The sequence below is a fragment of the Oncorhynchus tshawytscha genome, linkage group LG22 (assembly GCF_018296145.1).
Source record: "Oncorhynchus tshawytscha isolate Ot180627B linkage group LG22, Otsh_v2.0, whole genome shotgun sequence".
Lineage (NCBI taxonomy): Eukaryota > Metazoa > Chordata > Actinopteri > Salmoniformes > Salmonidae > Oncorhynchus > Oncorhynchus tshawytscha.
The window spans coordinates 37511070-37580318 of NC_056450.1; the positions used below are offsets into that span (position 1 = coordinate 37511070).

General features: G+C 42.8%; 5 protein-coding genes across 5 annotated transcripts; 3 read left to right on the plus strand and 2 right to left on the minus strand.

Annotated features, from left to right (window-relative positions):
• Nucleotides 1-10735: 10735 nt before the first annotated feature.
• On the minus strand, nucleotides 10736-11875 carry LOC112221346 (olfactory receptor 5AN1). The gene has a single exon (XM_024383501.1). The coding sequence runs from the start codon at nucleotides 11873-11875 to the stop codon at nucleotides 10736-10738; it is 1140 nt and encodes a 379-aa protein (XP_024239269.1).
• Nucleotides 11876-27013: 15138 nt separating this feature from the next.
• LOC112222368 (troponin C, skeletal muscle) lies at nucleotides 27014-31082 on the plus strand. Its single transcript, XM_024385155.2, has 6 exons — nucleotides 27014-27172; nucleotides 29175-29229; nucleotides 29473-29616; nucleotides 29754-29868; nucleotides 30094-30230; nucleotides 30889-31082. The coding sequence occupies exons 1-6, from the start codon at nucleotides 27170-27172 to the stop codon at nucleotides 30918-30920; spliced, it is 486 nt and encodes a 161-aa protein (XP_024240923.1). The 5' UTR covers nucleotides 27014-27169; the 3' UTR covers nucleotides 30921-31082.
• A 3824-nt stretch (nucleotides 31083-34906) lies between these two features.
• Nucleotides 34907-37279, plus strand: LOC112222370 (troponin C, skeletal muscle). Its single transcript, XM_024385156.2, has 6 exons — nucleotides 34907-35031; nucleotides 35823-35874; nucleotides 35973-36116; nucleotides 36314-36428; nucleotides 36542-36678; nucleotides 36827-37279. Exons 1-6 carry the CDS (start codon nucleotides 35029-35031, stop codon nucleotides 36856-36858), a joined length of 483 nt encoding a protein of 160 aa, XP_024240924.1. The 5' UTR covers nucleotides 34907-35028; the 3' UTR covers nucleotides 36859-37279.
• A 468-nt stretch (nucleotides 37280-37747) lies between these two features.
• LOC112222371 (transcription initiation factor TFIID subunit 13-like) lies at nucleotides 37748-39314 on the minus strand. The gene has a single exon (XM_042304173.1). The coding sequence runs from the start codon at nucleotides 39035-39037 to the stop codon at nucleotides 38663-38665; it is 375 nt and encodes a 124-aa protein (XP_042160107.1). The 5' UTR covers nucleotides 39038-39314; the 3' UTR covers nucleotides 37748-38662.
• A 13960-nt stretch (nucleotides 39315-53274) lies between these two features.
• LOC112221474 (solute carrier family 35 member C2-like) lies at nucleotides 53275-54692 on the plus strand. The gene is made up of 2 exons (XM_024383614.2): nucleotides 53275-53626; nucleotides 54036-54692. The coding sequence occupies exons 1-2, from the start codon at nucleotides 53506-53508 to the stop codon at nucleotides 54155-54157; spliced, it is 243 nt and encodes an 80-aa protein (XP_024239382.1). The 5' UTR covers nucleotides 53275-53505; the 3' UTR covers nucleotides 54158-54692.
• The last annotated feature ends 14557 nt before the right edge of the window (nucleotides 54693-69249 follow it).

Genomic DNA, 69249 nt, shown 5'->3' on the forward strand with positions numbered 1-69249 from the left:
TTTTTCTAGAAATAACGAGGCCTCTTGATTTGACACTGATCTCTTTTATTAGAAGGGTTACAGTGCGAACAGTGAAACAATTAATACATCATGCCACGAGAGGTGCCGGAACAAACAAAGTCAAATCTGAGAGGTTAAGCACTGGTTTTACCTGAGCATAACCCAAAAACAAAGGACTAATTAGCCTACTCTGTTGTTTAAGATTTTGTTGTCATGACTGATTGCGCTTATTGCTTCGAGTAGAAACTGACATGCTTGGAACACTACCGAAAAGTGCTATTTGCATGTGAAAAATGTATGCTATATGTTGTATTTGCAATAGGTCTATTGACAGCTTAAGCACTTTTTATCGCTCACTTCCTCTGGCCTTGTCCTGTACCCCCTTTCCTTGTACAGTGCCGTGAAAAAGCATTTGCCCCCTTTCTGATTTTCCCAAATTTTTGCATATTTTCAATACTGAATGTTAGCAGCTCTTCAACCAAAACCTAATATTAGATAAAGGTTTACCTTATTAAATTGAATTAAGAAATTAATAAAGTTATGCAACAGCCAATTCCCCTGTGTGAAAAAGCACATGTTCCCTTTACAAGCAATAACTGGTTGTGCCTCCTTTGGCTTCAATGACTGCAACCAAATGCTTCCTGTACTTGTTGATCAGTCTCTCACATCGCTGTGGGTGAATTTTGAACCACTCTTGCATGCAGAACTGCTTTAACTCTGTGGGGTTTTTGTGGGGTCTCTATGCACAGGGTAGCCTAGTGGTTAGAGCGTTGGACTAGTAACCAGAAGGTTGCAAGTTCAAACCCCTGAGCTGACAAGGTACAAATCTGTTGTTCTTCCCCTGAACAGGCAGTTAACCCACTGTTTCTAGGCCGTCATTGAAAATAATAATTTGTTCTTAACTGACTTGCCTGGTTAAATAAAGGTAAAATAAAAAAACTCTCAGGGTCCTTCACACACACACACACTGCATCATCTGCTCAGTCACACATAACATGCACATACAGTGCATTTGGAAAGTATTCAAACCCCTTGACTTTCTCCACATTTTGTTACGTTGCAGCCTTACTCTAGAATGTATTACATCGTTCCCCCCACCCCCTCATCAATCTACACACACACTAAATTACAAAGCAAAAACATTTTTTTACACATTTTTGCTAATATATTATAAATTAGAAACAGAAATATCACATTTACATAAGTATTCAGACCCTTTACTCAGTACTTAGTTGAAGCCACTGAACAGGCAGTTAACCCGCCTTTCCTAGGCCGTCATTGAAAATAAGAATTTGTTCTTAACTGACTTGCCTGGTTAAATAAAGGTAAAATAAAAAGATAAAATAAAAAAGCACCTTTGGCAGAGACTATAGCCTTGAGTCTTCTTGGGTAAGATGCTACCAGCTTGGCACACCTGCATTTGGAGAGTTTCTTCCGTTCTTCTCTGCAGATCCTTCTGACAATGGACTATGGAACTAGTTGAGAATCTATTCATAACTTACTGCAGCATGGTAGATTGCCATGGTAACAACACAACACAGACCCCTGGCTTAAACCCTGCCAATATGAACCATGCCGTTTTCCATATAACCTCTAATGAACTGGAGTCTGTGGAGCAGGTTCCATATAACCTCTAATGAACTGGAGTCTGTGGAGCAGGTTCCCATATAACCTCTAATGAACTGGAGTCTGTGGAGCAGGTTTCCATATAACCTCTAATGAACTGGAGTCTGTGGAGCAGGTTCCCATATAACCTCTAATGAACTGGAGTCTGTGGAGCAGGTTAACCCCATATAACCTCTAATGAACTGGAGTCTGTGGAGCAGGTTCCCATATAACCTCTAATGAACTGGAGTCTGTGGAGCAGGTTCCCATATAACCTCTAATGAACTGGAGTCTGTGGAGCAGGTTCCCATATAACCTCTAATGAACTGGAGTCTGTGGAGCAGGTTCCCATATAACCTCTAATGAACTGGAGTCTGTGGAGCAGGTTCCCATATAACCTCTAATGAACTGGAGTCTGTGGAGCAAGTTCCTAATGAACTGAGTCTGTGGGAGCAAGTTCCCATATAACCTCTAATGAACTGGAGTCTGTGGAGCAAGTTCCTAATGAACTATAACCTCTAATGAACTGGAGTCTGTGGAGCAGGTTCCCATATAACCTCTAATGAACTGGAGTCTGTGGAGCAGGTTCCCATATAACCTCTAATGAACTGGAGTCTGTGGAGCAGGTTCCCATATAACCTCTAATGAACTGGAGTCTGTGGAGCAGGTTCCCATATAACCTCTAATAAACTGGAGTCTGTGGAGCAGGTTCCCATATAACCTCTAATGAACTGGAGTCTGTGGAGCAGGTTCCCATATAACCTCTAATGAACTGGAGTCTGTGGAGCAGGTTTCCATATAACCTCTAATGAACTGGAGTCTGTGGAGCAGGTTCCCATATAACCTCTAATGAACTGGAGTCTGTGGAGCAGGTTCCCATATAACCTCTAATGAACTGGAGTCTGTGGAGCAGGTTCCCATATAACCTCTAATGAACTGGAGTCTGTGGAGCAGGTTCCCATATAACCTCTCATGAACTGGAGTCTGTGGAGCAGGTTCCCATATAACCTCTAATGAACTGGAGTCTGTGGAGCAGGTTCCCATATAACCTCTAATGAACTGGAGTCTGTGGAGCAGGTTCCCATATAACCTCTAATGAACTGGAGTCTGTGGAGCAGGTTCCCATATAACCTCTAATGAACTGGAGTCTGTGGAGCAGGTTCCCATATAACCTCTAATGAACTGGAGTCTGTGGAGCAGGTTCCCATATAACCTCTAATGAACTGGAGTCTGTGGAGCAGGTTCCCATATAACCTCTAATGAACTGGAGTCTGTGGAGCAGGTTAACCTCTAATGAACTGGAGTCTGTGGAGCAGGTTCCCATATAACCTCTAATGAACTGGAGTCTGTGGAGCAGGTTCCCATATAACCTCTAATGAACTGGAGTCTGTGGACGCAGTGGTGGGAAAAGTATCCAATTGTCATACTTGAGTAAATGTAAAGATACCTTAATAGAAAATGACTCAAGTAAAAGTGAAAGTCACTCAGTAAAATACTACTTGAGTAAAAGTCTAAAAGTATTTGGTTTTAAATCTACTTAAGTATCAAAAGTAAATGTAATTGCTAAAATATACTTAAGTATCAAAAATCAAAGTGTAAATAATTTAAAGATTTAAATGAATAGAATTAACTAATTCAAAGTACAAAAAAATAAATAATAATATAGGCCTAAATGCTCAAGCGCACACACACACACTCTGACTGTCTGCTCAGACTAACAGTCTCACCTGTTGTTCCTGTCAATCAGACACGCAGTGTCAACCAATGAACCAAAGATGCACGAGGGAGGGCCGAGCCAACTCACTCACCATCACACACTTAGCAGCCGAGGAGAGAGAGGAAGGACGGCTGTGAAAACAACAGCTGGAAAATGAGTCGGAAGCACAGTAGCATTTGGATGCATTTTAATAATGTAGACAATGTAGACATTGTTCCTGTTCCCAAGAAAGCTAAGGTAACTGAGCTAAATGACTACCGCCCCGTAGCACTCACATCCGGCATCATGAAGTGCTTTGAGAGACTAGTCAAGGACCATATCACCTCCACCCTACCTGACACCCTTGACCCACTCCAATTTGCTTACCGCCCAAATAGGTCCACAGACGATGCAATCTCAACCACACTGCACACTGCCCTAACCCATCTGGACAAGAGGAATACCTATGTGAGAATGATGTTCATCGACTACAGCTCGGCATTCAACACCATAGTACCCTCCAAGCTCGTCATCAAGCTCGAGACCCTGGGTCTCGACCCCGCCCTGTGCAACTGGGTACTGGACTTCCTGACGGGCCGCCCCCAGGTGGTGAGGGTAGGCAACAACATCTCCTCCCCGCTGATCCTCAACACTGGGGCCCCACAAGGGTGCGTTCTGAGCCCTCTCCTGTACTCCCTGTTCACCCACGACTGCGTGGCCATGCACGCCTCCAACTCAATCATCAAGTTTGCGGACGACACAACAGTGGTAGGCTTGATTACCAACAACGACGAGACGGCCTACAGGGAGGAGGTGAGGGCCCTCGGAGTGTGGTGTCAGGAAAATAACCTCACACTCAACGTCAACAAAACTAAGGAGATGATTGTGGACTTCAGGAAACAGCAGAGGGAACACCCCCATCCACATCGATGGAACAGTAGTGGAGAGGGTAGCAAGTTTTAAGTTCCTCGGCATACACATCACAGACAAACTGAATTGGTCCACTCACACAGACAGCATCGTGAGGAAGGCGCAGCAGCGCCTCTTCAACCTCAGGAGGCTGAAGAAATTCGGCTTGTCACCAAAAGCACTCACAAACTTCTACAGATGCACAATCGAGAGCATCCTGGCGGGCTGTATCACCGCCTGGTATGGCAACTGCACCGCCCTCAACCGTAAGGCTCTCCAGAGGGTAGTGAGGTCTGCACAACGCATCACCGGGGGCAAACTACCTGCCCTCCAGGACACCTACACCACCCGATGCTACAGGAAGGCCATAAAGATCATCAAGGACATCAACCACCCGAGCCACTGCCTGTTCACCCCGCTGCCATCCAGAAGGCGAGGTCAGTACAGGTGCATCAAAGCTGGGACCGAGAGACTGAAAAACAGCTTCTATCTCAAGGCCATCAGACTGTTAAACAGCCACCACTAACATTGAGTGGCTACTGCCAACACACTGTCAATGACACTGACTCTACTCCAGCCACTTTAATCATGGGAATTGATGGGAAATGATGTAAATATATCACTAGCCACTTTAAACAATGCTACCTTATATAATGTTACTTACCCTACATTGTTCATCTCATATGCATACGTTGATACTGTACTCTATATCATCGACTGCATCCTTATGTAATACATGTATCACTAGCCACTTTAACTATGCCACTTGGTTTACATACTCATCTCATATGTATATACTGTACTCGATATCATCTACTGTATCTTGCCTATGCTGCTCTGTACCATCACTCATTCATATATCCTTATGTACATATTCTTTATCCCCTTACACTGTGTATGACAGTAGTTTTTTTGGAATTGTTAGTTAGATTACTTGCTCGTTATTACTGCATTGTCGGAACTAGAAGCACAAGCATTTCGCTACACTCGCATTAACATCTGCTAACCATGTGTATGTGACAAATAAAATTTGATTTGATTTGATTTGATTTGACAATGTTAGAGCACAGTGTAGAATTTGCCAAAACAAAATCTCATATAAAGCCGGTTCTACTCACAAACTACAACGGCATATGTGAACTGTGCACCCAACTGTGAAGCTATCTGTAGCGGAAATTCGAGAAACTAGCGGGCCTGCTAGTGATAGTGGTGGAGCCAGCACCTCCACACATGGAGATGTATCCACTCAGTCAAGTAGGCCTACTCAGCGACCCACAGCTTCTATGGACCAGTTTATGCCAAAGTCTATGTCTGTAGCAAAACAAGGGCAAATTCATATTACATTGGCTAAAATGATTGCCAGCGACTTCCAGCCATTTTCAATCATGGAGGACAGAGGTTTTAGAAATTATAGCAATAGTCTAAATCCAATGTACACAATTCCAAGCAGGAAAACCCTTTCAAAATCCCTTATTCCACAGCTGTACGGGAGCACACAGGCTGCAGTGCGGGAAAGAGTCCAAAAAGCTACTGCAGTTTGCCTTACCACTGACTGCTGGACATCAAGGGGTAACCACTTCTTACATGTCGGTTACATGTCACTTCACTGAAGATGGTTTGATGTCTATCTGTCTTCTGGACTGCTTTGAGTTCAGCGACAGACACACCTCAGAGAACTTGGCAGAGGAACTGTTGAGAGTGGCCAGATAATGGCAAGTAGATGGAAAAGTGGTCTGTTGTGTTAGTGACAATGCAGAGTCACGATAATTAATGGCTTTGATGACATTTTTTAAATGTACCCATCATCCATGTCTTACCCACACAATCAACCTGATTGTTAGAGATGCTCTGGAAGTGATGAAGCCCACTGTGGACAAAGTGAAAGCAGCTGTGGAATACTTCCACAGGAGCACAGTAGATGCCTGAGCTGAGGCCTAAACAAGACTGCACTACAAGGTGGAATTCAACATTTTATATGTTGAAGCATTTTTTTGAGTCAAAGGATGCCATCATCTCTACCCTGGCCATTGTCAATGCACCTGTTGATGCTCTGACCCAAGAGGAATGGAAGGTGGTGGAGGAGGTGTGCAGAGTCCTGGAACCCTTTCAGCAGGTCACTGTGGAGATCAGTGGAGAGAGGCACAGTAAACAGTTATTACTACATCATTATTTAATCCAGTATATATGAGAAGTAGTTTGTTTATATACATTAAAAAGTTATACTTTAAAAGCAAATGTTTAATAGCATTATTTTTCATAACAAACCAATGCATTTTTAAATACATTGTGGTTAAGGTAGAGTATTATTTCATTTAATCATTTAATTATAATTGTTTTAACACCAATCATAGTCAAACTATCGCAAACTGTTTGACTTGAAAAAATACAAAACATTTTGTTTTTAAGAGACTTTTGGGGGCCAAAAGAGAGACGCTCTTTTTGGTGAGCTGAGCCGAACGAGCAGGCTGAATACCCATCACTAGGTTTGCGAGCAGAGGATCACTGGTTGGAGCCCAGTATGGCAGAACGTTGACTTCGGTTTCACCAGAAACCCTTATTCCCACCATAGCCCTAACTCGAGGCAAATGCAACTCCCCACTAGATAACCAGTTGGCATTACTGTAATATCATCTAGGAATAGTTGTTAGGAGCTAGTAACATAAGCATTTCGCTGCACTGCTATAACACCTGCTAAACCATGTACACGACCAATAGACTTTGATTTGAGTACATGTTTGACATTACAAGGATGTACCACTAGGGGGCCTAAGAGAGTACCCAATGGCTCTGCGGAGGAAATGGAAATATGGAAAATAGCAGCAGGTCAAATGATTCCTAATTTCTACCAGGCAACAGGGTATTGATTCAACCTGAACCACCAATTTATTAACAGCCAATTATCAATTATTATGCAATATCCGGTGACACCCATCTCCATGAAAAGAATAACTACACAATACATCAAATTATAGATCTTTATTCAACAGCAATGCATTGTATGGCATAGATTTATGTCTGAAAATGTGACATCACAATCAGTTGATGAATAAACCCTGAAAGCAATCATTTACACAGATTACGTTAGTGCATAAAATAATATGGGTTCATTATGTCAATGCAAAATCTAACCAGAACACTTTTGCTTCAATTGGAAGCAAAAAAACAGAATGAAAGACAATAGAAATACTCAGGACAATTTTATAACAGTCATACAATTATTCACCATTCTCATGGCAATAGATTCATTCTAAAACACGGTTCGTTTTAATGTTTTAATGTTGAGTAATCCAGATGTGATCGTCTGAAAATCACCGGACCTTGTTTCACTTGAGGAAAATAAGTAGAAAACAAGAGTAGCGACATGTATCGAAGATGACGAAATATGTTATGGCAGTTTCTGGATGATAGTCAAAGCTTTTGAAACTTTAGGAGACAACGTTTTAAATCCATTTATATCTAGAAAAACACAAAAATATATATTTTTTAAATTAATAATTATCACCCGCAGGGCTATTGTCATGAATCTTGTCCTGTAGGCTGGACTGATCTATTTCCTGCTAGATGGGCCAGCTGCAAAGTCAAAATGGTCTATATTGTAAAAAATGTGTAACATTTTTTGTGCTTTTTGGTCGCAATTTCAGGTTAGGGTTAGGCATTAGGGTTAGCCGTGTGGTTAATGTTAGGGTAAGTTTTTAAATCAGTGTGGTTTGGGTTTGGTTTAACATCCAATTTCATGACTCTGTGGCTGTGCCAGCTAGTGACCACTCTGCAGAGCTGCCTTCATGACAATAAATGCCAACCTGAGTTTTATCCAAGGGATACCTGGCCAAGAAGACAGCTGCTCCTGTGTAAACAATAATATAAGATATAATAACATACTCTCAGAACATTCAATATAAAATACAACACCTGCCTGTTGATCAATGAGACCTATAAGCAATAGACCAATAAGAAAGAGAGTTCCAAACCTCTCTGCCAATAACAGATCGTTGTCAGTTTTCCCCTCCCCACTCCACTCCCAGACAAGTCCAAGCAAAATTATTGCTTGAGAAATTACTCTTTGCTAAGAAGCTATTTTTGTTTATGTTTGACCATTTGAATTGAAAACAATCACAGTAAGGTTCTTAATTGTTCCCCAGAAAATATTTGACATTGATTTTTTTTTTAAATGGCTGCATTTGACCTGAAAACATTTATCCACATCCCACTGTGTTGCTCTCATCCTCACTGCTTGGACAGAGAAGACAGGGGCAGAGAAGACAGGGGCAGAGAAGACAGGGGCAGAGAAGACAGGGACAGAGAAGACAGGGACAGAGAAGACAGGGACAGAGAAGACAGGGACAGGGAGAAGACAGGGGCAGAGAAGACAGGGGGGACAGGGCAGAGAAGACAGGGGCAGAGAAGACAGGGGCAGAGAAGACAGGGGCAGAGAAGACAGGGGCAGAGAAGACAGGGACAGAGAAGACAGGGACAGAGAAGACAGGGGCAGAGAAGACAGGGACAGAGAAGACAGGGACAGAGAAGACAGGGGCAAAACATATTCCTTTCATCTTCTGCCTGAATCACTGGTCATTTTAATAATGGAACACTAGTCACTTTAATAACGTTTACATATTTCTGCTTTACTCATCTCATGTGTAGATACTGTCTTCTATTCTACTGTATTTTAGTCAATGCCTCTCCGACATTGCTCGTCCTAATATTTATATATTTCTTAACTCCATTATTTTACTTTAGATTTGTGTGTATTGTTGTGAATTGTTAGATACTACTGCACTATTGGAGCTAGGAACACAAGCATTTCGCTACACCCGCAATAACATCTGCTAAATATGTGTATGTGACCATACAATTTGATTTGATTTGAGTAGAGTGAAAACATCTTCAAATGCAGGACTAAGATATATTTTTATTTACTTAGCCTTTATTTAAGTAGGTAAGCCAGTTAAGAACAAATTATTATTTACAATGACAGCCTACCCCAGCCAAACCCTAACCCAGATGACGGTGAGCCAATTGTGCACCGCCCTATGGGACTCCCAATCACAGCCAGTTGTGATACAGCCTGGAATCGAACCAGGGTGTCTGTAGTGATGCCTCTAGCACTGAGATGCAGTGCCATAGACCTCTGTACCACTCGGGAGCCCAAAGATAATGAAAGAGGAAAACAGTCCAGGAACAGTAAAAGCCTGTGGTGGTCACACTAACATCTCAGCATGTGGAAATGCATTTGCCCTCGTAAATGAGAACCACTTTTCTCAATACAATATCAGATGCCTTCCGAAACACTACACCAATACTTGTATTGAAGTTTGATGAAATAGCACACCTTGGCCAACTATAATTGCATGGTACAGATAATTATACATTCAGTGTAATATTATAAAACTGGTATTTTTGGTCCTTACTGTACTATGATCCTCACTGTATTATGGTCCTTACTGTATTATGGTCCTTACTGTACTATGGTCCTTACTGTACTATGGTCCTTACTGTATTATGGTCCTTACTGTATTATGGTCCTTTCTGTACTATGGTCCTTACTGTATTATGGTCCTCACTGTACTATGGTCCTTACTGTACTATGGTCCTCACTGTATTATGGTCCTTACTGTATTATGGTCCTTACTGTATTATGGTCCTTACTGTATTATGGTCCTTACTGTACTATGGTCCTCACTGTATTATGGTCCTTTCTGTACTATGGTCCTTACTGTATTATGGTCCTTTCTGTACTATGGTCCTTTCTGTACTATGGTCCTTTCTGTACTATGGTCCTTTCTGTACTATGGTCCTTACTGTATTATGGTCCTTACTGTATTATGGTCCTTACTGTATTATGGTCCTCACTGTACTATGGTCCTTACTGTATTATGGTCCTTTCTGTACTATGGTCCTTACTGTACTATGGTCCTTACTGTATTATGGTCCTTTCTGTACTATGGTCCTTACTGTACTATGGTCCTTACTGTATTATGGTCCTTACTGTATTATGGTCCTCACTGTACTATGGTCCTTACTGTATTATGGTCCTTTCTGTACTATGGTCCTTACTGTATTATGGTCCTTTCTGTACTATGGTCCTCACTGTATTATGGTCCTCACTGTACTATGGTCCTTACTGTACTATGGTCCTTACTGTATTATGGTCCTTACTGTATTATGGTCCTTACTGTACTATGGTCCTTACTGTATTATGGTCCTCACTGTATTATGGTCGTTACTGTATTATGGTCCTTACTGTACAATGGTCCTTACTGTATTATGGTCCTCACTGTACTATGGTCCTTACTGTACTATGGTCCTTACTGTATTATGGTCCTTACTGTATTATGGTCCTTACTGTACTATGGTCCTTACTGTATTATGGTCCTCACTGTACTTTGGTCGTTACTGTAGTTTGGTCCTTACTGTAAATTCCATTCGCAAGTTTCTGTGTCTGTCTTATTCCAAATTGAATGCATCTCATCGTCCCTCTTCTCAGCTGCCATTTCTGGGAGACACCTCTCCCACCTCTCCTCTGCCTCATTCCAACACACCTGCCCTGTGCTGTGACCTCACCCACATCCTCTCCAGCTCCAGCTCAGGGCGTTTGCCCTTCCAGCGGAAGAGTCTGAACAGCGCCTGACGTACCTCCCAATTGCGAATGCCAAAGATAAGTGGGTTGATGCAGGGAGGCACCATGATGAGGATCAGGAGGGAGATGTGCAGAGTTCCAGCGGACAGCGAGGTCCCAGCCCCGGAGAAGGCGGTCATCATGGCCCCTGTGCCCTCCAGCTCCCACAGAGCATCCGAGGTGATCTTGAGGAACATAGGGAGTAGCTGCAGGAACACCATCCCACAGTAGAAAAGCACAGTGTTGCGCGCCCGCGTGTTCACTGTGTTGAAGGGCACCACAGCGTTGCGGGCGTCCTGGTACATCCGTACATAGGCAAATAAGTAGCTGAGGAGGCAGAGCAGGGTGAAGATGAAGCCCACCAGCTTGCGGGTGATAGCCGCTGCCCTGGGGAACCCCATGTGGCGTTCCACGGTGTCAGGCTCACATATGAGTCCAGACGTTGCTGTGCCGTACTCCCCTTCCCCCTGGTGTAGCAGGGTGAAGTTAACGCAGCCAACGCTGATGGACAAGACCCAGGTGAGGCCGACGGTGAGGCGCAGGCGCAGAGGGGTGAGGATAGACAGGTAGTGGATGGCATGGCACACATACAGGTATCGCTCAATGGCCATGCAGGTGATGGTGATGAGGGTGCTGAAGATGCAGACGCTGCCGGTGAAATACTGGAGGAGGCACAAGGTGTTAAAGTTCATTGTGCTTCTCTGCAGTAAGCAGTGGGTCACAAAGGGGCCCAAATTGATGGTTTGCACCATGTCACTCAGAATCAAGTTCTTCAGCAGGGCGTAGCGTGGCTCCCAAGATAGGTCCTCCGAGCGTCCCAGTCCCAACAAAGTGAATCCGTTCACAGCCAAAGACAGGATTGTGAGCATCAAGAACACAAAAACCAGCACATTCACGACTGCATCAAATGGCATTATGAACAAAAAGAGGCAGCCTCCTAGGTCGAAGTTGCGGTTGTCATCTTCCGTTCTGTTCTCAAAAGTATGAGCAACGCATGGACCTGTGTGGTTAAACACCTGAGTGGAATTCATGATGAACTTATGAGCCATGGTCGAGCCGAGCGCATGGCTTTACTCTTTTATACACCCTCTCTCTCTCTCTCGCTCTCTCTCGCTCTCTCTCTCGCTCTCTCTCTCGCTCTCGCCCGCGCTCTAGCAGGGTGCTGAGACTGTGTCCACCTGTTGAATCAGCGGTTGCAGACTTTCATGTTATCTGTTGCTAAATTTGCTTACAGTCACCATATATTTAAATGTATATTTTATTTACACTTTATTTTGGTTATTCATTGATATTTGTTGGTATGATAATAAATAATGACAGTAAAAATAGCCAAATAGTCATCATCACCTTCATCCTTATCACCTTCATCATCCTTGTAATTGACATTGTCGACTAGTTTTCTATATAAAAAAATATATATTTAAAAGTAATTGTGTGAAATAGTTTTCCTTCCAATAAATGGTAATGAAGTATGTTAAAAAGCAGCTTTTCTGTGTTGGAATGGTCGTCATAGTGAGGAGACCAAGGCGCAGCGTGGTAAGCGAACATAACTCTTTAATAAAAGAGAGAACACTGACCAGAACTAAACAAAACGAACCGTGAAGCAATATGGCAACTAAACATAGAATAACAACCCACAAAATAACCAAGGAATATGGCTACCTAAATATGGTTCCCAATCAGAGACAACGATAAACAGCTGCCTCTGATTGAGAACCAGTCTAGGCAACCATAGACATATAAACACCTAGATTGAAAAAAAACCTAGACAAGCAAAAACCCCTAGACAATACAAAAACCCCTAGACATATAAAAAAAACCTAGACAATACAAAAATCCCTCGACAATACAAAAACTAAACAAACCACCCTTGTCACACCCTGACCTAACCAACATAATAAAGAAAACAAAGATAACTAAGGTCAGGGCGTGACAAATGGTGAAGGCCTACCCCAATAATAGAATGGTGTGGGAGCATATCGATCATGAAAAATATGAACGTAGACCTCTGATTGGCCAGCTCATCCTCCTCAGGAGGTTGACATCATCCTCTATGAGGAAATAGCAAGCATCTTTTAAATGGTCTATTTGAGATACAAGTTTTGAGGAAGTGTTTTTTTCTCAAATTTACGCTTTGGCCACAAATGCAAGTATAGGATGAGTCGACAACTCTATTTGGATATGAGTTAACAGAATATGAGATTTTCACTGGACAGCTCCTTTAATAATGACTTAATTATATTTCATATATTTGGTTATAAATTGAAGATTGAGTATCCTAAATCACCTGCCACTCACATCTGTGGTAGCTGCGAGTATTGAATTGCTTATAGAATTACTTATTACTGTAATTATATAAATTGCACACGTGTTCGTGTGTGCTTGTGTGTGCTTGTGTGTGCTTGTGTGTGCTTGTGTGTGATAGTGAATCGTTTTAAAGACAAGAATTCAATTGATAATGAAAATCATTATCAAACATTTAGCTAATTTTGTAGGCCTAGTTCAGCAACATTAAGTATAAATTGGGTCATTCCACTGAGATAGTGCCGTTTGGGTTGTGTAACTTGGTTAAAAAAACATGTTTTCCCATCTCAAGAAGAAAGTAAGTGCCAACAGAGTTGATTGTAACAGGGTTGATGATTTGCTCTTGAATAGCTATAAATACCCATGTGCTTTGCTAGCGCTGATTGGAATATGTTTCGAAACGCCACCGATAACATTGATGAGTGAACCACCTCCGTCACCGGCTTCATTAGAAAATGTATTGGCGATGTTGTGCACGTTTGCTGTTTTCCCAATCAAAAGCCCTGGATTAACATCGAGGTTGGCGCTTAACTAAAAGACAGGGCTACCGCAGACAAGGCTGAGGCTACGGCAGAGGACAGGAATAAGTACAAGAAGTCCCGCTACGACCTCTGCAAAGTCATCAAACGGGCAAAAGGACAATATAGAAGTAAGGTGGAATCATATTACACAGGCTCAGACGCTCACCGCATGTAGCAGGGGCTACAGTCCATTACAAAGGAAGACCCAGCTGTAATCTGCCCAACGACACCAGACGAAGACAATGCATTTTATGCACTCTTTGACAACAACAACATCGTTACAGGTGTGAGGGCCGTCACCGACTCAGAGGTTTGGGTGATCTCGCTCTCTGAGGGGCCCGGCACTGGGTCTTTAATCAGGTCAACACGCAAGGCCGCTGGGCCCGACAGTGTTCCAGGGCTCATTCTCAGAGCAGAACAGCTAGCAGGCGTATTCATGGTAATGTTCAACGTCCCCTTGTCCCAGTCTGTCATCCCCACATGTTTTAAGATGACCACCATCATCACTGTCCCCAATAACTCTAAGGCTTCATGCCACAATGACTAGCACCCTGTAGCACTCCTCTGTAATCATGAAGTGCTTTGAGAGGATGGTTATGGCAAACATTAACTCCATCATCCCAGACCCACTCCAATTTGCATACCGCCACAACAGATCCACAGATGACGCAATCTCAATTGCTCTCGACACTGCCCTCACCCATCGAGATATTTAACTAGGCAAGTCAGTTAAGAACAAATTCTTGTTTTCCCCCTAGGAACAGTGGGTTACCTGCCTGTTCAGGGGCAGAACGACAGATTTGTACCTTGTCATGTCGGGGAGTTGCACTTGCAACCTTCCGGTTACTAGTCCAACGCTCTAACCACTAGGCTACCCTGCCGCCTCTACACTCTAACCACTAGGCTACCCTGCCACCTCTACACTCTAACCACTAGGCTACCCTGCCACCTCTACACTCTAACCACTAGGCTACCCTGCCGCCTCTACACTCTAACCACTAGGCTACCCTGCCACCTCTAAACTCTAACCACTAGGCTACCCTGCCACCTCTACACTCTAACCACTAGGCTACCCTGCCACCTCTACACTCTAACCACTAGGCTACCCTGCCACCTCTACACTCTAACCACTAGGCTACCCTGCCACCTCTACACTCTAACCACTAGGCTACCCTGCCACCTCTACACTCTAACCACTAGGCTACCCTGCCACCTCTACGCTCTAACCACTAGGCTACCCTGCCGCCTCTACGCTCTAACCACTAGGCTACCCTGCCGCCTCCACGCTCTAACCACTAGGCTACCCTGCCGCCTCTACACTCTAACCACTAGGCTACCCTGCCGCCTCTACGCTCTAACCACTAGGCTACCCTGCCACCTCTAAACTCTAACCACTAGGCTACCCTGCCACCTCTACACTCTAACCACTAGGCTACCCTGCCGCCTCTACACTCTAACCACTAGGCTACCCTGCCGCCTGACACTCTAACCACTAGGCTACCCTGCCGCCTCACGTTCAACCACTAGGCTACCTGCCACCTCTCACACTCTAACCACAGGCTACCCTGCCGACTTCTACGCTCTAACCACTAGGCTACCGTGCCACCTCAGGCACTCTAACCACTAGGCTACCCTGCCGCCTCTACACAGGGACTCTAACCACTAGGCTACCCTGCCGCCCTCCTCTAACCACTAGGCTACCCTGCCGCCTCGACACTCTAACCACTAGGCTACCCTGCCGCCTCTACAAATCTAACCAAAGGCTGACCCTGCCGCCAAACACACTCTGAACCAAGGCACCCTGCCACCTCTACACTCTAACCACTAGGCTACCCTGCCGCCTCTACACTCTAACCACTAGGCTACCCTGCCGCCTCTACACTCTAACCACTAGGCTACCCTGCCGATGTGAGAATGCTGTTCATTCAATACAGCTCAGGGTTCAACATCATTGTCCCCTCGAAGCTCATCATCAAGCTTCAATCATCAACTGGATCCTGGACTTCCTGACGGGCCAACCCCAGGTGGTGAGGGCAGGCAATATCACCTCCGCCACGCTGACCCTCGACACAGGGACTCCTCAGGGGTGCGTGCTCAGTCCCATCCTGTACTCCTTGTTCACCCACGAGCAGGTCGAGAGCTTCAAGTTCCTCGGTGTACAAATCACGAAAGACTTGAAATGGTCCAAACACACGCAGTCATGAAGAAGGCACAACAGCGCCCCTTCCCCCTCAGGAGGTTGAAAACGTTTGGCATGAAACCTCAAATCCTCAAAAAGTGATACAGCTGTACCATTGAAAGCATCTTGACTGGCTGCATCACTGCCTGGTATGGCAATAGCACCGCCCTCCATTGCATTGCGATACAGAGGGCGGTGCGGACAGCCCAGTACATCACTGGGGCTGAGCTCCCTGCACTCTCTCTATACACAGTCACTGGGGTTTACACAGTCACAGGCCCTTACAAACTCACAGGGCCCTACAAACTCACAGTGCCCTACAAACTCACAGGGCCTTACATAGTTATAAGGCCCTACAAACACACAGGACCCTACAAACTCACAGGGCCTTACACACTCACAGGGCCCTACAAAACTCACAGGGCCTTACACAGTCACATGGCCCTACAAACTCACAGGGCCTTACACACTCACAGGGCCCTACAAACTCACAGGGCCTTACACAGTCACATGGCCCTACAAACTCGCAGAGCCTTACAAACTCACAGTGCCATATACACCCTGTATATAGTATTGAACTGACCCTGTATATAGTATGGTATTGAACTGACCCTGTATATAGTATGGTATTAACTGACCCTGTATATAGTATGGTATTAACCTGACCCTGTATATAGTATGGTATTAACTGACCCTGTATATAGTATGGTATTAACTGACCCTGTTTATAGTATGGTATTAACTGACCCTGTATATATTATGGTATTAACTGACCATGTATATAGTATGGTATTGAACTGACCCTGTGTATAGTATGGTATTAACTGACCCTGTATATAGTATGGTATTAACTGACCCTGTATATAGTATGGTATTAACTGACCCTGTATATGGTATGGTATTAACTGACCCTGTATATAGTATGGTATTAACTGACCCTGTATATAGTATTAACTGACCCTGTTTATAGTATGGTATTAACTGACCCTGTATATAGTAATAACTGACCCTGTATATAGTATGGTATTAACTGACCCTGTATATAGTATGGTATTAACTGACCCTGTATATAGTATTAACTGACCCTGTTTATAGTATGGTATTAACTGACCCTGTATATAGTATTAACTGACCCTGTTTATAGTATGGTATTAACTGACCCTGTATATAGTAATAACTGACCCTGTTTATAGTATGGTACTAACTGACCCTGTATATAGTATGGTATTAACTGACCCTGTTTATAGTATGGTATTAACTGACCCTGTATATAGTATGGTATTGACTGACCCTGTTTATAGTATGGTAATAACTGACCCTGTTTATGGTAACTAACTGACCCTGTATATAGTATGGTATTAACTATCCCTGTTTATAGTATGGTACTAACTGACCCTGTATATAGTATGATATTGACTGACCCTGTATATAGTATGGTAACAACTGACCCTGTATATAGTATGGTATTAACTATCCCTGTATATAGTATGGTAACAACTGACCCTGTATATAGTATGGTATTAACTATCCCTGTATATAGTATGGTATTGACCTGACCCTGTTTATAGTATGGTATTGAACTGACCCTGTATATAGTATGGTATTAACTGACCCTGTATATAGTATGGTATTGAACTGACCCTGTATATAGTATTCTTACTTACTTAGTTATTATGTTCTTCATATGTCTTCTTATTTCGCATGTGTTTTGTCTAGTATTACATTGTCATTGATTATTGCATTGTTGGATTTTGAGTTTTCAAGAAAAGCATTTTACCCTACTTGCGCATGTGATATTAAAAATTGAAACTTGTTCAATGTTTCTTTGGAATAAAAAAATAAAAAGTAATATTTAAACAAGAGTTCAGTTCATGTTTACCTTAAAATGATGGACACATGTAAATGAATCACTGATCACGTTGTCACGCCCTGGCAATAGATGTGACAAATAAAATTTGATTTGATTTGATTTGATATTCTCTATTTTAGGCCAGGGTGTGACTAGGGTGGGCATTCTAGTTTCTTTATTTCTATGTTTTCTATTTCTGTGTGTTTGGCCGGGTGTGGTTCTCAATCAGAGGCAGCTGTCTATCGTTGTCTCTGATTGAGAATCATACTTAGGCATCTTTTTCCCCACCTGTGTTTTGTGGGTTGTTGTTTTGTGTCTGCACCAGAGAGAACTGTTTAGTTTTTTTTGTTCTACTTTGTTTCAGTGTTCAGTTTGAATAAATTATCATGAACACGTGCTGCGCTTTGGTCCTCTTCTTCAGACGAGCGTTACACATGTTAACATAATGAATCATTTTCAAAGCAACAGAAATAACTAGGGCTTTGCAATGATGGTGAAAACCTTTTGGGGTTAAGAGGGTTCAAACCTCCATGTCCCACATGACTTGGGACATTTTAACACACATGACACTTTATCTTTATCTTTATTCATGTAAAAAAAAAAATCTGATTTATAGAATTTCTCATGTGATTTATTTTACAGGGCATTTAATTTAATATAACAGGCTTTTTTTAAATGCAGTATTGGTGAACAATTTCAACATATCAAAGGAACGTAAAAAGGCCACTTTACTCGTGGAACGATCCAATTCATATAAACGTTTTTCTCTCTGGGATTTGCTACAGCACCAATATTGATTTCTTCCAACACTGAAATTTGTAAAGAATGCCTAGATGGCACCTTTTAACCACAAAGGAGATGTTATCAGCATCCATTCAACAGTCACCACGAGAAAAATATATCCATCCCAATCTGTGCCCCAAATTCTCAGTTCGCTAATGGAGTTGTGATGAAATGCAAATGCTAATTTATTTAAGTCCCATTGAGGTCAGAAGACATATTTCCCAGTTAAGGGGGACATGAGAGAACTAAGAGGTAGAATGATATATGTTCCACTACTACATCTATCATTATATTTTGATTATTGGGTCCAATTCCAAACGAAACTCTGTGTCCTTCCTACAGGACTATTTGTCTCCAGGACCATCTGTGGGGACTATACCTTGGTGGCTCAGACCAGTCATTGCAATGCAGGGATCAGTCTGGCCCCAGCCTGCTTGCCCTGATGAGGTCATGTTGGCTCAGAGGGTTATGGGTAGGTTAGGGAGGCTACTACCCTGGTTTTACATCACACTTTACATCCTATCCAAATCAGGAATGAATGTTATGCAAATGTGACATGACATTTTTTATTTTTTATAAAAAGCTGATATATTGAACGGAATTTCAGGAAAAAATGCAAACGTATTCCTCTACAGAGAATATTCTACACATTTTCTTCACGCTGATCTGTAAATCCATCCACTTATCCTACCAATACATGGATTGGCTTTCCTCGCAAAGAAACATATGGTGAGCGTCTCGACAAGAGAGAAACCCAGCTGTAGGCACAAAAACCAACTCCTCCACACATTATAATAATGGATTTGGTACAGTATATTGCCTCTTGTAGTCCTACTCTTTGCCCTCCTGCTTATAAATACAACAGAGACTCCCGTGGGGGGGGTCTATGCGTAAGTCCACTAAACCATCTCCTGTAGGGAAGTGAGAAATGGATGGATGGGAGGAGTACACATGCCTCCTCTAGCCTTATTTAGTTTGTAACTTCATGTGACAGGACTGGCGGAGCTTCCAGCTGCTTTTCTTGGGAATGTCCAAGAATAGAGTGAGGAAAAGAGGAGGAGGTGGAGGGGGAGGAGAGAAAGAGTGAAGCAGAGGCAGGGTGAAGGCCGAGGGATCAGCTGGTTCCGTCTGTCAAGGATAGATTAGACATTTGGACTAGCAGAGGTGACATCAGTGGTCCAAAGGGAGGCAGAGAGAGGAAGGAGAGAGGAGGGAGAGAGAACGGAGAGAGGAATGATAGAGGAGGGAGAGAGGAAGGAGAGAGAGAACGGAGAGAGGAATGAGAGAGGAAGGAGGGAGAGAGGAAAGATAGAGGAGGGAGAGAGGAGAGAGCAGGAAGAAGAGAGGAAGAAGAGAGGAAGGAGAGAGGAAGGAGAGAGGAGGGGATGTGTTAGCTGAGCCCTCTCCTTGGTATGAGAGGAAGGGGAGATAGATTGACTGCTACTTACGAGGTGCAACTGCAGTTGGGGTGAATGATTAGGGGCCAGCCAGAATGGTGTGTTGTTACACTTTGGGTAGCTCAAAGTCCGTGATGACAGATAACTGAATCTGCATTGAGTACGCCAAGACCTTGGTTTCCCTAACTATGTTATACAGTAGTATACTGCATACTTGTGAACCGCACTGCGCAGGCAAGAGAAACGTAGATAAAGACTTATTAACATTTTCGGACTTTCCCTTTCATGCACAGATTAAGAGAATTTGACCAATATTAAGGCATTCCTACGCAACGCACAAAGAATTTCTGGACAAATTGGCTTATTTTAATGGATGGTGATTGAACAGCCTAATTTTTTACATGATGAGGCTGTTCAAATGTGTTAATGGATTCAGCCAGGGGACCCTCTTGGGTCTGCACTGAACTCTGACTGACGCAATGGATAAGGTTATGGAGTGCTTACATTTACTGTAATGTATGTCTGTGGTTGAATCATGTCGAGCTCAGGATATTATGTCCATTTAAGGCATGTGCAAATTGACTTATCTCTGTAATAAAAATAGGACTCTCAGATTTAAGTTTCGACTGAAGTCCTTATTTTAAATTATCAGACTTGGCCTCAAATTCAGTTGTGGTTCTCTGTACTATGCTTTCATTTTGTGATGTAAATCACTTTTTTTTAAATACTTTAAAGTACTAGACTGAAAACAATATACACACACCATGTGTAGTGTTGGTCCCATGTTTCATGAGCTGAAATAATATACGCACAAAAAAGCTTATCTCTCTCAAATGTTGTGCACAAATTTGTTTACATCCCTGTTAGTGAGCATTTCTCTGGCATATCAAGAAGCTGATTAAACAGCATGATCATTACACAGATGCACCTTGTGCTGGGGACAATAAGAGAGGCCACTCTAAGATGTGCAGTTTTGTCACACAACACAATCCCACAGCTGTCAGGTTTTGAAGGAGCGTGCAATTGGCATGCTGACTGCAGGAATTTCCACCAGAGAGGTTTCCAGATAATTTTATGTACTTTTCTCTGTCATAAACCACCTCCAACATCATTTTAGAGAATCTGGCAGTACGTCCAACCGGCCTCACAACCGCAGACCACGTGTATGGCGTCGTGTGCAGTTTGCTGATTTCAACGTGAACCGAGTGCCCCATGGTGGCGGTGGGGTTATAGTATGGGCAGGCATAAGCTATCCCATGGTCTGGATCGACATGTACGAACAAGTGTGTTCCAGTTCACTCAAATATCCACCAACTTCGCATAGCCATTGAAAAGGAGTGGGACAACATTCCACAGGCCATAATCAGCCTGATCAACTCTATGCGAAGGACAAGTGTCGCGCTGCATGAGGCAAATGGTGGTCACACCAGATACTGACTGGTTTTCTGGTCCACGCACCTACCTTTATTTAAGGTATCTGTGACCAACACATGCATATCTGTATTTCCAATCATGTGAAATCCATAGATTAGGGCTTCATGAATTTATTTCAATTGACTGATTTCCTCATATATGATTTCCTTGAAAGTCTTGCATGTTGAGTTTGTATTTTGGTTCAATATTACTTAAGTTGTTTTTTGGGGTATCTGTACTTTACTATTCATATTTTTGACAAATTTTACTTCACAACATTCTTAAAGAAAATAATGTACTTTTTTACTCCATACATTTTCCCTTATTCCCAAAAGTACTCAGGAAAATAGTCCAATTCATTCAGTTATCAAGAGAACATCCCTGGTCCTCCCTACTGTCTCTGATCTGGAGCACTCACTAAACAGAGAACATCCCTGGTCCTCCCTACTGTCTCTGATCTGGAGCACTCACTAAACAGAGAACATCCCTGGTCATCCCTATTGCCTTTGATCTGGTGGACTCCCTAAACAGAGAACATCCCTGGTCATCCCTACTGCCTCTGATCTGGTGGACTCACTAAACAGAGAACATCCCTGGTCATCCCTACTGCCTCTGATCTGGCGGACTCACTAAACAGAGAGCATCCCTGGTCATCCCTACTGCCTCTGATCTGGCGGACTCACTAAACAGAGAGCATCCCTGGTCATCCCTACTGCCTCTGATCTGGTGGACTCACTAAACAGAGAACATCCCTGGTCCTCCCTACTGCCTCTGATCTGACAGACTCACTAAACAGAGAACATCCCTGGTCATCCCTACTGCCTCTGATCTGGTGGACTCACTAAACAGAGAACATCCCTGGTCATCCCTACTGCCTCTGATCTGGTGGACTCACTAAACAGAGAACATCCCTGGTCATCCCTACTGCCTCTGATCTGGTGGACTCACTAAACAGAGAACGTCCCTGGTCATCCCTACTGCCTCTGATCTGGTGGACTCACTAAACAGAGAACATCCCTGGTCATCCCTACTGCCTGATCTGGAGGACTCACTAAACAGAGAACATCCCTGGTCATCCCTACTGCCTCTGATCTGGTGGACTCACTAAACAGAGAACATCCCTGGTCATCCCTACTACCTGATCTGGAGGACTCACTAAACAGAGAACATCCCTGGTCATCCCTACTGCCTCTGATCTGGTGGACTCACTAAACAGAGAACATCCCTGGTCATCCCTACTGCCTCTGATCTGGAGGACTCACTAAACAGAGAACATCCCTGGTCATCCCTACTACCTCTGATCTGGTGGACTCACTAAACAGAGAACATCCCTGGTCATCCCTACTGCCTCTGATCTGGTGGACTCACTAAACACAAACGTAGTTTCTAAAGTGTTGCCCCTGGATATCCATAAACATGATATATATCAAAAAACGTGCCGCCTGGGTTGTATAATATCATGAATTTGATACTTAAGCTAAGTTTAGCAATTACATATACTTTGGGATACATAAGTACATTTAAAAACTCTATACCTATAGACTTTTACTCATGTAGTATTTTACCGGGTGACTTTTACTCAAGTATGACAGCACTGCAGCGTGTTTTAGTGTACTAGGATGTACTAGGATGTACTAGGATGTATTAGGAGGAGTAGTAATATGGTCATGATTATTTATCATCTCCTATCCCCATCATAAAATAGTCTTCCTTAGTTAAGTTAATCTATTTAAGGTCTGATTATTACCTTAAAGAGATACTGCGAGATTCATTTTTCGACTCGCCCAGAGTCAGAGGAATTTGTCGATACCATGTCTATGTATCAGCGTGCAGAATGAAGGAAGTTAGAGGTCGTTTTTGTGAACCAATGCTAACTAGCGCAGTCACGCAAGTTAGCGTTTTCTCGTCTAACTATCGATAACAGAGCATCACACTATACAGGTGGCCCTCACCTATCCACGCTAACCTCGTGCTAGCAAGCAAGCAAGCTAGCTAGGTAGTGCTACGTTTCAACAGCCATTGTCAGACAATTCAGTAAGGGTTGGAAGCTATGGTGAGCTTTGATTGGTCACTCGCGCTGTGATATCACAGAGGATATGCATACAGTTCAGCTTTCCCCAACTTCCCCCCTTGCCCATGCTCACGTCACTCAATGGTCCCTGCTTCTCTTGCATTCCTTCTATTAAAAGTGAATGGCTTCTGATGTTTCACCGCGCGATGTGTTTGTACAGTGTGAATGCACTAACGACCTGAATTGACTAAGGATGACGTTGTGCGACGAAACATTGGAACCCATTCATTTTTAATGGAAGGAAAGCAATGAGAGGTAGAACGGGCAGGGGACTGTTGGGCGAATCCAGCATGGGCGAGGGCATGTGAACAGGGTGGGACTAAAGAGGACTAATATGAATGGAATATTGTGGCTTGATTGACCAATTGAAGCTCACCATAGCTTCCAGACCCTACTGGATTGGCTGTTCATACCTAACACACTACCAAGCATGCTGTCGGCTTGCTAGCACCCACAGGATGAGCAAAGCTAGCGTGGTTGGGCAAAGTATCGCTGTATAGTCAATCATGGTCGTAAGGTTGCGTTTACACAGGCAGCCTAAATCAGATCGTTTGCCAATTGTTTGCATATCTGATACCTATCTGATCTTTTCCCTAATGTATGAACAGAAAAAAAATCAGATATGGATCACATGTAAAACTGAGTGACGACAGTAAGAAAAAAAGGGATCTAGAAAGGAAATCGAATTTGGGTTCTTAGGGCAGTTGTGTAAACACAGCCTTCTGTCCTTCATACTGCAAGCAGACACATGGAAATGGTTTGCCCGAGTTCACCTGACTCGGAGAAAAATGTCAAATAAAATACAGCTTAAAGGGAACCCAATTACAAAATGACAAATTGGTTTCCTTACCCTGTAAACAATCTAACGACAAGGTATGACAGCAATCCATGCTTTGGTTTAGTTCCCTGGCACTGTTTCCACAAATCCCATTCCAAGTCATGGGATCGATATTAGCATTTATTGTGAAACTCAATAAAGTCACCTGTAGATAAAGTGGACATAATCTTATAGTATCCCATGACCAACTACAGAAAACTGATTTATTGTTAAATGAATACTAGTCTGTGTCACTGTGTTACATGTCATCAGTGAAATTGATCTGACAGGTGGATCAGATTTGCTCCTCACTTCCCACTGTGTTTCTCTGTTGGACAGTGAGCTCTGCATTGGTCTGTTTACAGGAAGTCATGACATTTAAAGAGACAGTAATAATGCCTGGGTCATTCCATGAAATAAAGTCGATTTTATAGTGCAAAATTGTAAAAAATCGAATAAAAACATTTTTTTTAAAGATTACATTCACCTAATTGTAACATTCTCCCATAAAGAGCACATGTTCAACTTAATTTTAAAAAATCAGTTTTTCAATCTCAAGGGGACTAGACTCAGGACCTCTGCCTTGCTAGCACACGTGACTGCCCTCCTGAAGCACCTTACCAGTCCGCGCCAAGCAAAAAGCTAATCTATTCACTGCCTATTCACTGGCGTAAATGGGGACACTTCAGTCTGAGGAGTAAGTTGCACACATTTCCCCCCATTGGGATACACAAGATTAACAAACACAATGTAACTGTTAAAACCCTTATAGCCTAGCTATCTCTGGGTAACAGGGTTGACGTGTTAAGCTCCACCTGCTCAGTTTCCCCCCACAAAACACCAGAAAATGGCCGAAAAGACTAGAACCGGTTTAGCTGCTTTCACACTTTGATTTGACGAGTAGATGTTCAATGTTTCTTTTGTAAAAATATATATTTTTTAATTAATAATTTCACCATATTAAAACAAGAGTTCAGTTCACATAACAGGGTTGACCTTAAAATCAGGGGCAGATGTAAATGAATCACATGATATAAATAATAATGTTAATAATAATAATAATTAAATAATAATGTTAATAATAATAATAATTAAATAATAATGTTAATAATAATAATAATTAAATAATAATGTTAATAATAATAATAATTAAATAATAATGTTAATAATAATAATAATTAAATAATAATGTTAATAATAATAATAATTAAATAATAATGTTAATAATAATAATAATTAAATAATAATGTTAATAATAATAATAATTAAATAATAATGTTAATAATAATAATAATTAAATAATAATGTTAATAATAATAATAATTAAATAATAATGTTAATAATAATAATAATTAAATAATAATGTTAATAATAATAATAATTAAATAATAATGTTCAGAAATGACTTGAGCAAAAATATATGTCAGAGCAAAAATAAAGCTTGGGCTTTACAATGATGATGAAAACATGAAGACATTTTGGGGCGGAGTGATTTAAAATCTTCCAAGAAGTTGGAAATACTTGATGAGGGTCATGCTGATTCTTGACACATAGCAAGTTTTTAGTCACATGAAAAGTTTAATATATAATGAATTTTCAATGTGGTCTATATTAAATGGCACTTCATTTAATATAGACAGACTTTTTAAAATTCAATATTGGCGCACAATTTCTGTATTCTACTCGTGGAATGACCTGTCTGTGTGTAAGAGTGTGTGTGTGTGTGTGTGCATCTGGAAACTTCAGTAGTAGCATTGTATGTTCAGTGTTTTATGTCAAATGAAATCAAATCTAAATGTTATTGGTCTCATACACATATTTAGCAGATGGTATTGTGGGTGTAGCCAAATGCTTGTGCTTCTAGCTCCGACAGTGCAGTAATATCTATGTGTATGTGTGCGTGCGGGCGTGTGTGTGTGTGTGTGTGTGTGCGTGCGTGCGTGTGTGTGTGTGTGTGCGTGTGTGTGTGTGTGTGTGTGTGTGCGTGTGTGTGTGTGCGTGTGCGTGTGTGTGTGTGTGTGCTTTCGTGCGTAAGTCTGATTATGATTGCCAGTCTATAACACACACCGATGGGCCTTGAGAACAGATACTGTATATTTGCAAAGCCAACGAAACTCAAGATCTTGAAGGATTACCATGAGAGAAACCTGATCGGGCATGGAAGACCAATGAAGTGGATCGGGAGATTAGTGGCTGACAAGGTCACTCCTTGTGATTGGTCTGTAAGAACAGCCAAAGAGCAAGCAGCGAGAGAAAGATAGAACACAAACACACAGACATGAAACTGATATCTACAGTTACATTTAAAATATCAAGATATAACAGTCTTCAAAGTAGTTGTCGACTTCTAAGTTCTTGTAGAATTAGATGGGTTTGATATCCTTGTTGAGACCTCTGATCTGTCGGCGTTTGGCGATTCTCAATGAGGAGAAAAAGAGATCGGCGGGATGGTTGATTTGATGTCACCGTTGTTCGATGAGAGATCATAACTTCATGTGTCGTTTACAGATGCAGACTGAGTGAAGACAGAAAATCCTTCCCCCTCATGTCCAGCCCATCCCACATACAACACAAGGCTAGTGCATGTGTGTGTGTGTGTGTGTATGTACATGCTTGTGTGTGTGTGTGTGTGTGTATGTGTGTGTGACAGACAGTGTCCATCTGCTGTTAGATGGTCAATTGAACACTTGCCATAATAAATGTCATTGAGACTGGCTACTCTTGTCCTTTAGCTAAATATGGAGGGAGCTTAAGGAGAGGGGGGGGGGAGTATGAGTGAGGTGGAGGTTTTGTGGCGTTGCAAAGTAAGCAGCAAGACGATTGGTTGATGCTAGTCCAGGCAAAGGGCTTCTTGCCCAATCCTGATCATATTCAGACAAAAGTTACCTAGATAAGGGGTACTTATTGGGTAGTCATAGTACTGTGTCTATCAACGGTGTATCAGAAAGACACTCTTTCCCTGGACTTCCCCCTTTCTCTCTGTTGTCTGTTGCAGCGGAGACAGCCACCATGGTAAGATTCTGTAGAGGGAGAAGCCGAGAGCGAACGAAGATAAGAATCTTTCATGAACAGATGTTTCAGGACTGTTTCGTTCATTCTGCTTTTTTTCCGACAGATGATGTCGGGTTTCTTTTTTTCTTTAAAAAGAAAAAAGTTTTTGCTGATATTTTTTTCCATTGTTGGGAATAGAGTGGAATTGCTGAAGATGGATATTACTGATTGATTTGAAAATGGACTAGTCCTGCCTGTGATCAAACAACACACACACACACACACACACACGAGCTGGCCCAGCTGTGGAGTACAGCTAGACCAAACAATTTACGTAAAGAGAGCTACTGATTTTACCGTTTGAAGGCTCTAGTTTTGTTCTTGTTATTTGCTTGTATGAGTGATATTAAGTTACATGTACCATAGAGCAAACATCATGCGGTATAATATCGGCTGTATGTACTTCAATTCACGTGGTAGTGTATGCCGTTGTTAACGTTTTTCCTAGGCCACCATGGTCACCAAAGGTTACTGAGACAGTGGTGCTGGCTAGACAGAACACAGTGACAAAGTGATTGATAGTGACAAAGTGATTGATTGACAGGTGGATGGCCAGCATATCTGTGTCTATGTGTCACAGTGTAGACATAGACACTAGTAATGACTCTGGCATAATCTTTTGACATGCCAGAGGGAGGCAGGATAATGAATGTGAGGGATTGGGTTGCGGGGGGGTGGGGGCTGCTCAGAGTACAAGGAGTTGTTAAAGAGGATTAATAAATCAGAGTAGGGGCAGAATGGTGGGACATGACTGTGATTAACTATCAACTCTCCCTGGAGGTGTACCAAGTAGCTGTCATATGTTTTTGCTGTTGAACCCATATGGTTCAAGGAGCAAAGACAAACAGACAGTCCTATATTCCTTCATTACTTTTCTTGGAAATAATCTATATTGCTTTTCTGCTGCTTCTTAACAGTTATACAATATGTTCATTAATGACATTGAAAGGAAATAAATAATGTTGTTAGATTCTTATTTTCTACCATGAACCTGTACAAATATGTGCAGCACTGTTGGTTCTGTTTATGGACTGTTGGTTCTGTTTATGGACTGTTGGTTCTGTTTATGGACTGTTGGTTCTGTTTATGGACTGTTGGTTCTGTTTATGGACCGTTGGTTCTGTTTATGGACTGTTGGTTCCAGACTGAAATGATAAATGAAAATAAGGTGCTAAAAGTGGAAAGTTTGTGAACATTTCATATTTTGTTAAATAATGTAGCTGGTCGTTTAGCTTGATGTAGATGTGTGAGGAGTTGCTGCCAGTCAATGGTAGGTAGGTGGAGGTGATGACAGATATATGGGGGGAAATAAGTGGCACAAAGGTTTAAGGCACTGCATCTCGGTGCTAGAGGCGTCACTACAGACATTCTGGCTCAAATCCAGGTTGTACCACAACTGGCTGTGATTGGGAGTCCCATAGGGCGGCGCACAATTGGCCCAGTGTCGTCTGGGTTTGGCCGGTGTAGGCCGTCAATGTAAATAAGAATTTGTTCTTAACTGACTTGCCTAGTTAAATAAAGTATGTTCTTTATTAAAATGTACTAAATGACCCATCCCATACAGTGTGATAGCAGCTGCCTGCAGCTATAGGGTGTCCAGACTGTGGTCTGAATCCTACATGCTCTCTTCAATGACAGCTCTACGGCACAGTTGCAGTCAATTAGAATTGAAGGCAGTCAATTCAGGAAATAAACTGAAATTCCAATTCAATAATTGAAAAAAAAGGCAATCTGTTTTAAATTACTTCTCAAAAAACTAAAAAGTATTTCCATTTTTTAAAGTTTAAATTCAAATCACTTATTGAATTGACTCCAACCCTGCTCTACAATGCTTGTATTAATCTTCTCAGAAAGGTTTCTTTTAATATATAATTTATAATTATATAACACCACAGGCACAGTGAACTAGTACATGAGAGAAAACATATATATGAATACAACTTCCCCTATCCTCCCTCTCTAGCCTACTGAAACACAGAGTGATGCCCGCTCCTTCCTGAGCGAGGACATGATTGCCGGTAAGCCACGTGTGTAATAAATAACCTATCCACATGTCTGCTTGTTCCTAACTTTATTGAGATCCATGATTCACAACCATGCTGTGTGTATCACTTCACATTCAGCTATTTGGGTTGTGTTTATGTAGTCATAGTCCTAATGTCAACAAAATGTGTCACTTTAAAATGCTCTGATTGTACCAAGAGGACATTAAGGTCAACAGGTGAGAATTTGTCTCAGTAAACACCAACTCTCCCCTCCAGAGTTCCAGGCTGCCTTCAACCTGTTCGACAGTGACGGTGGCGGTGACATCAGCACCAGGGAGTTGGGTCAGGTGATGAGGATGTTGGGCCAGAACCCGACCAGAGAGGAGTTGGCCCTGATCATCGAGGAGGTCGATGAGGATGGTAAAATAACTGACTGGGTCAAATGTCAGGAGATAATTCAAATGTCTGGCCAGGGTATTTCTACTATTATTCATACATCCCATGTCCCTGCTTCATCTCATGAGCCCCTGGTTGTCTTCCCCTCCTCCCAACACCAGGTAGCGGCAGCATCGACTTCGAGGAGTTCTTGGTCATGATGGTGAGGCTCCTGAAGGAGGACCAGGCCGGCAAGTCCGAGGAAGAGTTATCAGAGGTCTTCCGTATTTTCGACAAGTACGTCGTCCCCTGAATCATAACTCCTGGAGTCTCGTCCTTATTGACATGACACAAAGGTTTCTCACCCGTGGTTTACCATTACCAACCAGGGATACCACACGGTATCTGATGGATGGATAATCACAGGACCTCGTTCGGAAGCTCTAATGACAAATACAGCAGCTATGTGTTACATTATTCTCATGTATCTCAACTGATCTTATCCTCTGCCCAATACAACAGAAACGGCGACGGTTTTATTGACCGTGAGGAGTTAAATGACATCTTGGCCGCCACTGGAGAGCCAGTCACAGAGGAGGAATGTATCGAGCTAATGACAGACGCAGACCTAAACAAAGACAACAGGCTTGATTTTGATGGTAAGACACTCACTCCCACACACACAGGCTTCATTTGCTGCAATGGAAATATCATTCACATTCATGTGTTGTGCTAACTGAACATAAACATGTTGATGACTAATAGTCAATGGTAAACGATAGCATAGTAACTTTGACTAGTGATTGGATTGGGAATAACAGGGGCAATTTGGTGTGCACTGTCTGTGGGTAAATATAGACTGGAATGCACACACACACACACACACACTCTCACACACACACACACACAGTTGACTGTTTAAACTATGGCAATTTGTGTAGGCAAGTTTATTTCTTTAATTAATATTAATGACCACAAGTCTTGACTAAACTCAACTCCCGCTGTTCTGGGTTTCTCTACAACAAATATTCACAACAGAATACAATGTTGAGGTCTGGGATCACAGAAGTACCACATCCACATGACATAAACATTAACATGAAAGGGCTCATATATAACATTGGTCCTCTGGTGACTGGACACATACAGGGTTATAGGGGGATACTATATATTGTGCTTGGGGTAGAAGGTTGTAGTTTGATGATTACAGTAAGGTGTTTTCATATCACAAAGAGAGGGAGGTGGATAGGGATAAAAGTATTATCAGTAGTAGTTGGTGGGAGAGGATCCAATAAACCCCTTTCTTCTGTGTTCCAGAATTTCTGAAAATGATGGAGAATGTACAGTAACAAGACCAACATTCCTTTGTGACCCTTTCCATGTGTCACTTCTCCTGCTCGAAGAAAAGAACAACTGTTTCTGAATGGAAAAAAATCTAATACAAAAATGAAAGCCACATTTTCTTTTTGAGTCTTCCCAACTACTTACAGTAAAGAGTCTACCCAAAAACACTACAAATCAAATCAAACTTTATTGATGGCGTACACAGATTTGCAGATGTTATTGCAGGTGCAATGAAATGCTTGTGTTAATATCAGTAATATCTAGAAATTCAATCAAATATACAGACTATACAGAAAGTTTTTAAAAAAAATAGAAATGAAGAAATATTTTTTTTTAAGTCAGTCGAGAATATATACTGAACAAAAATATGAACGCAACATGGAAAGTGTTGGTCCCATGTTTCATGAGCTGAAATAAAATATCCCAGAGATTGTTCATATGCACAAAAAGCTTAATTTCTCTCAAATTTTGTGCACAAATTTGTTTACATCTCGGTTAAGTGAGCATTTCTCCTCTACCAAGATAATCCATCCACCTGACAGGTGTGGCATATCAAGAATCTGATTAACGAGCATGATCATTACACAGGGCAGCAGGTAGCGTAGTGGTTAGAGCGTTGAGCCAATAACCGAAAGGTTGCTGGATTGAATCCCTGAGCTGACAAGGTAAAAAACTGTCATTCTGCCCCTGAACAAGGCAGTTAACCCACTGTTCCTAGAACAATGTTGAAAATAAGAATTTGTTCTTAACTGACTTGCATAGTTAAATAAACACAGCTGCACCTTGTGCTGGGGACAATAAAAGGCCACTCTGCAATTGGAATGCTGACTGCAGGAATGTCCACCAGAGCTGTTGCCAGAGAATGTAATGTTAATTTCTCTACCATAAGCCCAGGACCTCCACATCCGGCTTCTTTCACTGTGGCATCGTCTGAGACCAGCCAACCGGACAGCTGAGGAAACGGAGGAGTATTTATATCTATAAGAAAGCCCTTTTGTGGGGGAAAACTCATTCTGATTGGCTGTGCCTGGTTCCCCAGTGGGTGGGCCTGGCTCCAAAGTCGGTGGGCCTATGCCCACCCATGGCAGCGCCCCTGCCTAATCATATACATAGGGTATAGATATATATATAAATATATATATATATATATATATATAGATATCGTAAGGAGTCTGCCCAAAACAACTACAGTAATGATTCCACCCCAAAACACTACAGTAAAGTTAAAATAGGGTTTGAGAAAAGACAATATAACGGAAGGTTATTTACCCCCTCCTCGATGCTGCCGATCTCAGTCATGTTGACTCTGTGGCTATAAATATACGTCCAACCCTTTTAAGACGAAGGGTCTTTCCGCTCCACGCAACCTAACACTTCCCACCCAGCTGTCTCTTTACACCTGCTCCCTCTCAAGAAATGCTACACCCCTCTGGCCCCTCGCCCCTCTGTGTCTCACCTCTCGCACCCCCTCGCCGTCTCTCCCCTCGCCCCCTCCTTTCTCCTCTCTGCGTCTCGCCCCTCTCCTCTCTGCGTCTCGCCCCTCCCCCTCTCCTCTCTGCGTCTCGCCCCTCCCCCTCTCCTCTCTGTGTCTCACCTCTCGCACCCCGCCCCCCCCTCGCCGTCTCTCCCCTCGCCCCCCCTCTCTCTCCCCCCTCGCCCCCTCCTCTCTCCTCTCTGCGTCTCGCCCCTCCCACTCTCCTCTCCTCTCTGCGTCTCGCCCCTCCCACTATCCTCTCCTCTCTGTGTCTCACCCCTCCCACTCTCCTCTCTGCATCTCGCCACTCTCCTTTCTGCGTCTCACCCCTCTCCTTCCGTGACTCGCCAACTGGCTCCTCTCCTTTCTGCGTCTCTCCCCTCTTGCAGTCTCAACCCTGTACAGAGTACTTTCAAAATAAATCTGCTTTCATCTTTAACATATGTTTCCATCTCCTTGTTGTCATGTTGATCCAGTAGACTGGATCATTGTCTGCTCCTTCTGTATGACTCCACTCTACCGTTTCTCTCATAATGCAACACTATCAGCCCTACTCTAATGAAACAGAATGCTCCAGTACCACTACCCCTCCCCCCACCACAGCTACTTCTACCCCCGTCTCTTGCCACTCTCCCCCACCCTGACTTATGACTGCAACATCTCAGGTATCCTAGCCCCCACCTGCCTTGCCTTGCCACTCTCCCCCACCCTGACTTATGACTGCAATATTTCAGGTATCCTAGCCCTCCCTCACCCCGTATATACCACGTTCTCCTCCTCTCTCCTATTCCCATATAATAACTATTCCCACTAGTCAGTGTCCTTGGTTTCTGAAAACACCTTTGTTCCAAAGTCCACAGAAAAAAAAACAGTCATCCTGATTGGCTCTGCCTAATCCTTCTGAGGTCCTTTGTTGTCGTTTTTCGTGTGATGAATCTTGAAAGATTCATGAAAACGGATGAAAGAGAAATAAGCCTACAACATTAGGTTAAGGAGCAAAGTCCAAAACAGTTAACTAAAACAAAAAGACTGTACAGATGAAGAAAACTTTCAGAAGCTTCAAATTGAGTAGCTAAATGCAACTTGCAAAATCAATGATCTTTTCATCACTTGAGAGATGTCATCCATGATGATCAAAAAACGAGACTGCAGCAGTTAACAGTGACAAGAATGCTCTGACACCGCTCTGTCTCCATGAAGAGGTTACAAATACCATATCAGTATTGTAAGATGCCATCCCCAGGGGCTCTGACACCGCTACCAGATGCAACAGCGTACCTTGAAGATGTCTGGAATAAGAACCTAGAGGAGGATTGTAATGTGTCGTAGCAGCACCCCACCAAATCCTTATTTTGGTGGATATCCTCTGTTCCCTGAGTATATAGCCATTAAACCCTCCCCCCTCCTCGCCACCACCACTAACAACATCCCACCCCCTTCTTCCCCATAATACCCCAGTATCCCACCGCTCCTCCTCCCTCTAAGACATCAGGCCTTATTATCTCTGCTCAGGAAACTACCACCATACAAGGAGAGTCAAATATTGAGTGGTTGGCCTGTTTATTGGATACGATACTGTGATTAAGGGCGTGCTCCGTCTCTGTCCTGTCCCCATACAACCATAAATCGTCTGCTATTCAAGGCATAGCACTGCCAGCTTCCAGCTTCTGCAGCCCTTTTCCACAGGGTAGGGTTTCACGCCCAGAAGGAAACGCCATCCCACAGTCACAAACCACTCTGGGCCCACCCTTCTTTATCAGCAATGCAGAGGCCTACCTTGGTTTAAAGTATGGTAACAGCAATCACCATGTTTGTTTGAAATCACAAGTGCATGCTTGGACATAAGCTACACCTTGTTTCAGAATGCAATAATTTCAGAGATTGCTTAAAAGGGCAGGCTTCATTCCCTTCTGGAAATCTGCAAAAAAGGTTTAAACTTGGAGAGTGGGTCCGGAGAGGGAATTTGTTTAGGTTGATGAGCTAAAACATTGTGTCTGACAGGGAATAGATAGGCATACTGTTACATTCAGGCACCTCAAACCTGCTGCACTTACAACAGGGGTGTCAAACTCATTGCCTGGGGGGGCCTAGTCTCTGCTGGTTTTAGTTTTTTCCTTTCAATTAAGACCTCGACAACCAGGTGAAGGGAGTTATTTAATAATTATTGACCTTAATTCATCAATCAATTACAAGGGAAGAGCGAAAACCAGCAAACACTCAGCCTTTCGTGGAATGAGTTTGACACTTGACTTACAATCAAAAGAAACAACTGGTAGATGGATACTAATAAATATTCTTACTTCAATGCCCAGAAATGTTGTGCGCCTTTCAATAGTGACATGTACCTGAAAACTTCCCAAAACTTCCTAATAGCTAAGTTTACCCCATCAATTAAATGTTTGCAGATTCAAGACCACCACTCTCCACTTTTATTGGCTGGTGGGGGGCCTCAGAACTCTAAAAAGTTCAAGATTCTAAATCTGGAGTCCTGTGAGCATCAGTGGGCGTGTCTTAGGTGACCGGTTTAAAGTGTGTCTAAACTCACTTGACGTCTAGTCTTTCTGTTGAGGTGCACGCGGATTGACCACTCCTTTGGGCTATATTTCCGTGGATATTTAGGGGAAAGCTAATCAGCAACCATGGTAAGAAGAATGACTTGAACAAATGCAACCAATTACACGAATAAAAGCATAATGAATAGCGAGTTTGTATCGGTTAAATGTGCAATTTTACATTTGGATGGGTAAAGAAATTAGGGCAATTAAAATTACATTTGCCTAATTTTGAAATGATTTATTTGAGAATAATTTCAACAATGTATTGTCTCAATATAAAGTGTAAGGTATAAAACATCCGATTGAAATAGTACAGTAATTAACTTAGCTCATGATTTCTCAATCATCTTGATAACAATCACTAAATTGCTTAACCAAAAAATATAAAGTGCATAAAGTGTAATATGTTTACAGTGTATAGATATATCTACTTTATATATCTAAGTCTTATAGTGTGTATAGATATATAAAGTAGATATCTATCTATACCTGGAACATGAAAGTTGTGGGGGCGCAGGGTAGATATGGGTACTTGTCAGGCACGCAACCTAAAAGGGAGTCCGACAGCAAGGCTGCGGATAGTGCTTATGCGACAAATTCTGTCGGATTGTATGTCAGTATGGCCATATACGGAGGGGGAGGGGAGGGGGGTGTAATGTGTTGAGCCTAAAATAGCATGGCACATTTTCACTTGGCCTAAGAGCTGTCCGTAGGCCGTATAGGCCTAACCTACCCTTTTTGGGCAGGGCACGTGTGACTGTCAATACAAACACACGAATGCTAATAGCCAATAACTTTTGCTTCAAAAAATATATATGTTGTCTTGGAGAGATGGTCACTACAATGACTTGACACATGTGGCGCTGTTTTTCCTCTAGACTGACGCGCAACAGGAGGCCCGCTCATACTTGAGCGAGGAGATGCTTAACGGTGAGTAGGCCCATAGCAAACCATGTTGCCGTTAATTCACGTCAGGTCTAATGAATATAATCATTCGTTTCCCGATACTTATGGCCTAATCATTCTAGAGTTCAAGGCTGCCTTCGACATGTTTGACACCGACGGTGGCGGTGATATCAGCACCAAGGAATTGGGTCAGGTCATGAGGATGTTGGGCCAGAATCCGACAAGAGAGGAGTTGGATGAAATCATTGAGGAGGTCGATGAGGATGGTGAGAAACTACTGAATCTAAAATTGACTAATGTTAGCCTACATGAATGTGTGTGTATATATAAACCTAAATGGAACGCTTGCGTTTTGGGAAACCAATGCCCGTGTTGTGACCAGTGTTTCATAAGTACCTGTTAACATTGTCTGTAGTAGTTTTTTTTATTCGAGCGTGATGCGTAATCTGGCCCTTCACCTCAGGTAGCGGAACCATCGACTTCGAGGAGTTCTTGGTCATGATGGTGAGGCTCCTAAAGGAGGACCAGGCCGGAAAGTCCGAGGGAGAGTTAGCGGAATGTTTCCGTGTGTTCGACAAGTACGTTACAGGCTTTGGGAGAAGAGGTTACCGTTTGCATGTGTGTAATTACAGTCAACTTTCAAATGATGTCGAAAGGCTCGTAACCTCCTTCCAATGTGTTACTTATGCAGGAATGCCGACGGCTATATCGACAGAGAAGAGTTCGCCATCATCATTCGCAGCTCTGGCGAACAAATCTCAGAGGAGGAAATTGATGAGCTGCTGAAGGATGGAGACAAGAACGCTGATGGCATGCTGGACTTTGACGGTAGGACATAGGGATGATGCCTTTGACTGTGGTGCTGATTGGCTAATTAGCCTACATATTGACCTGCATTTTCATAATGGATACTGAGGGACTTTTTAATTGATCCTGAAATACATTTTGTTTTGTTCATTATGGATTAATTTTTCAGAATTCCTCAAGATGATGGAAAATGTGCAGTAAAACGGAGACTCATGGACATTCCTCCTTCCTTTGACCCCTGCTGACCTATTCTGATCCTCTATTGACCCACTCCAACTCACCCTCCCTATCTGGTCCATTGCCCCCACCTCGAAAAACAACTAGACCTGTTCGACAGGCACCTGGTGGAAGTTACCAGAGCTTTTGAGCCCTTCCTGCTTGTGATTATGACGCCAAGCTGCTGCTGTTCCCCAAATCAGGTGGGCAAGGCCCGGGATGTGAAAATAACTGCAACTCTACAATGGCTCAGTGCATCATAGGCACTCAGCACAACAGCCTGAAGCTGGGAGCTTAGTCAGGACGTAGTCTAATGGGCTGCTTGTGATCGCTGCTTAGACCAATCACGTCACTGTAATAACAAATTGTTTGAAAGGAGATATTAATAAACACATGCTCACTGGAAGTTGGTCTGTAGGCTATTATTGAGGAATGTCAAAATGTTTTTGTTTTACTTTGATTCATACATCCATCTTGTCTTTGATGCCGTTGTTACTGTTTTGGACCAAAATAACAAGCCAGATTAGAAAGCAGTGAAGCTAGGTCTACTTACTTATTGCAAAATACAAATAAATATATACCATCAGGGGGAAATCCTGGCAAGTTTTTAATATATTGATTATGCAAACTAAGTAGTCAAAGGAGTCCCACTTTAAATAGAGTACTGATACAGTGGGTTAAGGCAGGGTTTCCTAAAGTTGGTCCTGCCCCCCCAGGGGTGCACCTTTTGCCCTAGCAGTACACAGCTGATTCAAAGCATGATGAGTTGGTTGTTTGAATCAGCTGTGTAGTCCTTGGGTAAAAAAACAAAAGGTGCGCCTAGGGAGGGCTCCAGGACAGAGTTTGGGGAAACCCAGGGTTAAGAGACAAAGGATAAACTCAGTCCTGCAGTTTTATTGCGTACACAGTTAGGTCCATGTGCATTCATTTGCAACCGATAACAGAACAGGCCAAATGGTTTATTCAACGATTACACTATATATCCACTGTCTAAAGGTGTAGGAGCAAGTTAAATGGTTCCGGAAACAAAAACCCAACCATGGATTCATATAGAAAGTCTACATTGACCTCCCTTCTGGGCCATGTCCTGAAATATCTCCGTAAAGGATGGAAGACTGTGTCAAAAGGTGTAAGTTACTGTATTCATTTCACCATGCCTATCCTTAGTGATGAATGGGACAATCCTCTCACAAGAGCAAAGTTAGCTCACATGACATGATTTATACTGCAAAGCAATATCCTTCAGCAGACAGACTTTAATGAGAACTTTCCTGTATTAAGTTTTCACACACACCGGATAGGTGCAGTGAATTGTGATGTTTTACAGGGTAAGCCATAGTAGGCAGCCCCCTAAAACAAATTAGGGTTAAGTGCCTTGCTCAAGGGTACAGACCCATTTTTAAAGTGTCAGCTCAGGTATTCGAAACAGCAAAACACTCAGCTACCTGCCATCCTGTTATTCGTCTACGCTATTAGATTGAGAAATTATTTGAACAAACGTGTAATTCCCAACTGAAAGGCAGCAACATAGCATCTAGTCTGCCAGAAAGCCACACAAAGATGATTTTGATAAAGATATGTATATAAGGCATTGGAATTTGACATGAGCACAAACATAACTGAAGTCACAAGTGGATGGTCAATTAACATCTCTATGGGTACATCTGCTACAAAATAAACGTTAGATCCTTATAAAAACATGTTTAATAATCATAGCAGAATAAACAGCATGGACAATGCGGGGAAAAAAATCCATGTTGAAGCCCATATCCCTCTACAACCACAGGACCTAAGAACCATAGTTTGCTTCATCAAAGGCCTTGCGGGCTCTCTTCAACTCCTCGTTCATCGTCAAGAGATCCTTGACTCTGGCAAACTTCCTTGGATCTTTCCGGATGAGGAAAACAATGTCTTCCACCTGGACACGGCCCTGGCGTCCGATGGACATGGCTTTGTGTGTCATCTCCGTGACGAACTCGATCACAAGGTCCTCCAGGATGTCCACTGATTCAGTGTAGGGATTCTGGTCGTCTCCAAACCCATACATCATACACCGAAGCTCTTTAGAAAACAACCGTTTTCGCTTGCCGTGGCTCCCATCGGTTCCACCCGCCCCGTCATCCAAATCCTCGTCGAAATTGGTTTCGTCTTCCTCCTCCGCCATTCTACCAGCGCCAAACGGTGTACTAGAGCTAGCAATTGTAGCTAGCGTTAGCTAACTAGCTAATTAATAACGTGGCTAACTTAGCTGGCTAGTTACAAATCCCAGTGTCCAACGGTGTTTCGCAAACGTTTCAGGAAGATGCAATTGGAATCCTGAAACGGTTTGTGTCGAGGTGTTTATATTTATTTAAGCTTAATATCAATGATAACCTAGGAGCACAACAACAGCCAAACCTCCGAATTAACGATTTCTTCTTCGCTGTAGTTGCCACCGGAAGTACTTACAGCACTTGTCTTGGCGTTATTTTGCTTGGAAAAATAATAATACTGCCACCTAGCTGCGATGAGTGGGGCTCAAATCAAATGTTATTTGTCACATGCGCCGAATACAACAAGATTAGACCTTACAGTGAAATGCTTAACCAACAATGCAGTTTTAAGAAAAATAAGTGTTAAGTTAAAAATAAAAACATAATTAAAGAGCAGCAGTAAAATTGCAGCAGCGAGGCTATATACAGGGGGTACCGGTACAGAGTCAATCAATGTGCGGGGAACCGGTAAGTCAAGGTAAACGAGGTAATATCTACATGTAGGTAGAGTTAAAGTGACAATTTATAGATAATAAAGAGAGAGTAGCAGCAGTGTAAGAGTGGGGGAGAGGGGGACAATGCAAATAGTCTGGGTAGCCATTTGATTAACTGTTCAGGAGTCTTATGGCTTGGGGCTAGAAGCTGTTAAGAAGCCTTTTGGACCTAGACTTGGTGCTCCGGTACTGCTTGCCGTGCGGTAGCAGAGAGAACAAGGGTGGCTGGAGTTTTTTTGACAATATTTAGGACCCTCCTCTGACACCGCCTGGTACCGCCTGGTATAGAGACACCGCCTGGTATAGAGGTCCGTATTGCGTCAGACAACAACAACATTGACGAATACGCTGATACGGTGTGCGAGTTCATTAGAACGTGCGTTGAAGATGTCGTTCCCATAGCAACGATTAAAACATTCCCTAACCAGAAACCGTGGATTGATGGCAGCATTCGTGTGAAACTGAAGGCACGAACCACTGCTTTTAATCAGGGCAAGGTGTCTGGTAACATGACTGAATACAAACAGTGCAGCTATTCCCTCCGCAAGGCTATCAAACAAGCTAAGCGCCAGTACAGAGACAAAGTAGAATCTCAATTCAACGGCTCAGACACAAGAGGTATGTGGCAGGGTCTACAGTCAATCACGGACTACAGGAAGAAACCCAGCCCAGTCACGGACCAGGATGTCTTGCTCCCAGGCAGACTAAATAACTTTTTTGCCCGCTTTGAGGACAATACAGTGCCACTGACACGGCCTGCAACGGAAACATGCGGTCTCTCCTTCACTGCAGCCGAAGTGAGTAAGACATTTAAACGTGTTAACCCTCGCAAGGCTGCAGGCCCAGACGGCATCCCCAGCCGCGCCCTCAGAGCATGCGCAGACCAGCTGGCCGGTGTGTTTACGGACATATTCAATCAATCCCTATACCAGTCTGCTGTTCCCACATGCTTCAAGAGGGCCACCATTGTTCCTGTTCCCAAGAAAGCTAAGGTAACTGAGCTAAACGACTACCGCCCGTAGCACTCACATCCGTCATCATGAAGTGCTTTGAGAGACTAGTCAAGGACCATATCACCTCCACCCTACCTGACACCCTTGACCCACTCCAATTTGCTTACCGCCCAAATAGGTCCACAGACGATGCAATCTCAACCACACTGCACACTGCCCTAACCCATCTGGACAAGAGGAATACCTATGTGACAATGCTGTTCATCGACTACAGCTCGGCATTCAACACCATAGTACCCTCCAAGCTCGTCATCAAGCTCGAGACCCTGGGTCTCGACCCCGCCCTGTGCAACTGGGTACTGGACTTCCTGACGGGCCGCCCCCAGGTGGTGAGGGTAGGCAACAACATCTCCTCCCCGCTGATCCTCAACACTGGGGCCCCACAAGGGTGCGTTCTGAGCCCTCTCCTGTACTCCCTGTTCACCCACGACTGCGTGGCCATGCACGCCTCCAACTCAATCATCAAGTTTGCGGACGACACAACAGTGGTAGGCTTGATTACCAACAACGACGAGACGGCCTACAGGGAGGAGGTGAGGGCCCTCGGAGTGTGGTGTCAGGAAAATAACCTCACACTCAACGTCAACAAAACTAAGGAGATGATTGTGGACTTCAGGAAACAGCAGAGGGAACACCCCCCATCCACATCGATGGAACAGTAGTGGAGAGGGTAGCAAGTTTTAAGTTCCTCGGCATACACATCACAGACAAACTGAATTGGTCCACTCACACAGACAGCATCGTGAGGAAGGCGCAGCAGCGCCTCTTCAACCTCAGGAGGCTGAAGAAATTCGGCTTGTCACCAAAAGCACTCACAAACTTCTACAGATGCACAATCGAGAGCATCCTGGCGGGCTGTATCACCGCCTGGTATGGCAACTGCACTGCCCTCAACCGTAAGGCTCTCCAGAGGGTAGTGAGGTCTGCACAACGCATCACCGGGGCAAACTACCTGCCCTCCAGGACACCTACACCACCCGATGCTACAGGAAGGCCATAAAGATCATCAAGGACATCAACCACCCGAGCCACTGCCTGTTCACCCCGCTGTCATCCAGAAGGCGAGGTCAGTACAGGTGCATCAAAGCTGGGGCCGAGAGACTGAAAAACAGCTTCTATCTCAAGGCCATCAGACTGTTAAACAGCCACCACTAACATTGAGTGGCTACTGCCAACACACTGTCAATGACACTGACTCTACTCCAGCCACTTTAATCATGGGAATTGATGGGAAATGATGTAAATATATCACTAGCCACTTTAAACAATGCTACCTTATATAATGTTACTTACCCTACATTGTTCATCTCATATGCATACGTTGATACTGTACTCTATATCATCGACTGCATCCTTATGTAATACATGTATCACTAGCCACTTTAACTATGCCACTTGGTTTACATACTTATCTCATATGTATATACTGTACTCGATATCATCTACTGTATCTTGCCTATGCTGCTCTGTACCATCACTCATTCATATATCCTTATGTACATATTCTTTATCCCCTTACACTGTGTATAAGACAGTAGTTTTTTTGGAATTGTTAGTTAGATTACTTGTTGGTTATTACTGCATTGTCGGAACTAGAAGCACAAGCATTTCGCTACACTCGCATTAACATCTGCTAACCATGTGTATGTGACAAATAAAATTTGATTTGATTTGATTTGGATGGCAGGAAGCTTGGCCCCAGTGATGTACTGGGCCATACGCACTACCCTCTGTAGTGCCTTGCAGTCGGAGGCCGAGCAGTTGCCATACCAGGCGGTGATGGTACAGCTGTATAACTTTGAGGATCTGAGGACCCATGCTAGTTTGTTGGTGATGTGGACACCAAGGAACTTGAAGCTCTCAACCTGCTTCTCTACAGCCCCGTCGATGAGAATGGGGATGTGCTCGGTCCTCCTTGTCCTGTAGTCCACAATCATCTCCTTTGTCTTGATTTCATTGAGGGAGTGGTTGTGCTCCGCCGTAATTGAATGGGGCGCACTTGATTCAGGTCATCCTGGACCGGGTAGGGAGAGTGATCCATCGCCTCTACCTCTCGCACTGTGATTCTTTCCATTGGACCAAGATCCCAAAATCCAACATGCACCAGCGGCTTCAGGAGAGCAAAATCAAGTGCATAGGTTAATTTGCTTGCACACATATCCAGATGATGCTGAGTACCATTTTGTGTAATGATGCTGTTGGTGTGATCAATGTGTCAGTCCACATACAGTGAGCTGATGGTTTGTGCTGCAAAGTGAGGTTTTCTGAAAGCTTTAGGGCTTTCACCCGGAAAACGGTTCATTACACGGAGCTCCATTATCTTTTCACAATGTACATTAGTGATATCTGCTGGTCAGCAATAAATAGCAGCATGTGATTATCAGATTGACGTTTTTTTTAATCAAAACTCCATGGCGCAGCTTTGAGTCGTTGCTTTATTTAGGATGCTTAAGACAGAAGCTTATATTATACAAAATAAAACAAATTATTTGAACAACAACGCAGAAAGTGTGGTTTCACACACAATGTATAAATAGTGTGCCTTCAAAGGGATTGGATGTTGCCTCACACATACCTACTTATTTAAAAAGTTTATTTTTAAATTATTCATAAATATTATCCTGAAAATCACTATATGAAGAAGTGTGAAAAAAGGCATACATTCAAATTGTACCTTTTTGTAACGACCACCCAGAAACGTCGTTGCATCTTTTTTGACGCTGTATTCATGTAAAGAATCTGCAGTAAGACACCGAGGTAAAGTTGGTTTTATATTCACACATTACACATTCAACGGACATTCAACAGACATTCAACAGACATTCGCCAAAAGTCATTTTAAAATGGTAAAAATCAATAACTAATTGATCGATTGTCACAGAAACGTAAAAACAGATGTTTTTTTCCTATAAATGTCGAGCATACTTTTACAACCTTTGTTTTGAATAAAAATTCCAGTTTTGATTTGTTGGAATACATAAAGTTTCAAATGCTATTTAAAGCTGTATAAATCAGTAACTAATTCAATTGGTCACAGAAACATCAAACTAGGTGTGATTTATTCTATAAATGTCTAGCATACTTTTACAACTTTTGTTTTAAGTAAAAATTCCAGTCTTGATTTGATAGAGGACATGTAGTCTGTCTTGAGGGTGTGTGGTCAAAGATCTAACGAGTCTGTTTTACCCGATTAGAAGGGGCCTGGCATAAAATTCTGCATCTTCAGCCATATTACATGACATTACAGGAATAAACTACGTGATGAAGGCGTCAGGCCTGACTAACAAAGAAGACAGGTGGATGGATCAAGAGAACCAAGACGATCAACATGGACATTCCACAGTGGCGATAATGAAAACTAAGAGTGAACCTTAACATACACTACCGTTCAAAAGTTTGGGGTCACTTAGAAACGTACATGTTTTTGAAAGAAAAGCAGTGTAGACATTGTTAATGTTGTAAATGACTATTGCAGCTGGAAACGGCTGATTTTTTAAATGGAATATCTACATAGGCGTACAGAGGCCCATTATCAGCAACCATCACTCCTGTGTTCCAATGGCACGTTGTGTTAGCTAATTCAAGTTTATCATTTTAAAAGGCTAATTGATCATTAGAAAACCCTTTTGTAATTCTGTTAGCAATGTGATAATAAATGTGTATTTTGTGATTGTGACCCAGAGACTCTTGACCATTTATTTTGGGACTACTCTTTTGTCAGAAGATTTTTGTGTGAGTTAGAAGATTTTATTTTAAAAGAAACAACTATTAATGTTAATTTGAAAGACTCTGATATGTTTTATTTTGAACCAAATGATATGGACCCTGATTTAACTTTCATTGTTAATTTGTTTATCTTTAATGGAAGATTATTTGTCCATAAAATGAAGTGGGCAAAGAACAAACCCCCTTTCACATTGTTTAAGATAGAATTTCAAAAATAATATTAAACTTCTATCAGTAAATGTAAAAACAAAAAAGCAATATGCACCATAAAAGTATTTAACAAATTGAAAATTAATCTTGATATGTCATACTGTTAGGTTTATGTACTCTTGTTTGTATATTTCTGTTCTTTTGTATTTGTTGTGTTCATAATACAAATAAAAATAAATAAATAAAATACAATAAAAACTACAAAAAGACAGATTTATAGTTGAACATATTGATTAAGATTTTACCGTATTATGGAGAGATGTACTGCTGGGATTATATACCTACGATAGAAATAATTGTAAACAATTTAATGTAATCAATTTCATTATTCTTTTTGCCGAATTTCATATTCACAAGAGTACATTTACAATTAAATTAGACCTAGCTTTACAGCAGCCGACGGGAGCAAAGTATACGGGAGTTGTCGAGTAGGTGGCGGTAATGCAACATGTTGGATGCCAACCGCTGTTAAACCTCATCGAATAAGAAGCAGACAACCGGGACCTACCAAACTTTGCTTACGTTACCGCCGCCGTTCGCAAGTTGAGCTGGTGAGTTCAACCAGATGGTAGCCACAGTGTTATAAGATCTCTGGTGCAGCTAGCGCCAAACCGGAGCTAACTAGCAAGTTATCGACTACTAGCCCGGTGGTTTGCCCATACATACTGCTTTCCGGTGTCATCAGCAATGCAGTCGATTTAGTTTGGCCACTGGATTTTCTGGTGACATCGCTGCTACAGTGTTTAATCATTCCATTATTTATTTATTTTAAATCTGCATGCTCATGTATAGTATTACTACCACACACATGTAAACCTATATGCCTGTGCCAACATAAACATTGGAGTATGCTTACTGATAAGACTGGTCAGACAGATTGTTCAACTCGGTAGTCTGTCACATGCTCGCTGCAACCTGGTCTCAGAGCATTTCATACTATTCTGTATTTTAAACCTGAACTCCATTTTGTATGATATGTTATGAATGACAAATTGTATTATTTGTTAGGATTTTGCAAAATGAACAATATGTTATGGATCTGCAAAATGTATGTTATGTTACAAATTGTGGCTAATGTTAGTTATCTCGCTAACGTTAGCTAGACTACGGGTTAAGTTTAGGAGTTAGGGGAAGGGTTATCTAAAATGGTTAGGGTTAGAGGAAGGTTTAGCTAACATGCTAAGTAGTTGCAAAGTAGCTAAAAAGTAGTAAGTACTTAAAGTTGCTAAAATACTAAAGTTGTCCATGATGAGATTCAAACTTGCAACCTTTGGGTTGTTAGACGTAAGCGTTATACACCTACCCCAACAAACCACCCAATGTTTGCCTTAACCATCTGTTTTATGTAAACCATACCAGAGATATTAGAGAGAGGAGGAGATAGGAATCCCGTTGCCCCACCCAGCAGACTAGACCAATCGCATTCACTTTGTCTTGCTGCATCACGCAGTTGCTAAACTGATCATCACGCAATCCCTTCTCAAAGTCAGGTTATGATTAGAGAGACACTTTTCCACGGAAGTACGTAATTTCACAATTCCAAAACTATACAATACTACAGATAGCAAGTTCATTATCTCACATCTTGGAAAAGATTTGTAATATTGTACTAATTGTTGACAAAATTAATGCTAGTGTTGGGTTTTTGAGCTAGTGCCCAATTGACTCTTGTTCACTGCCTGAAGGAGAACACTCCTTAGTCCCAGAATCACCCAGAATGCACCGCGCTGCCCATTGACATAGCATGGGCAACGTACACAATGGGCGTTAATACGATTCCAATGGAGTTTCCCCATCTCCTCAAATGTATCTCTGACGATACCAAACGTATCATATCAAACAAATGGAGCTTCTCGGATTTACATACAGAATAATACGAAATGCTCTGAGACCAGGTTTCATGCTCAGCTAGCAGCAAATTATATCAGTAATTTGATTATATTGTCAACTACTCCCATCTTTCTCTCTCTCCCCCTCTTCCCTCCCTTTTAACTGTCCAACCTTCAGCACAGCACAGCGTGGTACATTAAGCTAGCCTAAGCTAGCCGTTTCACATCCGTTACACTCACCCCCTTTTGACCTCCTCCTTTTTCCGCAGCAACCAGTGATCCGGGTCAACAGCATCAATGTAACAGTATAACTTTAAACCGTCCCCTCGCTCGAACCAGGGACCCTCTGCACACATCAACAACAGTCACCCTTGAAGCATCGTTACCCATCGCTCCACAAAAGCCGCGGCCCTTGCAGAGCAAGGGGAACTACTACTTCAAGGTCTCAGAGCAAGTGACGTCACTGATTGAAACGCTATTTAGCTCGCCCCGCTAACTAAGCTAGCCGTTTCACATCCGTTACACACACTCTTGGCATTCTCTCAACCAGCTTCACGAGGAATGCTTTTCCAACAGTCTTGAAGGAGTTCCCACATATGCTGAGCACTTGTTGGCTGCTTTTCCTTCAATCTGCGGTCCAACTCATCCCAAACCATCTCAATTGGGTTGAGGTCCCCAATCCCCAAAGCCAACACCTACTTTGGCCGCCATTCCTTCCAGTTCTCTGCCGCCAATGACTGGAACAAATTGCAAAAATCGCTGAAGTTGGAGACTTCTATCTCCCTCACAAACTTTAAGCATCAGCTATCTGAGCAGCTTACTGATCGCTGCAGCTGTACACAGCCCATCTGAAAATAGCCCATCCAATCTACCTACCTCATCCCCATATTGTTTTTATTTACTTTTTTTGCCCTTTTGCACACCAGTATTTCTACTTGCACATCATCTGCTCATCTATAACTCCAGTGTTAATTTGCTAAATTGTAATTAATTCGCTACTGGGGCCTATTTATTGCCTTACCTCCCTACTCCATTTGCACACACTGTATATAGATTTTTCTATTGTGTTATTGACTGTACTTTTGTTTTTCCCATGTGTAACTCTGTGTTGTTTTTTGTCGCTTTGCTTTATCTTGGCCAGGTCACAGTTGTAAATGAGAACTTGTTATCAACTGGCCTACCTGGTTAAATAAAGGTGTTCTCAACTGGCCTACCTGGTTAAATAAAGGTGTTCTCAACTAGCCTACCTGGTTAAATAAAGGTGTTCTCAACTGGCCTACCTGTTTAAATAAAGGTGAAATAAAAAAATAAGTAAAAAAGGTTGGGTGATTGTGGAGGCCAGGTCATCTGATGCAGCCCTCCATCACTCTCCTTCTTGGTCAAATAGCCCTTACACAGCCTGGAGGTGTGATTTGGGTTATTGTCCATGGAAAAACAAATGATAGTCTCACTAAGCGCAAACCAGATGGGATGGCATATCGCTGCCATGCTGGTTAAGTCTGCCTTGAATCCTAAATAAATCACAGACGGTGTCACCAGCAAAGCACCATCACACCTCCTCCTCCATGCTTCCTCTGAACAGTTGATGTTGAGATGTCTGTTACTTGTATTCTGTGAAGCTGTTATTTGGGCTGCAACCTGAGGTGCAGTTAACTCTAATGAACTTATCCTTTGCAGCAGAGGTAATTGTGGGTATTCCTGTTCTGTGGCGGTCCTCATGAGAGCCAGTTTCATCATAGCGCTTGATGGTTTTTGTGACTGCACTAAAATTAAAATAAAGTAATTGAAATTTTCCAGATTGACTGAGCTTCATGTCTTAAAGTAATGATGGACTGTTGTTTCTCTTTGCTTATTTGAGCTGTTCTTGCCATAATATGTACTTGGTCTTTTACCAAATAGGACTATCTTCTGTATACCACCCCTACCTTGTCACAACACAACTGATTGGTTATCTTCTGTATACCACCCCTACCTTGTCACAACACAACTGATTGGTTATCTTCTGTATACCACCCCTACCTTGTCACAACACAACTGATTGGTTATCTTCTGTATACCACCCCTACCTTGTCACAACACAACTGATTGGCTCAAGAAGGAAGTAAATACCTCAAATGAACTTTTTAACAAGGCACACCTGTTAATGGAAATGCATTCCAGTAGGTTGAGAGAATGCCAAGAGTGTGCAAAGCTGTCATCAAGGCAAAGTGGGGCTACTTTGAAGAATTTCAAATATAAAATACATTTTGATTTGTTTAACACTTTTTTGATTACTACACTACACGGTTCCGTATGTCTTATTTCATAGTTTTGATGTCTTCAAATTGTTTACAGAGATTATTTTACTTATAATTCACTGTATCACAATTCCAGTGGGTCAGAAGTTTACATACACTAAGTTGACTGTGCCTTTAAACAGCTTGGAAAATTCCAGAAAATTATGTTGAAGCTTTAGAAGATTCTGATAGGCTAATTGACATCATTAGAGTCAATTGGAGGTGTACCTGTGGATGTATTTCAGTGCCTACCTTTGAACTCAGTGCCTCTTTGCTTGACATCATGGGAAAATCTAAATAAATCAGCCAAGACCTCAGAAAAATTTGTAGACCTCCACAAGTCTGGTTCATCCTTGGGAGCAATTTCCAAATGCCTGAAGGTACCACGTTCATCTGTACAAACAATAGTACGCAAGTATAAACACCATGGGACCACGCAGCCGTCATACTGCTCAGGAAGGAGACGCACTCTGTCTCCTAGAGACAAAGGACCTTGCGAAGATGCTGGAGGAAACGGGTACAAAAGTATCTATATCCACAGTAAAACAAGTCCTAAATCGACATAACCTGAAAGGCCGTTCAGCAAGGAAGAAGCCACTGCTCCAAAACCGCCATAAAAATGCCAGACTACAGTTTGCAACTGCACATGGGGACAAAGATTGTACTTCATGGAGAAATGTCCTCTGGTCTGATGAAACAAAAATAGAACTGTTTGGCCATAATGACCATTGTTATGTTTGGAGGAAAAGGAGGCGGCTTGCAAGCTGAAGAACACCATCCCAACCGTGAAGCACGGGGGTGGCAGCATCATGTTGTGGGGGTGCTTTGCTGCAGGAGGGACTGGTGCACAACACAAAATAGATGGCATCATGAGGGAGGAAAATTATGTGGATATATTGAAGCAACATATCAAGACATCAGTCAGGAAGTTAAAGCTTGGTCGCAAATGGGTCTTCCAAATGGACGATGACCCCAAGCATACTTCCAAAGTTGTGGCAAAATGACTTAAGGACAACAAAGTCAAGGTATTGGAGTGGCCATCATACACAATTTAAAGGCAATGCTACCAAATACTAATTGAGGTTATGTAAATATCTGACCCACTGGGAATGTGATGAAAGAAATAAAAACTGAAATAAATCATTCTCTCTACTATTATTCTGACATTTCACATTCTTAAAATAAAGTTGTGATCTTAAGACAGGGAATTTTTACTAGGATTAAATGTCAGGAATTGTGAAAAACTAAGTTTAATTGTACTTGGCTAAGGTGTATGCAAACTTCCGACTTAAACTGTATATACACTACCATTTCAGAAGTTTGGAGTCACTTAGAAATATCCTTGTTTTTGAAAAAGCACATTTTCTGTCCATTAAAATAACATCAAATTGATCAGAAATACAGTGTTGACATTGTTAATGTTGTAAATGACGATTGTAGCTGGAAACGGCAGATTTTCTGTTGATGGAATATCCACATAGGCGTACAGAGACCAATTATCAGCAACCATCACACCTGGGTTCCAATGGCACGTTGTGTTAGCTAATCAAAGTTTATTATTTTAAAAGGCTAATTGATCATTAGAAAACCCTTTTGCAATTATGTTAGCACAGCTGAAAACTGTTGTGCTGATTTAAAGAAGCAATAAAACTGGCCTTTGTGAAAAAATGCCCCTTGATGTTGCTGAATTTTGAAGAAAATAAGTACAATGATCTGTACTTATGTTAAAAATAGAACAGGTATTGAAGGCTAATAATGAGTCACACACACGCCTCCACCACCAGTCAATATTGTTCTCATGCAGCTCCTAGGTGTACAGTCGGAATGGTCTTCACATGGCCATTCTCATTAAATGCTTTAATCCCCCCACACCCCCTCCAATATTAATCTTTACGACTCCCTTTTCAATGTTAAGAGCTATATGATTAAGTGAATGGATTATATTTTTAATGCGTAGGAGGAAGTTCAATTTCCTTTGTGTATTTAAAGGGATAGTTTGGGATTTTTCAATAATAATTTAGCAAAGGTAGTTTTGCCAGTCCCATTACCTTTATGTTCCATTGCCTTTATGTAAGCGATGAAAGGCAACTGCATCTTTTTGAGTTTGTTTCTACGCACTTTGTGAAATGTCTGCATGTGGACAAAAGCAAGGCTTCTGTCCTGACCCCCCCAAGTCCCCCTGTTTCTCCAGGAACCCATGATAATGTTGATGGCATATTCAATGAACTGATGAAAACTAACCAAGCGCTCCAGGACAAATTGTCTGGAAATAAAGGAACTTAAAATCAAGAAATTCAACCAAGACAAAAAAAGACAAGGCCGAGGATAAAGTCTACTTCTGGAGAAACCCTGATAAAAGAGGTCCTCCTCTCCATGACAGACGCAGGAGGGAGGCTGCTTACTTCTATCCACCTCGTCTGATCAACGTTCTACAACCAGCGCCTCATCCGCTTCCAGTGCCAGTTTTTTATCCAACGAGAGACTGGGCCAACGGAAGGGCGGAGGTGGCCGCGGACACGCGCACCGACGAGATGTCACACCCGACGGTGTAACGACTATCAGAGGCAGAGGAGACCGTTCACACGGTCCCAGAACCCACCGGACTGAGTGGTTTTAATTTATCAAGCAAGATATTGAGCCCTGGCCATGTCTCCTTGCTTTGTAAAGGACACCAGCAGTATGATCTCAGAACAGCTCCCCTCCTTTGTAAAGAACACCAGCAGTATGATCTCAGAACAGCTCCCCTCCTTTGTGAAGAACACCAGCAGTATGATCTCAGAACAGCCCCCCTCCTTTGTAAAATACACCACTAGTATGATCTCTATTATTGAATCTCTTGATCCTTCCTCTCCCTGATAACACTTTGTTAGTTACTTTTGATGTTGAGTTGTTATACACAAATATTCCACACGAGGGCAGTATTGAAGCTATGGAACATTTTCTTCTGCAACGTGACCCTAATGAACTACCTTCCAGTGCCTGCATTATAACATTGGGCTGAAATAGTACTCACACACAACTACTTCATGTTTCTAAATGATTTCTTTATTCAGACGAAGGGTACTGCTATGGGATCCCCCATGGCTCCTAACTATGCTAATTTGTATGTGGGTTACATGGAGAAAGTCCATTTTCAATCCTCTCAAATGTTTTCTTGCCTCACATCATTATTTGGAAACGGTATATTGATGATATTTTTGTTCTATGGAGGGGTGATGTTAAACAGCTCCAGGCGTTCCATGCTTTTCTTAACTCCTGTTCTGAGCATCTGAGATTTACTATGTAATCTGATACACGTCAAATCAGTTTCTTTGATCTTCTGATCTTGTGTGAAGATAATGTTCTATACACTGATCATTACAGGAAGCCTACTGATCCTAACAGTTTGTTGAGGGCTGATAGTTGTCACCCGCTTCCCTTGAAAAACAGTTTGCCCTACAGCCAATTAAGTCAAATCAAAATCAGATTTCATCAGAAATATGGCTGAGACGCAAAAAAAATTAAAGTAGAGGGGGTACAAAAATGTTCAGATTTAATACTGCCATTGAAAAAATTCAAAACAAAAAAAAGAAGCATTCTTGCGTTCTAACTACCTGCTATTCTAAGTGCTCTGAACAAATTACGGGAATCGTTCACAAACATTGGCACATTCTAAGATTCGATGATTGTATCCGTAATGTGATTTCGGACCTACCCTTGGTCATTGTCGCGGGGCAGAAACCTCAGAGATCAATTGGTAAGCGCTGATTTACCACCCCAAGATATCCCTGCACAACGTGTATTTGCGCCCCTACTGGATGGAAACTACAAGTGTAATGGCTGTGCTCAATGCAATGGCACTTATAAATGTAGATCCTTCAAACACCCCAAACAGGGAAACAGATCCCAATCAAAGGTGTTATCACGTGCTCCACTAAGGCAGTTATTTATCTTATAACTTATCCTTGTGGTGTAAATGATGTGGGTAAAACAAAGCGCAAATTAAAAGTTCGTGTCTCGGAGCATCGTAGCACCATTAGGTGCAAAAACTCAACTTACCCAGTTGCGGCCCACTTTTTGGAAGGAAACCACTCTATTTCGTCTCTACGTTATATTGGCATCGAACATGTCACCCTCCCTAGGAGAGGGTGTGACCTTGACAATTTATTGTTAAAATGAGAGGCTGCTTGGATCTTTAATTTAAAGACCCTTGCTCCCTTCGGTCTCAACGTAGACTTTGATCTGAAGCCATTCTTGTGATTATTGTGATTTTGCCACTGTAAATGTTTGTAGGCTTATGTAGCCAAATTGTATCTATGATTGTACGCTATCAATTTAGGTTTTTTTGTATTCTATTTTAATATATGAGAATTAACCAATGATATCAGGCCACACCTGGCCATGATTACAGTCACCTGTGTGTCTTTTGACACTATATAAACGAGTCACTCTGCAATGTTTGTCATTATACCCTGATGAAGACAGCTTGTCTGTCGAAACGTTGGAGATAAATATTTTTGCATCTGAGCTCCTAGAGTGTGCGGCTCTTCTTTATTTTATACAGTGTTCCTCTAGCCAGCACCTCGCCTAAATAGGTGTGCGTTTCTTTCGCCTCTACATTCTCCAGAACCCCCCCCACCACCACCTCTCCCCAAGTCCCCCTGTTTCTCCAGAACCCATACCCGATCGGCTTCTGTGCTGACCCCCCTACCTCTCCCCAAGTCCCCCTGTTTCTCCAGAACCCATACCCGATCGGCTTCTGTGCTGACCCCCCTACCTCTCCCCAAGTCCCCCTGTTTCTCCAGAACCCATACCCGATCGGGGTGGTCCTTCTGATAACCAGCGGTCTGTTCATGTTCACCTTCAAGTCGACCCAGTTTAACATGAAGGGCTTCATCATGGTACTGCTGGTATCGTTCATCGGCGGGATCCGGTGGACCCTCACGCAGGTCCTGATACAGAAAGCAGAACTGGGTCAGTTACCACCTAATCTCGGGATTCCAAACCTAGGGAAACCGTGTATGTCGGGAACATTGTTAATGTGGGAGGCAACCAGTCTGCCTATGGAAGCTAGTTACAGACCGTCATTGTGTTGTTGTTGTTGTTGTTGTTGTTGTTGTTGTTGTTGGGAAGAATTGGTCTTTTACCCGCATATCGAAAAGAAAGAAAAAAACTACTATTCCATAAGTAAGCTGTATGTGGTACCATACACTGTACAATGAAGCAAATTGTTGTTAATCTGTTCCTGGTGTAGTCGGTATATGAGGTATGTTGTAATTGCTTGTTAACGAAGCCAGCTCTGCCGACGGTTCCGAGGTACAGTATTTCAACTAGCTAGCCTTTACATACAGTAATTCTGTATTCTTTTTCTAATGACTTCCAGGTAAAGTTCCCTCGTTGAGACTGCTGCCCATCGAAAACAGCCCAGACCTGGAACTACCGTTATTACGTCAGAAGGAAGACGATGGGGAGGAGACAGCTACTGAGGACAATGACGAAGAGTAGGAGATTCTACTCTGACTCAAACAAAATGGTGGACTGACTGTCATGTTCCAGGGAGGCCAGAGGAACAGAAGGGAAGGAATCTTACGCTCTTCTTCAGCCAACATTCTCTTCAGCTTTTGTTCAAAAACTATTGCAGAGTTTAACCAGCGGTAAACAGACAGACACCCTAAACTGTATCAAATGCATATACTGTTGCTGTCAGTGACGTGAAACAGGAGTTTTAACCTTATAATATGTGAAGTGACCAAACCGCAGGTAACCTTAATAATGATGGAAATGTTTACTAGGAATTATAATATAATATGTGAAGTGACCAAACCGCAGGTAACCTTAATAATGATGGAAATGTTTACTAGGAATTATAATATAATATGTGAAGTGACCAAACCGCAGGTAACCTTAATAATGATGGAAATGTTTACTAGGAATTATAATATAATATGTGAAGTGACCAAACCGCAGGTAACCTTAATAATGATGGAAATGTTTACTAGGAATTATAATATAATATGTGAAGTGACCAAACCGCATGTAACCTTAATAATGATGGAAATGTTTACTAGGAATTATAATATAATATGTGAAGTGACCAAACCGCAGGTAACCTTAATAATGATGGAAATGTTTACTAGGAATTATAATATAATATGTGAAGTGACCAAACCGCAGGTAACCTTAATAATGATGGAAATGTTTACTAGGAATTATAATATAATATGTGAAGTGACCAAACCGCAGGTAACCTTAATAATGATGGAAATGTTTACTAGGAATTATAATATAATATGTGAAGTGACCAAACCGCAGGTAACCTTAATAATGATGGAAATGTTTACTAGGAATTATAATATAATATGTGAAGTGACCAAACCGCAGGTAACCTTAATAATGATGGAAATGTTTACTAGGAATGAAAGATTACTGTTGTTGAATTAAAAAAATTTCCAAATGCAAATGATTGATTTATTTCATTACTGAGTTAAAACAAATTGGTTGTAATTTGCACTGTAGGAAGGGGTGTGATTTGAGATTGAATAAACTGTTTTTGTTGATGCTACAATGTGCTGGATGATCTTACTGTAAATTAAGTTTTTTAAAAATGTGCACAATTATTCAGACCATTATAAATCATTTCTTCACCAAAGACTTTCACATAGCGGCACTCAGTGTGTGCTAAGTGGTGCTCACACCGACTGGCCGACCATGTAATCACATTTAACGTCTCTTTCTCATGATGTGCACTGCTAGGTGCCAGCCCTTTACCTACTTTTGTTTGATTTTCTCATTTGGAATCTAATTTCATGTGGAGATACCTCGCTCTCATAAACCAGATTTGGTTGGCGTAACTTATAAGACCTGTGGAGAGACCTCCCTCTGAAAACCTGATTTAGTTTAACTTATAAAACTTGTGGTCATGTGAGCACTTCCTCAATTCCCCCAGGTGGACGGAGACACGACCAGTCACTGTGAGTTTGGATATGTGGTGACACTGACAACGGGCAGACTGGGACGAGAAACCGGCCCGGGCATTTCTAACTCAAAGGCCCATTATTTTCCTCGAGGCCCCCACAACTGCCCATTTTTTTCTCTCAAGGCTCCCATTATTATCTAAATAATGAGCATTTTGTGCAAAACCCTCAATTTAGACAGACCCAATGAGCCAAAGATGGACCAACCCATCTGTTATTTCCCTGAACTACCCTATGGCCAGTCTGCCTCTGACTGACCAAATGGAAATGTGGTAACACTGACATCTGTATTAGGTTTGTAATTAGAGAACATGAATAAGAATGTTTTTAGCTCTAAAAAAATAAATAATACACTTTTTATTTGACTATTCACTTCAGCCTTTGCCATTTACTGCTGCCATTGGTGTTTTGGGTTTTGGTCCAGTAAATGTTTATTTACTTTGACTAGGCAATGTAAGAAAGTGCAGCTCTAGTTTCTACACAATTCATATTTTGTGGAAGAAATATTATTCAAGCTTATTCAGAAAACAAAACTTATTTACATTTACTTTCCTGGCTTTCATTATACTGATCTGAGAGACATTGTTTCCCAGGGAACTTGTTACATAGCAGTCTGTCTGAAAAGGGGAACTGTGCTTCCTAATCTGCAGTGCGTTGTACTACTGCTTCAACTAGTTAATTCACTGATGGCAATATTCACCGGTAATGACAATAATGAGGAACTATGCTATTAACTACTGTTATAACCTTTGTTTTCTGGTCTCCAGGTTTATCATGCCTCTTAACTGCCTCTGACCTGGCTTCCCAGTGCTGATGGGGCTTTACCTGGTGATGGGGCTTTACCTGGTGATGGGGCTTTACCTGGTGATGGGGCTTTACCTGGTGATGGGGCTTTACCTGGTGATGGGGCTTTACCTGGTGATGGGGCTTTACCTGGTGATGGGGCTTTACCTGGTGATGGGGCTTTACCTGGTGATGGGGCTTTACCTGGTGATGGGGCTTTACCTGGTGATGGGGCTTTACCTGGTGATGGGGCTCACCTCTTCCCAGTGCTGATGGGGCTTTACCTGGTGCTGCTGCTCACCTCTTCCCAGTGCTGATGGGGCTTTACCTGGTGCTGCTGCTCCCTCTTCCCAGTGCTGATGGGGCTTTACCTGGTGCTGCTGCTCACCTCTTCCCAGTGCTGATGGGGCTTTACCTGGTGCTGCTGCTCACCTCTTCCCAGTGCTGATGGGGCTTTACCTGGTGCTGCTGCTCACCTCTTCCCAGTGCTGATGGGGCTTTACCTGGTGATGGGGCTTTACCTGGTGCTGCTACTCACCTCTTCCCAGTGCTAATGGTGCTTTACCTGGTGCTGCTACTCACCTCTTCCCAGTGCTGATGGGGCTTTACCTGGTGCTGCTGGTCACCTCTTCCCAGTGCTGATGGGGCTTTACCTGGTGCTGCTGCTCACCTCTTCCCAGTGCTGATGGGGCTTTACCTGGTGATGGGGCTTTACCTGGTGCTGCTACTCACCTCTTCCCAGTGCTAATGGTGCTTTACCTGGTGCTGCTACTCACCTCTTCCCAGTGCTGATGGGGCTTTACCTGGTGCTGCTGCTCACCTCTTCCCAGTGCTGATGGGGCTTTACCTGGTGATGGGGCTTTACTTGGTGCTGCTACTCACCTCTTCCCAGTGCTAATGGTGCTTTACCTGGTGCTGCTACTCACCTCTTCCCAGTGCTAATGGGGCTTTACCTGGTGCTGCTGGTCACCTCTTCCCAGTGCTAATGGGGCTTTACCTGGTGCTGCTGGTCACATTCCAGTTCCCTCATTGATAGCAGTTTGATATAATGTAGGTCTAGATGTGCTGACTAGATGACCCCCTGGGCTTTAGCTGTAGAAGCATACAGAGCCCCTGGCGTTGTGCATTCTCTCCAGACTGACATGTAGATGTCTGTCTGACATGCAGACTCATGTCAGCAAAATGAATTCCTCATGGAAGCAAAATGCACAAACTTTGTGTGCTGTTTTGATGTGTTATTATCAGTGTGCAACAGTGCAGTGATGGCTGATGCTTTCTGGGTCTTTGGCAGCGCGTGGGTTGTTGTTGTTATTCATGGGAGTGTGGGGCCTTGACCCTCAGTCTCCCTCTCCACTCTGATCCTTTGCCAGAACAAGAAGCGGGGACGCTACTTTAGCGTTTCCATATGAACAGAGACCCTTGCCCCTTACCCCTGTCCCAGCCCTCACCTCTCTGAATGACGCAATGCCCAAAGTCAGGCATCAACAGTGAGTGCTGTGATTCATGTCTGCAGTCCTCTGCGCCCCTGCCACACAGTGCTGTTCGGGCCATGACGTCATGCGCATATGGTGCCTTCAAACTGACCTTCGACCCCAGACCTTAAACGAATTTCCAGTCCCTCTGACTATCGCAGTGGAGAAAACACAGGGCCTGCATTGAGCTGACCGGGACAGCTTGAGAGGAGAACAGAGAGAGACACATGAAAGAAGAGGATTGTTAGGAAGTCCCCAATGGAAATTATGGCAATGAGATGAAAACAAGAGACAGATTTGAATGGGGAAGAGGGAGGGGAGGCTCCTTTTCCATAACGGAGGCCTGAAAACGTTTTACAACCTACAAACAAAATGCACATCCACAGATACCCAGCTCAGTTGGTCTCTCACAGCAAGCAATCACTGCAATTGACTTTCATGTTTTAAAGATAGATTCAGCGATACGACATAGGATGCAGAAATTAAACTGCATAGTGGGTCAATTCCCGCAATAACTAAGAGCGTTGAAGTGCGAGGCTCAACTAAGAGTTGTGAGAGTGAGGAGAGTTGACTCTAAGAGTTGTGAGAGTGAGGAGAGTTGACTCTAAGAGTTGTGAGAGTGAGGAGAGTTGACTCTAAGAGTTGTGAGAGTGAGGAGAGTTGACTCTAAGAGTTGTGAGAGTGAGGAGAGTTGACTCTAAGAGTTGTGAGAGTGAGGAGAGTTGACTCTAAGAGTTGTGAGAGTGAGGAGAGTTGACTCTAAGAGTTGTGAGAGTGAGGAGAGTTGACTCTAAGAGTTGTGAGAGTGAGGAGAGTTGATTCAAACTAAGAGTTGTGAGAGTGAGGAGAGTTGACTCTAAGAGTTGTGAGAGTGAGGAGAGTTGACTCTAAGAGTTGTGAGAGTGAGGAGAGTTGATTCAAACTAAGAGTTGTGAGAGTGAGGAGAGTTGACTCTAAGAGTTGTGAGAGTGAGGAGAGTTGACTCTAAGAGTTGTGAGAGTGAGGAGAGTTGACTCTAAGAGTTGTGAGAGTGAGGAGAGTTGACTCTAAGAGTTGTGAGAGTGAGGAGAGTTGACTCTAAGAGTTGTGAGAGTGAGGAGAGTTGACTCTAAGAGTTGTGAGAGTGAGGAGAGTTGACTCTAAGAGTTGTGAGAGTGAGGAGAGTTGACTCTAAGAGTTGTGAGAGTGAGGAGAGTTGACTCTAAGAGTTGTGAGAGTGAGGAGAGTTGACTCTAACTAAGAGTTGACTGTGAGAGTGAGGAGAGTTGACTCTAAGAGTTGTGAGAGTGAGGAGAGTTGACTCTAACTAAGAGTTGACTGTGAGAGTGAGGAGAGTTGACTCTAAGAGTTGTGAGAGTGAGGAGAGTTGACTCTAAGAGTTGTGAGAGTGAGGAGAGTTGACTCTAAGAGTTGTGAGAGTGAGGAGAGTTGACTCTAAGAGTTGTGAGAGTGAGGAGAGTTGACTCTAAGAGTTGTGAGAGTGAGGAGAGTTGACTCTAAGAGTTGTGAGAGTGAGGAGAGTTGACTCTAAGAGTTGTGAGAGTGAGGAGAGTTGACTCTAAGAGTTGTGAGAGTGAGGAGAGTTGACTCTAAGAGTTGTGAGAGTGAGGAGAGTTGACTCTAAGAGTTGTGAGAGTGAGGAGAGTTGACTCTAAGAGTTGTGAGAGTGAGGAGAGTTGACTCTAAGAGTTGTGAGAGTGAGGAGAGTTGACTCTCTAACTAAGAGTTGACTGTGAGAGTGAGGAGAGTTGACTCTAAGAGTTGTGAGAGTGAGGAGAGTTGACTCTAAGAGTTGTGAGAGTGAGGAGAGTTGACTCTAAGAGTTGTGAGAGTGAGGAGAGTTGACTCTAAGAGTTGTGAGAGTGAGGAGAGTTGACTCTAAGAGTTGTGAGAGTGAGGAGAGTTGACTCTAACTAAGAGTTGACTGTGAGAGTGAGGAGAGTTGACTCTAAGAGTTGTGAGAGTGAGGAGAGTTGACTCTAAGAGTTGTGAGAGTGAGGAGAGTTGACTCTAAGAGTTGTGAGAGTGAGGAGAGTTGACTCTAACTAAGAGTTGACTAAGAGTTGTGAGAGTGAGGAGAGTTGACTCTAAGAGTTGTGAGAGTGAGGAGAGTTGACTCTAAGAGTTGTGAGAGTGAGGAGAGTTGACTCTAAGAGTTGTGAGAGTGAGGAGAGTTGACTCTAACTAAGAGTTGACTGTGAGAGTGAGGAGAGTTGACTCTAAGAGTTGTGAGAGTGAGGAGAGTTGACTCTAAGAGTTGTGAGAGTGAGGAGAGTTGACTCTAACTAAGAGTTGACTGTGAGAGTGAGGAGAGTTGACTCTAAGAGTTGTGAGAGTGAGGAGAGTTGACTCTAAGAGTTGTGAGAGTGAGGAGAGTTGACTCTAAGAGTTGTGAGAGTGAGGAGAGTTGACTCTAAGAGTTGTGAGAGTGAGGAGAGTTGACTCTAAGAGTTGACTCTGACTAAGAGTTGACTGTGAGAGTGAGGAGAGTTGACTCTAAGAGTTGTGAGAGTGAGGAGAGTTGACTCTAACTAAGAGTTGACTGTGAGAGTGAGGAGAGTTGACTCTAAGAGTTGTGAGAGTGAGGAGAGTTGACTCTAAGAGTTGTGAGAGTGAGGAGAGTTGACTCTAAGAGTTGTGAGTGAGGAGAGTTGACTCTAACTAAGAGTTGACTGTGAGAGTGAGGAGAGTTGACTCTAAGAGGTGTGAGAGTGAGGAGAGTTGACTCTAAGAGTTGTGAGAGTGAGGAGAGTTGACTCTAACTAAGAGTTGACTGTGAGAGTGAGGAGAGTTGACTCTAAGAGTTGTGAGAGTGAGGAGAGTTGACTCTAAGAGTTGTGAGAGTGAGGAGAGTTGACTCTAAGAGTTGTGAGAGTGAGGAGAGTTGACTCTAACTAAGAGTTGACTGTGAGAGTGAGGAGAGTTGACTCTAACTAAGAGTTGTGAGGAGAGTTGACTCTAACTAAGAGTTGTGAGAGTGAGGAGAGTTGATTCAAACTAAGAGTTGACTGTGAGAGTGAGGAGAGTTGACTCTAACTAAGAGTTGACTGTGAGAGTGAGGAGAGTTGATTCTAACTAAGAGTTGTGAGAGTGAGGAGAGTTGATTCAAACTAAGAGTTGACTGTGAGAGTGAGGAGAGTTGACTCTAACTAAGAATTGACTGTGAGAGTGAGGAGAGTTGACTCTAACTAAGAGTTGTGAGGAGAGTTGACTAACTAAGAGTTGACTGTGAGAGTGAGGAGAGTTGACTAACTAAGAGTTGACTGTGAGAGTGAGGAGAGTTGACTAACTAAGAGTTGACTGTGAGAGTGAGGAGAGTTGATTCTAACTAAGAGTTGACTGTGAGAGTGAGGAGAGTTGACTCTAACTAAGAGTTGTGAGAGTGAGGAGAGTTGACCCTAACTAAGAGTTGACTGTGAGAGTGAGGAGAGTTGATTCTAAGTAAGAGTTGTGAGAGTGAGGAGAGTTGACTCTAACTAAGACTTGACTGTGAGAGTGAGGAGAGTTGACTCTAACTAAGAGTTGACTGTGAGAGTGAGGAGAGTTGATTCTAACTAAGAGTTGTGAGAGTAAGGAGAGTTGATTCTAACTAAGAGTTGACTGTGAGAGTGAGGAGAGTTGATTCTAACTAAGAGTTGACTGTGAGAGTGAGGAGAGTTGATTCTAACTACGAGTTGACTGTGAGAGTGAGGAGAGTTGACTCTAACTAAGAGTTGACTGTGAGAGTGAGGAGAGTTGACTCTAACTAAAGAGTTGTGAGAGTGAGGAGAGTTGATTCTAACTAAGAGTTGTGAGGAGAGTTGACTCTAACTAAGAGTTGACTGTGAGAGTGAGGAGAGTTGATTCTAACTAAGAGTTGTGAGAGTGAGGAGAGTTGACTCTAACAAAGAATTGTGAGAGTGAGGAGAGTTGACCCTAACTAAGAGTTGACTGTGAGAGTGAGGAGAGTTGACTCTAACTAAGAGTTAACACTGTTGGTTCATTGTGACTTGCTAGAGTTTGATTAAAAAGCACAAACTTGTATAGAGGGCTTTCAGCACGAACAGTATAATTATCCAAAGTACAGACAAATAATTCTAGGTAAGTGCCTCAGAAATTATTTTCCATTGTTGCATTTCCTTTCTATGCTTGTTTTAAAAGGATTTTCCAGAACACTACATTTATCCACTCCGCTTCCTGTACTGCTCACAGTAAAGCTGCCGTCCATACTAAACTCCATGAACTCTGGAGCCATAGCTGATAAAAGACAGCTAACTATAACTACAGTTCTCCTTTCTTGAAATTCTCATGATATACGTCATATCTACGTCATATCTATATATATCACATCTTATCACATATTATCTATGTTGTAGCTGAATCTAGGCAGGTCTGTTAGAGTTTTGCTCAGAAACAGTATGCCTGAAAATAGACATGAGACATGCATGCCTCATCTGCAGCTCTCTGGAGATGAGGAGAGAGGAAACAGAGAAAGGGGAGGTGGGACCATTATGAATGGGAGGAGGGAACATTATGAATGGGAGGAGGGAGCATTATGAATGGGAGGAGGGATCAATATGAAGGGGAGGAGGGACCATTATGAAGGGGAGGAGGGACCATTGTCAGCTGTCTATGTGTCTGTCAGTAGCTTTCTCACCTCTGTGACAATCTGATAGACTGTCTGATGTGTTGATATATCTGTCCTAAAGAGGTGACCCAGCCAGAGCTGATAGACAGTCTATCTGATGTGTCCGAGAGCATCTGGTCATTGTGATGGTAGAACAGGGCTACTCATTTCTCCTACATAGAGATGATCTATTTTCTCTCTCTCTCTCACCTGTCCATCTCCTAATTTGAATTCCATGCTGTCACTGTCCACTCAAACTTAACATTGTCATCTATCACCCATCAGGTGCCCTTTGAGAGTTCCTCAATGAGCTTGACAACTTGAAAAGCGAATTTCGTGATGGTGGCTCACTGCTCTTCGTACTGGGCGACTTCAACCTCCTGACGTCTGCCTTCTATTAAATTCCTTTCCACTGTCATGACCTGTGAGGATCACAATGGGTCAAATCAGCTTGGCAATGGTTGACAATAACCATACCTTCTCTCACCCACAGACGAGGAGAGGAGGGAACTGGTGTGGGGGTTTTGACACCTCACGCCCTGTTGTAAATTTAAGGTAGAAGAAAACTCTCTCCCTCCCTCTTAAAATCCACCAAGGAATGTTCTTTTATTAACAGACTTTTTCCCGCCCGAAACTCAAACAGTTTCTAAAGCGAATACTGGAACAATATTTCTAACATAAGAACATGGGGAAATGTCAGAGACGAGCTATAGAAAACTAATATCATATTGGTTTTTATTTTGTGATGTTATTAAAAATGGTGTAAAGTAAATACTGTAACTTGGAAAGTATATCCCCTTTATCTGTCAAGTTTATATGAAATATGAAAAATGATTCATGTATTTTTGTTAAGATAGAAATGTGATTTTAGGAGGTATAAGAGAATCTCCAAAAACAGTGCATAGTAAGTAGCCATGCCCCGAGTGAGGTCAGAGAGCGTGTCAGACTGATGGAACCGTCCCCTTTCAGAAAAGAGTGCCCAAAGTAAACTGCCTGTTACTCAGGCCCAGAAGCTAGGATATGCATATAATTGGTAGATTTGGATAAAAAAAAAACACTCTAAGTTTCTAAAACTGTTAAAATAATGTCTGTGAGTATAACAGAACTGATGTGGCAGGCGAAAACCCGAGGACAAACCATCCAGAATTTTTTTTTTTGGCCTACCACTGTTTCCAATGGCTTTCATGTTTAATATGAAGGGAAAACCTCCCAGATTGCAGTTCCTAGGGCTTCCACTAGATGTCAACAGTCTTTGGAAAGAGTTTCAGGCTTGTTTTTGGAAAAATGAGCTAGAATTTGTCGTTTTTCTAAGTGGCTCCCATTTTGGCTGTAGTGTTTTCATGCGCATGGATGAGAGGGCGTTCTTTGTTGTTTATCTCTGGTAAAGACAATAACGATTCTCTGTCTTTAATTTGATCATTTATTTACGTATTAGGGTACCTGAGGTTTGATTATAAACGTTGTTTGACTTGTTTGGAGAAGTTTATTGGTAACGTTTGGGATTCATTTTGTATGCATTTTGACGGAGAGAAGCCGGTGGATTATTGAATGAAGCACTACAGCTAAACTGCTGCAATAACAGCCTCCACTCGTCTGGGAAGGCTTTCCACTAGATTTTGGAACATTGCTTCCATTCACCCACAAGTATTACTGAAGTTGGGCACTGATGTTAGGCGTTCCAATTCATCCCAAAGGTGTTTGATGGGATTGAGATCAGAGCTCTGTTCATCCACACTTATTTTGACAAACCATTTCTGTATGGACCTCGCTTTGTGCATGGGGGCATTGTCATACTGAAACAGGAAAGGGGATTCCCCAAACTGTTGCCACAAAGTTGGAAGCAGAATACAATTGTATGCTGTAGCGTTAAGATTTCCATTCACTGGAACTAAGGGGCCTAGCTCGAACCATGAAAAACAGCCCCAGACCATTATTCCTCTTCAACCAAACTTTACAGTTGGCACTATGCATTCGGGCAGGTAAAGATCTGGCATTCGCCAAACCCAGATTCGTGCGTCGGACTGCCAGATGGTGAAACATGATTAATCACTCCAGAGAACCAGTTTCCACTGCTCCGGAGTCCAATAGTGGCAAACTTTACTCCACTCCAGCTAACAGTTGACATTGCGAATAGTGATCTTAAGCTTGTGTGCGGCTGCTCAGCCACGGAAACCCATTTCATGAAGCTCCCGGCGGACAGTTTTTGTGCTGATGTTGCTTCCAGAGGCAGTTTGGAACTCGGTAGTGAGTGTTGCAACCAAGAACAGACACTACGCGCTTCAGTATTCAGTGGTCCTGTTCTGTGAGCTTGTGTGGTCTACCACTTCGTGGCTGAGCCGTTGTTGCTCCTAGACTTTTCCACTTCACAATAACAGTAATTAGAGTTGACCGGGGCAGCTCTAGCACGGCAGAAATTTGACAAACTGACTTGTTGGAAGGTGACATCCTATGACAGTGCCACGTTGAAAGTCGCTGAGCTCTTTGGTACAGGCCATTCTACTGCCAATGTTTGTCTATGGAGATTGCGTGGCTGTGTGCTCGATTTTATATACCTGTCAGCAACGGGTTTGGCTGAAATAACCAAATCCACTCATTTGAAGGGGTGTCCACATACTTTCGTTGATGTAGTGTACCTCTGTCCTCCAGAGGTGCACCAACCAGAGCTGATGCTGACGACCACATGCGGCCGGGCCACAGTGGCGGGTCTGGACTCCAGCCAGGAGTACGCCTTCCAGGTCCTAGTACTTAATGACACCCTGGTGAAAGTCATCAACAAAGAGACTTTTCACCAGTAAGAGATGGGAGAGGAGAGGAGGGTTAGACTGAGTGAATGCATTGGTGGAGGGTATTTTGGTATGGTGGGGTCGATAATGCATAGGCATAATGCATATTTAAAAAAGGAAGCGAGACTATTAGGGCTGGGAATTGCCAGGCCTCATGATACAAAATTATAACCATACTTAGGTGCCAATATGTGTATTGCGATTCTCACGATTCTATATGTACTGTGATTGTATTGTGATTTGATGTTCCAAACATAGATAGCCTGCAAAGTAATGTCATACTTTCCAGGTCCATACCCAAACAGTTCGAACTACTAATTTTGAAAATTACTCTCTCCAGAAATAAGTCTCTCACTGTTGCCGCCTGCTACCGACTCCCCCTCAGCTCCCAGCTGTGCCCTGGACACCATTTGTGAATTGATCGCCCCCCATCTAGCTTCAGAGTTTGTTCTGTTAGGTGACCTAAACTGGGATATGCTTAACACCCCGGCAGTCCTACAATCTAAGATAGATGCCCTCAATCTTACACAAATCATCAAGGAACCCACCAGGTACAACCCTAAATCTGTAAACAAGGGCACCCTCATAGACGTCATCCTGACCAACTGGCCCTCCAAATACACCTCCGCTGTCTTCAACCAGGATCTCAGCGATCACTGCCTCATTGCCTGTATCCGCTACGGAGCCGCAGTCAAACGACCACCCCTCATCACTGTCAAACGCTCCCTAAAACACTTCTGTGAGCAGGCCTTTCTAATCGACCTGGCCCGAGTATCCTGGAAGGACATTGACCTCATCCCGTCAGTTGAGGATGCCTGGTCATTCTTTAAAAGTAACTTCCTCACCATTTTAGATAAGCATGCTCCGTTCAAAAAAATGCAGAACTAAGAACAGATATAGCCCTGGGTTCACTCCAGACCTGACTGCCCTCGACCAGCACAAAAACATCCTGTGGCGGACTGCAATAGCATTGAATAGTCCCTGCGATATGCAACTGTTCAGGGAAGTCAGGAACCAATACACGCAGTCAGTCAGGAAAGCTAAGGCCAGCTTCTTCAGGCAGAAGTTTGCATCCTGTAGCTCCAACTCCAAAAAGTTCTGGGACACTGTGAAGTCCATGGAGAACAAGAGCACCTACTCCCAGCTGCCCACTGCACTGAGGCTAGGTAACACGGTCACCACCGATAAGCCCATGATTATCGAAAACTTCAACAAGCATTTCTCAACGGCTGGCCATGCCTTCCGCCTGGCTACTCCAACCTCGGCCAACAGCTCCGCCCCCCCCGCAGCTACTCGCCCAAGCCTCTCCAGGTTCTCCTTTACCCAAATCCAGATAGCAGATGTTCTGAAAGAGCTGCAAAACCTGGACCCGTACAAATCAGCTGGGCTTGACAATCTGGACCCTCTATTTCTGAAACTATCCGCCGCCATTGTCGCAACCCCTATTACCAGCCTGTTCAACCTCTCTTTCATATCGTCTGAGATCCCCAAGGATTGGAAAGCTGCCGCAGTCATCCCCCTCTTCAAAGGGGGAGACACCCTGGACCCAAACTGTTACAGACCTATATCTATCCTGCCCTGCCTATCTAAAGTCTTCGAAAGCCAAGTCAACAAACAGGTCACTGACCATCTCGAATCCCACCGTACCTTCTCCACTGTGCAATCTGGTTTCCGAGCCGGTCACGGGTGCACCTCAGCCACGCTCAAGGTACTAAACGATATCATAACCACCATCGATAAAAGACAGTACTGTGCAGCCGTCTTCATCGAACTTGCCAAGATTTTCGACTCTGTCAATCACCATATTCTTATCGGCAGACTCGGTAGCCTCGGTTTTTCGGATGACTGCCTTGCCTGGTTCACCAATTACTCTGCAGACAGAGTTCAGTGTGTCAAATCGGAGGGCATGCTGTCCGGTCCTCTGGCAGTCTCTATGGGGGTGCCACAGGGTTCAATCCTCGGGCCGACTCTTTTCTCTGTGTATATCAATGATGTTGCTCTTGCTGCGGGCGATTCCCTGATCCACCTCTACGCAGACGACACCATTCTATATACTTCCGGCCGGTCCTTGGACACTGTGCTATCTAACCTCCAAACGAGCTTCAATGCCACACAACACTCCTTCCGTGGCCTCAAACTGCTCTTAAACGCTAGTAAAACCAAATGCATGCTTTTCAACCGTTCGCTGCCTGCACCCGCACGCCTGACCAGCATCACCACCCTGGATGGTTCCGACCTTGAATTTGTGGACATCTATAAGTACCTAGGTGCAGACTGAAAACTAGACTGAAAACTCTCCTTCCAGACTCATATCAAACATCTCCAATCGAAAATCAAATCAAGAGTCGGCTTTCTATTCCGCAACAAAGCCTCCTTCACTCACGCTGCCAAACTTACCCTAGTAAAACTGACTATCCTACCGATCCTCGACTTCGGCGATGTCATCTACAAAATTGCTTCCAACACTCTACTCAGCAAACTGGATGCAGTTTATCACAGTGCCATCCGTTTTGTTACTAAAGCACCTTATACCACACACCACTGCGACTTGTATGCTCTAGTCGGCTGGCCCTCGCTACATATTCGTCGCCAGACCCACCGGCTCCAGGTCATCTACAAGTCCATGCTAGGTAAAGCTCCACCTTATCTCAGTTCACTGGTCACGATGGCAACACCCATCCGTAGCACGCGCTCCAGCAGGTGTATCTCACTGATCATCCCTAAAGCCTACACCTCATTTGGCCGCCTTTCGTTCCAGTTCTCTGCTGCCTGTAACTGGAACGTATTGCAAAAATCGCTGAAGTTGGAGACTTTTATCTCCCTCACCAACTTCAAACATCTGCTATCTGAGCAGCTAACCGATCGCTGCAGCTGTACATAGTCTATCGGTAAATAGCCCACCCATTTTTACCTACCTCATCCCCATACTGTTTTTATTTATTTACTTTTCTGCTCTTTTGCACACCAATATCTCTACCTGTACATGACCATCTGATCATTTATCACTCCAATGTTAATCTGCAAAATTGTAATTATTCGCCTACCTCCTCATGCCTTTTGCACACAATGTATATAGACTCCCCTTTTTTTTCTCTACTGTGTTATTGACTTGTTAATTGTTTACTCCATGTGTAACTCTGTGTTGTCTGTTCACACTGCTATGCTTTATCTTGGCCAGGTCGCAGTTGCAAATGAGAACTTGTTCTCAACTAGCCTACCTGGTTAAATAAAGGTGTTCTCAACTAGCCTACCTGGTTAAATAAAGGTGAAAAAAATTAAATAATAATAATATGGCTCACTATTTGTCTGCTGTCAGTAGATACATCGTCGACAGTAGCTACATCGTCGACAGTAGCTACATCGTCGACAGTAGCTACATCGTCGACAGTAGCTACATAGTCGACAGTAGATACATAGTCAACAGTTGCTACATAGTCGACAGCAGATATATAGTTGACAGTAGATACATAGTCAACAGTTGCTACATAGTTGACAATAGATACATAGTTGACAGTAGCTACATAGATGACAGTAGATACATAGTTGACAGTAGCTACATAGATGATAGTAGACACATAGTCAACAGTTGCTACATAGTTGACAGTTGCTACATAGTCAACAGTTGCTACATAGTCGACAGTAGATACATAGTCGACAGTTGCTACATAGTTGACAGTAGATACATAGTCGATAGTTGCTACATAGTCGACAGTTGCTACATAGTTGACAGTAGATACATAGTCAACAGTTGCTACATAGATGACAGTAGATACATAGTCGACAGTTGCTACATAGTCGACAGTTGCTACATATTTATTTATTTATTTATTTCACCTTTATTTAACCAGGTAAGCAAGTTGAGAACAAGTTCTCATTTACAATTGCGACCTGGCCAAGATAAAGTAAAGCAGTTCGACAGATACAACGACACAGAGTTACACATGGAGTAAAACAAACATACAGTCAATAATACAGTATA

Excerpts from the sequence above, each read along its gene's own strand:
- LOC112222371 (XM_042304173.1), bottom strand. The coding sequence starts at position 39,037 with ATGGCGGAGGAGGAAGACGAAACCAATTTCGACGAGGATTTGGATGAC.
- LOC112221346 (XM_024383501.1), bottom strand. The coding sequence starts at position 11,875 with ATGGCTCATAAGTTCATCATGAATTCCACTCAGGTGTTTAACCACACA.
- LOC112222368 (XM_024385155.2), top strand. Across the intron at positions 29,230-29,472 it reads GAGCGAGGACATGATTGCCG|AGTTCCAGGCTGCCTTCAAC; the intron begins GTAAGCCACGTG and ends TCTCCCCTCCAG. Across the intron at positions 29,617-29,753 it reads CGAGGAGGTCGATGAGGATG|GTAGCGGCAGCATCGACTTC; the intron begins GTAAAATAACTG and ends TCCCAACACCAG.
- LOC112221474 (XM_024383614.2), top strand. The coding sequence starts at position 53,506 with ATGTTCACCTTCAAGTCGACCCAGTTTAACATGAAGGGCTTCATCATG. Across the intron at positions 53,627-54,035 it reads GATACAGAAAGCAGAACTGG|GTAAAGTTCCCTCGTTGAGA; the intron begins GTCAGTTACCAC and ends AATGACTTCCAG.
- LOC112222370 (XM_024385156.2), top strand. Across the intron at positions 36,429-36,541 it reads TGTTTCCGTGTGTTCGACAA|GAATGCCGACGGCTATATCG; the intron begins GTACGTTACAGG and ends TTACTTATGCAG. Across the intron at positions 36,679-36,826 it reads TGGCATGCTGGACTTTGACG|AATTCCTCAAGATGATGGAA; the intron begins GTAGGACATAGG and ends TTAATTTTTCAG.